The sequence below is a fragment of the Cajanus cajan genome, chromosome 10 (assembly GCF_000230855.2).
Source record: "Cajanus cajan strain Asha chromosome 10, NIPB_CcT2T_4, whole genome shotgun sequence".
NCBI classification, from domain to species: domain Eukaryota; kingdom Viridiplantae; phylum Streptophyta; class Magnoliopsida; order Fabales; family Fabaceae; genus Cajanus; species Cajanus cajan.
In genome coordinates, this window is record NC_138526.1 from 12,834,051 (window position 1) to 12,906,139 (window position 72,089).

The window sequence follows — 72,089 nt, forward strand, 5'->3', positions numbered from 1 at the left end:
AAATCAAGCGAAAGTATAAATAAGAATCATGAAAAATTAACCTCTAGCCATTGTATCTATTATGGGCTCAATTATATTTTGTATCAAAATCCCTATAAAAATAGATTCAAATTCTTATTCTTTATATACGATGGTGTTATATATTATAGATAAGGACACATTTAATGACTCTAAAGAAAGGGCAACACAATCCTTAAATAACTTTTAACTATCATAAAACTCAACATTAAAATACTTACATAAAGAGATATTGAATATATTCAAATGTTGTTGATAGGAATAATTTGTTCTGGCTAAATCTATAAAGTAACTTCCAAATAAAAATATAAATATATTTCATAATGAAAATATTTTTCTTAAAAGAAAGAGACATCTACTCCTATTTTTAAGGAAGTAACCAACACATGAGACATGTATTCAACAAATGTACAACACTATTATAAGTTCACTAATAATTCTATCAACCATAATATATTAACTCTATAAAATAATACAAATAAATTGTTCGATAATAATAAAATAATTAAGTTCACAATATTATCGTAACCTGCTAAAACTTAAGGGGGGGAAAATGCGTCAACCTAATAGGACAAATTAACTCAGCATGTAATTTAACTTCTTGAGTTAGCAAATTGTGGGAGTTAGTTTATCTGAGTTAGAAAGTTGAAAAAAGCAACCAAAGTTAACTCGTTAAGATGTCATGGAAATCAATTCATTGGATTGAACTTGTATTATTAACACCCTTTGGGTGACACACGACAACACTCCAAAGCTCACCAATTTTTTTGGCAAGATTCGGGAGATTAACCTGGCTGAGTGGCTAGTCTCTAAATGGTTCATTTAACCTGGATCTCTTTTAATTAGTTTTTATAGATAGAGATTTGAGTGTAGACAGGAATTTCACACGATAGAAAAATACATGAAGTTTGAAAAGAAAAACAATTGAGATAAAAACAAAAATAAAGATAAATTTAATGTTTAATTCCTATTAAAAAAAATAAGAATCATTGAGTTAAGAGTTAGTCTCTAACGACGCTAAAATTTTGATACACACAAATTGCAAGCGTCAAGTAATAAAATCATCATTTTCTTCATAGGAACTATATTATTTACTTTGTGATATTGCTCATTCCTAAAAATTAAAATGGAGAAAAATGATTTAAAATTTGGTAATTGAAATCTTAGAGGTGAGAATAAATTTGAGAAATTAAAATTAAGAATATGCAATCAATTCAAACAAAATTCAATTAATTAAAATATCTTTAAGATCGAGTTTCTCATTACGAATGACCAACAAAATAATTTCATTTATCCTGTGCTTGCACGAGTTTCTTTTGAAAACAAATTAATTTAATGTATCATTTTTTTTTCTTTTCAATAAAAAAGGTATCTAATCAAATTAGCCCCTACTATTGTGATAGTTGTTTTTAATTAAACTATTTAGGCTATTTGTTAATTTATTTTACCCTAATTAAAACATGTTTTTTTTCCTATAGTTTTAGTGTTATGGGTTTAACCTTCAGTTCATTTTCAAAGCCCTATGATTATGTCAAATGAAGGCCAAATTCATTTAACACAATGATAAAACAATAAGAATAAAAAAAATCAAAATAAACAAGAATCACACAAGGTAACATAATCTAATAAAACTCATAGGGATTTTCCCCAATCCTATAATTAAAGATAATTACTCACAGGTAATCAGAAAACAATATTAAAACCAAAAAAGTATAGCTACAAACCGGAAAGTAGAAGTGAAGAAAATAATTTAAGTTTTCACTCTCTCCAATTGTCATATTTCCTAATCTAATCAAAAGTCTCAAAAAAATATTAAGAGTAACTATTTAAAACCTAAAAAATCGTATGAGTCAAAGTCCATTCAAAATAAAATAAATTTTTGGATATGTCTACAACGGCATAAAGGCTAGCCACTCATGGCTAAAGTGCTTTGTAACACTATACATTTTTACTAATAATTGTTAATTGGGTTGATTTTTATGTTGTGGTGATTTTGAGGTTTAATTGTTGAGGAATTTTATGAATTTAGGAATTCTCGAGGAGTTTCAGGTGGAGTAAGGGTTTCTTTGGACAAAGGTCCATTTGACCTCGAGGAAAATGTAAATAAGGTTTCTTTTAAAATTTGAGCTTTATAAGTAAATTTCTTAAGAAATTTTAGAGATGGTCTAGAGAGAAACACTCTAGAGTTAGTGAGATTTCTCTTCATCTTATTGACCTCTTTGAGCATTAGATCCTTCCCTGCAACGTGGTTGACTTGCTGTGTTTGGATTCAAGGAGTTGGAACCTAGAATCGATTTGTAAAGACCATGGTGCGAAGTTACCTAGGTTGATTTCTTGTCTTTTTTCTTCCTTTTTTCCTAGAGTGATCTTGAGGTAGGGAAAGCTAGAATTGTAATTCGTGATGATTTGTAGGGTCATTGTGCCTAGATTTCGTTAAAGTCAAGGTTGTATAAATGAATCTGAGGTGGGTTTTGTTGCTTGTTAAGTTTTTGTGTGTTGAGCTTGTAGAGGTGAAATATGGTGGTTATATCCTAATTGACGTTGCATGTTGTTCTTTAGGTGTAAAATGAGTTATTAATAATGAGAATATATGAATTGTTGTAATGTATGCTTGGAATTTTTTAGTTTCAGGTGAATTCAAGCCAATTCATGAATTTGTTGAGCGTAAATTTCACCATCACCCCGAGTGTAATTTCAAGGTATCGGGTGTGACATGGGTTAGAGGCTCTCTACCAAGTTGACATTGGGTGTGAGGTTGGTAATGTTGGGCGTGAGTGAGAGAAAAAGTCTCTAACTTGGTCCTATTGGTCACAGATTAAATGGCGTTAGAAACGATGAGAGAAAAACATATTTGACTTGGTGAAGTCAGACCCTAGTTGAGAGACATTAAGCGTGATCAAGACAGAGACTCTTGCCTAAATGATGCCGGGCGCCAATTCAGTGATGTCAGATGTGAGTTAGGTATATGTTATTTGCCTAAAATGAGGTTGAGCGTGGAGTTTGGTCACGCCAATAGGGGTTTTCTGTGAGACCCTACTTCCCCTATTCATTTTTTTTCTCTCCCCGACCCCCCCCCCCTCTCCCACTCACTCTCCATTTCCCTTCACCCTTACTCTCCTTACTCCTCCCTCCTCACTTCACTAATCTTTCTCCTTGGGGTGTGAATTCAAGGTGTTGTTTCGGGTGTTGAGGACTAACTGAGGCGTGGGTCACTTTCTTCTTCGTGGAGCTTTTCCCCTTCTTCTCCTTTTCTCATTCCCGGAAGTTGCGATCTTCATTTTGAGGTAAGGGAAGCTAGTCATTTGGTTTTTCTGGGGTTGAAACGAGTTCTACGAACTCTTTGGTGGTTGAAAATGAGTGATTTTATTGGCTGAGCTGCTGAAACTTTGGGGGTTTTGTGGTCTTGAATCCAAAGTTTGATTTTCTCTGATTTGTGGTTGCATGCATATAAAGCTGGTATCTTTGAACTCCTTGATGAAAATGTGACATTTTGATCCATTTGCATGTTAATTTTCTGTTAAGATCTGCAGTATTGTTGTTCAAAAATGGTGGAGGGATTGTGTTCGCTGTCGCAAACGGCTGAGCCGTTTAAAGGCGCTGAGCGCTTTGGGGGCAGAGAGCCCCTGGAACCAAACGGCTGAGCCGTTTTAAGGCCCTGAGCTCTTTGGGGGCAGAGAGCCCCCTGGAGCCAAACGGCTGAGCCGTTTTAAAACCGCTGAGCGCTTTAGAGGCAGAGAGCTAGAGGAGAATCTCTGGAGGCAAAGCGCTGAGCGCTTTGGAGGCGCTGAGCGCCTTTGTACTTTCAGAATTGGACTTTGTAGTCTTCATGAAAGTTGTAGCCTTGGATGTTAGCTTTCCAATGGCGCTGGAATCACTCAAAAAGGAGTTTCAGAACTCCAGATATGGCCGTTTTAGTGAAGAGGGGTCAAGCTATCAGCATTAGTTATAGCTGTTTCGGTTTTTAAAATTTTTCACATGGTAGATGAAGGAATTAGGATTTGGGGTCTTCCTGAGAGTTGTAGGAAATTTTCTTATCATTAATATGATATAAGGATGAACATGATAGGAGCATTATGACTCCAGATATTCTATAATTAGTAATGGTTGTCGTTTTACAATGAGTGATTATGATAAGTTGAAGGTTGTTTTGGATGTGTTTTTTTTGAATATGCTGATTTATGCTGACTAATATTGATTAATGCTGTTGAGCCAAGTTGAGTTGTATGATGTGTTGAAATGTTGTGTTGTGCTGTAATATGCCATGCTGTACTATGCTGAATGGTGTGGTGCTGTAGCCGTTAAGTCGGTGCTGTTGTTTGCCACATACGTGGTGCTGTAATAACCGCTAGCTGGTGCTGATATGTGCCTAGTTGAGGGGCCATTATAACCACTTGAGGTGGTTCTGTTGCTGTTGCTGTTGCTGTTGCTGCTGCTAAGCAGTGTCGATGTAGCCGCATCGCGGTGCTGATATTGCTGAATAGTATGAGCTGTGAAAATGTGCTATTAAATATGACGACGGACTTAATCATATTACTATGCATTTAATTATAGGTTGATTTTTAAAGTATACTAGCTTACCCTTTGCTGTTTTCCATGTTGTTGGACTGCGATGATCATACTATGTGTGGGAGCAGAACAGGAATAGGTGGGCGTCTTGGGATGAGTCTCCGGCGGACCTTGGAGCTGTTTTGCTTGTGTGGATATTTTGCTTGTAGCTACTTGGGATAGTAGCATTTGGTTGTAATTTTCTTTGGTGCACTTTAACCCTAGTCAGACCAGAACTTTGTATATTTATATATTCTAGATCCTATATTTATATACTTGTTCTATCTGTCTGGAGTTTCTAGTGTACGATGCCGTGTGTAGTGACTAGCTGGGTCGTTACATTTTCTGTCTCATCCACATCAAACGCAGGTTGAGTGACATTAGGCATGGAAAAGCCCGAAGGCTCTTTGCCTTAATGACATCAGGAACAAGGAGAATGGTATTGGATGTGGGTTGCCTTATGAAAGTGAGTTGTTTTCTTAAGAAAATGGTGAACATGCATAGGTTTGTTGAATCCATTACATGTTGTATGTTGATATATGTTGTTAGTTTTTTATGCACTGATGTGAAATAATGTATATTGATGATTAAATTGTCGGTGGTTGAATGTTGTTGGTTCTATAATACATTAATTTGGGGTAATGTATATATGTGATTAATTGTTGTACTATTAAGGTGATGGTGTTGAAAATGCTTAAGGCATTAAAACATGTTATGTTAATTGACTTAGGACTAAAGGAGATGGTGTTTTAGAAATTTGGATATCCCATTGTGAGGGTATTATTGTGATGCTTTACGAGACCAATTATTGAAAACTCTTCTTGAGTAATTGACTCTTGAAGTGGATAATTGAGTATCCTTTCAAACCTGAGTTGATGCGGTATGTGGGCAAGGTCGAGACATATCGACTATAAGTGACCATAATATAAGGATCAGGTCGAGCTATATTAATTATAAGTGATCAATGTTGATTCATATGTGAGAAAGGTCGAGACATACATACATAAAGTGACCAATCGAGTAAGGTACATAGTTAGAGGCCAAAATCACTAACTGAGTGTTGGAATAATGTAGTATTTGGAGGGTAATCAGTGAGTTAATCACGTAGGAGGATTAATTATGCAAGCTAATATCATGGTAGGCTCACACTCAAGCCATCCTACCCTGACAAGAATACTATATTTCTTAGTTTAAGTAGTAAAATTTGATAAATCATGTTGTTATGAATTGGTAACCCAATTGGTTGTTGATCTAGTAATTGTAAAAAGATTGCATTTGTTTGATAGGATCAAGCCACTTTTAGACTGCTTACTTTTGTTGTAAGAAAACTTTGTAATTGAATGCATGACAATGCATATAGTTGAGGTGTTATGTATATTATGTGTTGATTTTTTATGTTGTTCATATGTTATGTGGATTGTTGTTGAATGGCATGGTTGCTAGTGTAAGTTGAGATTGTTGTCTACCTTTCAAGGTTGTTGAATACCATGTTGAGTTGTTATGTTGTGTGGTTTACATGTGGGTATTTGGTAGTGTAGTTGTTTTTACTTCTATACTTTATATATGTTTATTATTTGAATACTAGTTTACCTTTATGTGTTTTCCTAGTGGTTAAATTGTGATGATTATATTTATATGGGAGCAGGACTAGGTTGACTAGAGACAGTGCTTTTGAGGCCATGTTTAGCAATGGATGTGGTGACCTTTTTAGGGTTACTTTGACTTAACTAGTTTAGATGTGTTGTTTGACCAACAACTTAAGATTTTTTTTTTCCAGCATTGGACTATTGTACATATTTATATACTTGGATAATGTTATGTTTTCTTTCCGTTGTTGTTGAAATTTTACATGTATATATAGTATTGTGTATATATCTAAATACTATATATATATATATATATATATATATATATATATATATATATATATATATATATATTAGATGTTTTCCATTGTTAGTAGTTGAACTGTTAAGTGTAATGACTATGATGAGTTGTTAAGTTCTTGGAATTTTTAGAAGTCAATGACACCCACACCATTGTGACACTCACTTTTAGAATGATTTAAAGTTGGCCTCACACTTATGCTATTATGGGAATTTTTCTCACTTTGTGTAGCCATCTTTTTCTTCTCAATTTCATCAAAAAGTCTTCACATATTAGTTTCAAAATAGCCTCCAAAAGTCTTAATGTCACTCTTAAGATATCTAAGTCTTCAAATTCTTAGTCTTTTGATCAAAATCACATGTAGAAAAATTATCTTAGCCACAAAAAACACATAAAAGTATAATAAAACACAACAAGTAGAAAAACTAAAAAAAATGCATTAATCTAATTCTAAATCAATAATAAATTAATATAAATTAAGTGTAAAATACATGCAAAATATGCTATGAAATAAATTTCATTAGATATGAAAAAGAGTTTATTAGACTTACGAGGGCACAAACCTAAAAACTTAAAAAAAGATTCTTATTTAGCAAATCCTTTTTACTTTTCTAAAGCCCTTTTCAATTACAAAATTCCATTCAAAACAACCTAATATTTGTCCAAAGCCTTTTAATTGATTAAACCTCTTATATTTTGTTTTACTAAAATTGAAACTTTATGTTGTATTAGTTGTTTGATGTCTTGTAGGAACAATGATTGCTACAGTTTTCATTTCTTGAGGTTTTATAAATCAAATGAAATTCAAAAATGTTTCTAAAAATATTACAAACCAATAAAAAAGAGTTGAATTTTTATGCATTATCCATGTATAATATTTTGTGTAATTAACCAGACAAAAAAAATCTAAAACATGTTTTATAAAGTAATTATTATAAAATTAATAAATTTATTACATAAGACAATATATCCTTAGATAACAATTTAATGTTTTTATATTGTTAATATATTTTACTTAATTTTTCAATATATTTAAAATTCAATATTTTGATCACAAAAGTATAAAAATTTAATTTAGTTACAACGATGATGTATAAATATTTTGCAATAAACTATCGATTAATTTTATTATATATAATTTATAATAAATTATTAATTATATATAACAAAATTATTTCGATATTTATGTTGTGTTTGACATGATAAAGTAACAACCAAGGAAGAGAAGAAAATGTAATGAAGTTATATAATTTAAATTATTTGATATAGTGCAAACTGAAAAGAGGAAGAAAGTACGATAAAAATTAAATAGAGTTCATCTATTTTTCTCTAGAATTCGAGAGGAATTGCTTGAAAATTTCTTAATTAATTATGAGACAACTCCTCTTTCTTCAAATCAAATTAGTTGTTGTCCAACCACTAAGGTTAGGTAGGGAGGAATTGGTGTACTTAGTAGCATGGAGACCTAGATTCAAACTTTATTGCGACTATCTTTGTAATCTTTCTTATCTTAAAAAAAAAAAGTTGTTCTCCATTGGTATTATAATAATTAGAGTTCTCCATATATTTTGTATCTTTAATAATTATATATAAATATAGTATTAAAATATTGTGTATAGTTATTTTAGTGAATTTTTTTTATTCGAGGGATATAATGATCTATCCAAAATTAAATTGTTATGTATTTATTCGCTTTATAATAGATATAAATAATAATAATAATAATGAATGTAAAAAAAAAATTATTTATTATTTTAAAACTAAATTATCTTCAAAATATATTATTTTTGTTTTCTCGAGTAAAATTTTTTTGACTAAAAAATCTTTATTTTTACTTTTTTTTTTTCCTTTTCTATAGAGTTTTTTTTTTCCATTTATTGAACACACTCTTATAAATTTCACTTCCTTGTTCTCTTAAGAAAATTCAATTACCTTACTTATTAAGATATAAAAATTAACTAACTTAGGTAGTATGACTAAAATTTTCTTAATTGATGTGATGATAAACTAATACTAATATGTGATCTGGAGTATTTTACTAATAGATAAAGGAAACAATTATTTCTGTAACGGTTTTTCATTATAATCTTAAATTTTAAGAAAAATAAATAAATATTTTTTAATAATAATTATTAATCGATCCTAAATAAATGTTTACACTATTATATATATTATTTTTTAAAAAATATTTAGAGGTACATAGTGTCTCGTTCTCTTATAACTTAAAAGTGATATTAATTTGTGATTGTGGTGATGGTAAAAAGTAAAACTTTGGTGTAGCAGGCGGGGTCTCGGTCTTGGGGGTGTGGCTGGCTCCTTCTATCTATATAAACCAAATCGTGCATAGCAAATTCTCCGTACCATGGTGTTGTCACGGCCACATCCTTCTTAATAGGCCCCGACCGAAACCGGAAGTTTCCGAGGTGAGGTTTTTAGTTCGGCTGGTTATTTTCGATTTTTTCAATTTTATAGGTTGTTAGACTCGGTTTATAATGAGTTATCTTGGTCGGGTTCGGGTTAAAATATTTGAACCCGTCGGTATCCATACCTGACCGATCCAAATTCTGCTCACAAACCAGAAATCCTAGCCTCCGCTCCCGCTACCTGTCCCGTCAGGATCATCCCCGTGCAGCACCCAACCACCACGTCCTCCTCGCCCACGCTGAGTGAAGCCTTCGCGTGCTGGGCCGCGAAGCTCCGGCGAATGACGTCGCTCAAATGAAGGGAACGGTTTTGCTCGCATGCACAACGAGGTTCATCGTTGCAGCCAGAACGAACACTATCGGATCCACCGCGGTCATCACTGTCATCACGCGGTGGATCCCCAATCAGCTTCTCCTTCTCCAACTCAGCCTCTTCCTTCGCATCGACGGCAGCCGCAGCATCCAGCTGCTCCCCCTGAATGACACCATAATTGGCAGGGTTATCAGGATCATAAGCCTCCTTCCACCTTACCAGCCTCAACGCCCTATTAAGCTTGTTTTGAAGAACAAACTTGTCCTTGATTTCAGTGGCGACCTTGAGGCGGTTCAGAAGCTCGCCAACGACACAATACTCGGGGCGGAGGCGGAAGTGCTTGTGCTCGAATTTGTCGATTTTGGCCATCCACTTGAAGGCGTCATCTAGGGTTTCGGCGTCGGTGAAGCTCTGGAGGAGGTCCTGGTGGCGCTCGAACTTGCGCTCGAATCCGACTAGACCGACCCGGTTAATCCGAGACCTAACAAACCCGAATCCGATAAACCCGTAAATTGTTACGGTCGAAAATGGGTTAAATTTTTTTTTGTCGGTTTGGATTGAGTTAAATATTTTTTTACCCGTGCCCGTCCGAACCCGACCCGTGCTCAGGCCTAAACATTGTATAAACTAAATTATGCTAAAACTTCAATTGGTGGCCTTCTAAAATGTAATAAGCCAAACTGTATCAACGTTGCAACAAGGTTCCTGAGTGCTGAATGAACTTACATTTTTCAAAAAACAATCCTTGTTAATGGATGAGGAAATACCTCATATGATACGGGGTTGTGACCACTAGAATAGTTTAGTTTTTTTTATTACTATTACTTAGTTTATTATATTAAATGTTATGCTTTCTATTTCTAGTTTTTAGTTTTTTTATTATATTACTTGCAATTCTTATTTAAAAAACAAATAAAAAGAAACGTTGGGCCTATTGTCCCAATACTGCAACCCAATTTTTACTCTTAGATCGCTATTTTAACCACATTGATCATGTGATTTAGAGGTCATTTTCTTTTCCATGTTTTTTACGCATATGTTCTATATATAAGAATAACTCAGCATTTTAGGTAGGAACATTATTGAGTTGTCACCCCTTTCTGAAGTTACTGTCAACGAACCTAACAACTGTTTTTTGATTTTGGTCGATATTTTAAACTACAGCTTTTGATCTATGGAAGACAGGACGTGGGGATGTTCTTCAAGTGAAGATAGTGATGATGAGGTCTATTTGCAAAATGCAAGTGATGAAGAGGAGCTTCACTTTTCATCTAGTTCTATGCCCAAGTTGCAGTTTAGGTCAAACATCTGTTTACTGTAAATTAGTTACATATCTGTTTCCCCTGCTTAAGTCTGGTTTTCTAAGTGAAGATTTTGCATTTCGTTTGCCAGGAACGTGAAATCCAAAAGCTGTTGGATTGAAGAGATGGGAATGGGAGAAGTCATTGAGAAGAATGGCAAAACGTGGGTAACAACTGGAATCGTTCGCAGTGGCAAGATTTATTCTTCGATTGAGGAGACTTTGTAGGTGATATGCTATCTTTTTAAATATACACATTTTTATGAAATTTGTAAGTAGGGAAGAGTAGCATAATTCTTAAATAATAAACTATGTAAGTAGGCAATACACTTGTTCGTGTTAGAAGATAGTATATCTCGAATTTTTGTAATGTGTTTTGAGAACTTGTGATTATATTAATTAAGGCTGATTTGGCAGGTATCTTATGGAATTAGGAGCCTTACATCTCTTAGATAAAGGTGGTAGAAACATATCTCTATCAGAAATGTATGAAAAGGTCTCTAACAGGAAGAGTGGATGTTGTTGGGAGCTGTTTGAGGTTTATAGGCATCTCAAGTCTCTTGGCTACATAGTTGGGCGACATGGTGTTGCTTGGAGTTTGAAGAGTATTAAAAGTTCACATAAACCTGTTGACCTTGAAGTTACTGAAGAAAGCAAACTAGTACACATGGGTTCCAAATCTGAGTTTTCCATTAATAAGTTATTTGGTGAGTTGCAGATTAATGATTTGAGGCCAGATTTTGATGTTTATCTTCCGAACAGCAGGTTTAGAAAGTCTTTCCCTGGTGATCCGAGTTTTCTACTGTACTTATCTAGGTAATTACTTCATCACTCATGATATGGTCACTCTAGATTCAGAAATATAATTGGCAAGTGATCTTTATACTGATATCCAGAAATTTATGGAATAATGAATAATCAAGAACATAACTAAGAGGAATAGGACCACTTACGCACACGGTATGGTTATTCATTTCAAAAAATGAACTGGAAAAGAACCGCACTGATTATTTGATCCTTATGAATTAATAGCTATGCAAAATTATTCTTAACTCTAATTTCCTTTTTTTTTTCCTTCATTTTTGTTATCAGTTTATGGAAATCTATTTAATCAGTTATAACATGTATCTTTTGTTAGGGGTCATCCGCCATCTAGAGTGGAAATTGAAGCCCTTGAAAGACAGTGTGATGGCATTCCTTTGAAAATCTGCCTGGTCACAGAGGGAAGGGTCAGTTTCTTTTCCTTTAACAAGGTGCAACTTCCTGTTCTACCCTGAACTTTTGGTAAAAATCCTACATTTCCACTCTGAGTTGAGCTGGAAAGGAAACTAAGGATTTTAACAAGAGAATGGGGTGTTGTAGCTCGTTGGATCCAATGATATGCAATAAACCTGCTACCTTTTTCTGCAAATGGGCTTAGTGATCACAACCGAAGGCCCAATATTGACTCTTGTCAAACTAATCATGATTCTGATGTGGGAACAAGTTGTTGAACGTAACAAGAAACTGAAGCGGTAACTCATGCATCAGTTTATCTAAAGCTATAGATAACAAGAAAAGCTTTCTGTAGGATTGTTGATGTATAATCACCAGAGGACATGTGATTAGAGGAACAAATAGGATATTGCCTACGTCATTCAATTGAATATTTTAATTAAGGGACAATCTGATCTGCTTTCTCAGTGGTTTTAGAAGTTTTGAAATCTATAATCACTATTCTTCTGTTTTAGTTTGTTATGTAACCTTTGTAAAAGAAATTGGTAAAATATAGATGAATGTCGAATGAGGTTTGCAAAGGTGGTTCCAATTTGCCGTTTGGTGCTTTCTGGTCTGTAGACAATTTACTAGTCCATAACCACGTAGGACACTTTTGTTTGTTTATGCCCCAAATGCCTTTTTACAGTTGTGTGATAGTGAGTTTTTCAGATTATGATTTCTTATTTTAATAAAAATACTTTTAATTTTCGTTAGGAATCTCTGTGGTTACCTTCTCGAAAGGTAAGTATTCCACCGATATGAATTTTGAGAATCCCTTAATGATTTTTTTTTTTAAATTTAGTGCTATACTTTAATAATGCGCTGATTCATGATTCTGAACGTAGTTAGTTCTGTGCGTATGGTTTTACTTCATGCACAAGAACACTTTGGCTTTTCCTGAAAGTTGAGTACGACGTCACGTAAAAAGAAAAGATAAATATTAAATTATTCCAAAAACAAAATTCTGATTTTCTTATATATATATATAATTAGTTTAAATTTAAAGGTTTTCATGATATTAATATATTTTTAAAAAAGTTAAAATATGTTTAGTCTTTATAATTTCACGTAATTTACTTTTTAGTTTGCATAGTTTAAAATAGATATTTTAGTCTTTAAACTTGTATTTTTCTTATGTCTCTATAGTTTAAGATAATTTTCCCGGTCCTTATACTTGTATTTTATTTAATCTTTTTAAGTTTTATTGTTACTTCTTTTATAATAGTCTCTTTAGTGTTGATCTAATTTTTTTTTTTGTATTTATATGATAAAAGTATTAATTTAATTTTGTATGTCTAATATTAAATTTATTTTGTTGAAATTACTCTAAATTATATTTTTGAATATTTTGAGGTTTAATTATACCATCACCTAATGGTCATTATTGAAATACCTTTTTTAATTCTTTTAGCATCTAATATTATTTTTTTTTCATGTTATTTGTTGTCTGTTAATGTGGTATGGAATATGGATTAGGGATTAGGGATGGCAATAACGCGAAATAGGTAGAAGCTTCTCTATATTCGTTCTTGTCCTCATTTTCATTTATTATATCCATCTCTATCCTCATATTGGGGTATGAAATTTGTGTCCACATAATTAAATATTATTTTTTTTTAAAAATAAAAAAATAAGAGTTTTAACGTAAAATAATTATTATAAAATTGCAATATTTGATTTTTATTTGACAAAAATTAAAAATATAATGAGAAATTATATAAATTTTTAGTAAATTTTAAATAAATTTTAAGCAGATACAAGTACAAGTACATGTATGTATATATTCATCTTCGTGCCCGAACTCGCCCATACCCAATTTAATGAATCAGATATTATATGTACTCATACACAATCAAATAAAATATTCTTCGTTAAGGTCGGGATAGGTTCGATCATTATCCACAGATACGGGTTTACTTATCATCTCTATGAATCCTCAATTTTGTGAGTAAAAAATAGGTATCGCAAATGTGTATAAAAAAGATACAACAAACAAAATTGAATTAATACCTATATCATATTAACATAATAAACACATTTAAAAAAATAATGATAGCAAATAAAAGAATTAAAAAAAATCACAAGTATAAAGATTAAACTATATGAACTAAAAAGGATTGAAAAAGATAAATATAAAAATAAAAAAATAAAGTATGTGAAATTATAGAGATTTAAAAATATTTTAACCTTAAAAAAATGTATAAAGTTCTTGATGGTCAATGGCGTCTAAATTCTGTTGATTCTTATCTTGAAATCTTTGTGTTGTTGAAAGTTGCAGGAATATGTTTATAAAATTTGACTATAATAATATGTACTAAAAAAACTGACTAAATTATACAAATTTATTTGTAATTTTTATAAATAAAACAATGTTTAGAATATTTAAAATTATAACGAGGTATTTCAAAATTCAGACAAACTACATATACTTGCATAATTGCGTGAATGGAAAAATAACACCTAACTAAATTTATGAAATGGCAGGAATGGTAAGAAGGAAAAATAAATAATTTAATCAATGACAAATATTTTGAGACATGACTTTTAAAATAAATATAAAAATTCAACACTATATTTCAATCAAATTTAAACAATATCAAACAAGAAAAATGTACTCTGAGCATATAACGTGCTAAAATTTTTGTGTAGATTAATTCAATCTATCTGTACTTGACAAAATTAGTTTTAGTACTAATGTTTTCCCATTATACAAAACTTTGTTGAAAATTATATCAAGTTCCGTTTAACTTCATATAATGTAATGAACCATGCAAAGATCTGGAATAAAGGTTTGTTAGTGCTACATTCGAATTCAAATTATGGTGAAGTCTCTCATAGGGAAGTTCGAGAAGTGGTCCATCCGTGCTGCATGTGTAAGGTTTATGATGACCGTAGATATAATATTAGAATATTGAAGGGTTCAGATTATAATATAATGAGTAAGATGTAATATATTGCAAAGTAGTCCTTGTAAATTTTTATTTGTCCGTGTTTTAAGGTTTATTAGGGTGTGGTGTTTTGGTTGTGGCAGTTCCGATTACGAGGTGCGATTGGCGGTGTGGTCCTTTTGTGGATCTGTTCGAAGTGGGCCTCCAGCGGCCCGTCCGTTGTTGTTGGTGGTACTCCGCAACCGGTGCGAAGATTTGTTAGGTTTAAGAGGTGACGAATCGATTTTTTTTATTGTTGAAACCTAAAGTGTGGCCTACAAAAGAATCCGTTTTGGAGGTTAACGTTTTTTGTTTATTTTGCATTTGATTTTATATGTATGTGGATTTTTGTTGATACATCTGTTTCTCGTGTGTACAGTTAATAGAGAGATTAACTGCTGCGGAAGTGTTTTGATGTTCATAGATTGACTTATTGTTATTAAACGTGAAAGTAGAATGGAGTTTGAGAATTCAAGTATAGAGGTAAGTGACATTTGTGTCATGTTTAGGGTTGTATCCTTTAATATTGCGTTGTGTCATGTGTGTGATAAGTGTGATGATGAAGGTTGATATTGTTTTTAATTTTCTGATGTTCTGAAAAGGTTTAATTGAGGATTAAAACTTTTTAGGTGGCAGTAGCAGTAGATAATTGTGAAAGCATAAATGAAGGAGTAGATAATTTTGAAGGCATAAATGAAGGAGTGTTTAATTTTGAAGGAATAAGTGAAGGAGAAGATAATATAAATGAGAATGAGGAAGATGAGAATTTGGTTATTGATTTACAGGAAATTTGTGATGAAGAAGTGGAAAATGTTGTTAATGAAGGAAGATTTGAGGTTTTTGACAGTGAAAACGGGGTGATAGTTTCTACTTTGGATGATATTTTTAATTTAGATTTGCATTTAAGTCCCCATGAGTTTAGGAATGTTCAATTTGTAAGTGTTGAGATGGCTTATTTATTTTATTACTGGTTTGCAAAAGTTAATGGATTTGCCGCAAGAAAGAGCAAGATTTTGAGAAATATTAAGGGGGAAAAATTACAACAAACCTTTGTTTGTTTCAAGGAAGGATTTAGAGATAACCGTGGTTTGAACATACAGAATCGAAAGCGAAAGCAAACACCGGAGACAAGGTGCGGATGTGAAGCAAAACTAAGAGTGCATATTGATAGTAGATGTGGACTATGGTACATTACATATTTTGTGGATGACCACAACCATAGTTTTTTGGAAGATAAGTATTGTAGAATGTTAGCTTCTCATAGAGATATGAGTGAGTTAGATATAATGCAGTTGAATAAAATGAGAAAAGTTGGCATAAGTACTCCTCAAGTTTATGGGTCACTTGCAGATCACCCTGGAGGGTATGAGAGACTTTCTTTTTGTAAAAAGGACATATACAATCAAATTGGAAGGCAAAGAAGGTTGCAAGGTTTGGATTCAAAATGTGCACTGGAATTTTTGAATGGTTTAAAACGCAGTGATCCTTTAATGTATGTTGGTCACACTGTTGATGAGGAAAACAGATTGCAACATTTGTTCTGGTGTGATGGCATGATGCAGATGGAGTATGAAGTTTTTGGTGATGTGTTAGCATTTGATGCAACCTATGGGAAAAATAAGTATTTATGTCCTGTAGTTGTATTTTCTGGTGTTAATCATCACAATCATACGATAGTATTTGGGAGTGCTATTGTTTCAAATGAAACTGTAGAAACATATATATGGGTACTTGGGCAATTTGTAGAAGCCATGAAAGGAAAGTCTCCAATGTCTATTATCACTGATGGTGATGTTGCAATGAAAAATGCGATAAGAAAGGTATTTCCTAATTCACAGCATAGATTGTGTGCATGACACTTATTAAGGAATGCGACAACTAACATTAAGAAGCCAGCATTTACAAAGGATCTAAGAAAATGCATGTTGGGTGAGTATGAAATTGGTGAATTTCGAAAGAAGTGGTCTGAAATGTTGAACAAATTTGAGTTGCATGATCATCCTTGGGTTATAGACTTATTTGAAAAGAGGAAGATGTGGTGTACAGCTTATATTAGAGGGGCTTTCTTTGGTGGTTTTAGGGCAACTTCTCGGTGTGAAGGATTACATTTTGAATTGAAAAAATATATTCATCCGAAGATTAATCTGACAGAGTTTGTTCAACAATTTTATCGTCTTGTGAGTTATATGCGTTATAGGAAAGTTGAAGCTGACTTTGCATCAATTCATGGTGATCCCGTTCCAGAAACAGATTTTCATAACCTTGAGCTATCGGGGGCAAAGTGTTATACGAAAGAAATACTCAAATTATTTCGTGATCAGCTTCATAGTTCATCTTTGATGAGGGTGATTGGTTGCAAGCAGACATTTGGTTGTTGTATATACATAGTGAGAAAATATGAAATGATTGACAAACAATGGCATGTGTCATATCAATCAACACCGTGTGATTTGAAGTGTTCGTGCTTAAGAATGGAATCAGTCGGCATTCCATGTGATCATATACTTGCAGTGTTGGTTCATCTGAATTTATCAGAGTTACCTAAATGTTTGGTGTTAAAAAGGTGGACTAAGGTTGCGAAGGATGAAGTGAAGGGCAATGTTAGTAGACATAGGTGGGACTCTGAGAAAGATGCTAGATACTTGTCATTAATGGAGTATTTTAAAGAGCTAAGTACTTTGGCATGTGAAACATATGATGATTATGTTGATAAAAGAGATAAAGTTGTAAATGAATTAGCTGAAATAAGAGGTAAAAAAGGTGATGAATCCGAAGAAGGCAATGCATTGGATGATGAATTAAGTGTAGTGATAAGAAATCCTGCCATTGCTAGAAGTAAAGGAAGGTGTGTTGTTGAAGGTTCATGGCGCAAAGGTAGGAAATCAAAAAAGAGTATTAAGTGTAGTTTGTGTAAACAAATAGGTCATAACATGAGAACGTGTGGAAGACAACAGAATTTGGATGATATGGAACAAAGCACACGTGGAATGAGTATTGAATTTGAAGAAAGTTACGTAGGTTACGAAAATGAAGAGGTAACGAATATAAATTATATTAAAATTATATATTTGTTGGTAAAACAGAGTTAGATGTGATGTGTTTAATGTTGTCATTGTAGGAAGATGAGTACATTGAAGATTTGTTTGACAAATGCGATGAAGTTGATAATGGGGTTGGTGACATGTCTGTTTCACAGTCAGAATCAATATATAGTTATGAAGTGTCGTTATCTCCAGCATTCAGTGATGCAGGTAATGTTTATGAATTAGTAACTCAAGTGTGTTATTGTAGGTGTATGAGAAGTAGTAAGTTAATTTTTATTGTATTAGTATGATGTTATATTATTTTAGTTGTGTATATGTAATATTGGAACTAATCGATTGCTGATAATTGTTATTAAATTTTATTTGCAGGTTTTTTATACGATTGATGGCGGTTGCAGTAGAATGGAAATGCATGAATTCACATAGTTTGGATTGAAAATTTAGATGAATGTGACTTTTGTTGTTATTTATGCAGGAGTTTTATTTTATATTGTATTTAATTGTAGTTGGAAAATATTATTCAGTAATGAAATTATGATACATGAATATTTAAAGATACAAATATTTGAATTTGAAACCAATATATTTTGAATTTTTGAAAAAATTGGGTTGCTATTGCCATTGAGGGTGTTGTTGTATGTTGTTGGCAGGTGGAAAGTGTAATCCCAAAATTGGGGTTTATTGCTGAAATTATTGGGTGAATGGCTTCAATGGATATTACGATTTTGAAGGGTGACATGGGTTTTTGTTTGTTTCGTTTAACGTGCCTATAGGTTACCGGAAACGTCGTATATATAATATGTATATAGTTGATTGTATTGTAATTAGTTGTTTAATATTATTTTAATTGATTGTATTTAATAATTTATGTTTATGAAATTTGTAATGTGTTTAAATTTTTTGTAATTTTCGTTGTGTTTCGAAACACTGCAATCCCTGCGTCCGACGTCCGGTGGAATACAAGTGTTTATTTAATTTATGCAGCCATTGATATACATTTAATTTTAGTTTTATATAGTTTAAAAAATTAATTTAAATAAATACATTTTTTTTGAAATTCAAACCTTAACCAGTTGGAAAAATAAGTAGGTAAAAAAAAGACTTATATAATATAGTTAAAAATTTTTTTTTTGAAATTTCTTTAAATAAAAAGTTATAAATTACTTTCTAAAAAGTTATATATAATTTTAATGAAATACAAATTGTTATTTAAACATAATTTTTATCATATGTTGTTAGTTTATATTAAATAGAAAACATATGATATAATATTGTTATTTTATTTGTTAACATGGTTTGCACCAACATTGAATAACATTATAATTTATGATGGTCTTATCATATGTTACTCTCAAATCATATCGTATTATATATCCCGACTACCAAATACAGTGTCAAGAATTATCCGTCAGCTTATTACATTTATTATAAATTATTTTTAAATTACTAAAATAATTGAAGTTGAACCATAAATTAATCTTTAGAGACACCAATAAGGAATGTTAATTCAACAAAGTGTCATGGATGTGCAATTTGCTTATAAAGTGAAACAAAGAATCCAACAGTAAGGGAGAAAACCACTGGTTCGTAAGTATGATTTACATAATGTAGATTGAAAAATAATTTGAAGCACATCATTGTATTTATCCCTTAAAATGATGCAATCAAAGAATGGAATGTGGAAATGTAGCACCCTGTTAAATTACGCAATAAGTTAAATAGATTTTATAAGTACCGTGAAATTGTCATGATTGTTAATTGGGATACTGATAAAAAAACCACAATGTCATGATACAGAACCAGTTAAATGAAGTGAAAGAGTTATAAAAGATGCATAAAATAAGAAGGCCAAGTCAGGGTTTCGTAACATGGAGGATCAGGAACTTGAAGTTTCCAAGTTTTTGAATCTTAAGTCGTATGCCTGTGTTGTATTGTTGGCCTTTAATAAGCTGCCCCCATTCCTTGCCAACATAAAACTCCCTTTTGTTTCGCTGTGTTGATGTTTTTTTAATCTCAGCTTCAACCATCTGTCCATGTTGGTTGATTAAGACACAAGAATTGTAATTGTCTATGCCCCAAACATCAACGTATTTGACCGGAAAATACTGGAAATAAGAATGAAAGTGAATTATTAACATCATTATGTATATTGATTTTAGAAATAAAATATTTTGTTAATTTAAAAACAATGATGTAATTCTATACCAACGGTTGTCTTCCAGTCGCCGCAGATTTTGTTATAGTATGAAACCAAGGAACAGGATGTGTTGGCATATGATCTGTTGGAAAAGGCAGTTGTAGAAGTTGTTCTTCGGGTGGTGGTGAATCAACCTCTGTTAAATCTATAATCTCATTCTTAGGGTGGAGAAGTGGGACATTAACCTTGCTGAGAAAATTCAAAGTGCAGATTAATAAAAAAATAAATAAATAATGAATAAATTAAAGTTAATGAAATATAGTTTAGGATTATATGTACCTTTTAGAACTCTGGCCTCTTTCGTTTTTAATTTTAGGATAGGATATTTCCTCTTCAGCAGCAGTATAGATACGCAACTTAAATTTGTTTGACCCCTTGTACCAAAACTCAACAATATGTTTGTTTTTTATACCATAAAAATCAATCATGTCATTTACGCCTTTGTTAAATATAGCAACAATTTTACATAAATTTTTGAGGTAAACCTTGAAGGAGTTTCCTTGTGGGTCTGTAATCAGACACTCGCCTGGTTCAATTTTACAGATCCAATAGTTGTAAAATTTTGCATTTAAATAGATGCGACCCTAAAGAAAAACAAAACAAAAATATGGAAGAACATAAGTTATGAATATGTTGGAATTCTGTTATTTAATTTGATTTAACATAAAATAAGTTAACCTTATTTGGGTAGACTTCAGATCTGAAGTGTGTTGGTGGGTTTTCCTGATCAGCGTCTTTAAAAGTGTCCATTATATGTCTTGAACAGGAACAAAGACAAGTAAATTGAAGGCTTCAATTCCACAATCGAATATAAACCCTAAACCGTTGACATAAAAACAACCTTTGACAAAAATAATATATGCAATGTATGAAATGATTATTAAGGATACATGCAATGAAGAACAGTGCTTTTTTATTTTGTATTAGACAATACAGACGAAGAACACTGTAATGGACGAATTTAACATGTAAAGTTTTGGTTTTTATATCAAGTAAAGTATGATAAACATTAAGCCCTAAAAAGAAAATAATTTTGTGGCTGAACAACGATAATGAAGATGATGAAGTTAACTAACCAAGGATTTTGAAGTTTTTCAGATGACTGTGGGCAGAAGATGATTGTTCGGAGAAGATGATTCTTCGGAGAAGATGAAAGTGGGTTGTTGTCTTGTATTTGTTTAGGGTCGAGAGAATGATGAAATGATGACACTTGTGTGTGTATTGCCCACTTTGTGTGTGTAAAGTGACTGATGTTGACTGATTGTGTTCAATGGATTTTAGGGTTTACGGATACGCAATAGGAAGTATATGAAAAGGTTGATTTTTCGTTGTGTAACTTTATTTGTGAATTGGTGTTTTGATATTTTGAATTTGGACTTTTGTTAAATGAATTAAAAAAATATGAATTTACAGTAATTGTAATTATTATCGTTGGATACTGCGTTGGGGTTTTGGATTTTTAAATGCATAGGTGTATGTATGGAAACCAAGTGAAGGGTCAAATCGGTTGATGAGTGATGACAGTCATGAGTACTGATTCTGATTCTTTCGTTTTACGTTCCATTCTGTCTCGTTTGATGTTCCATAAATAAGCCATTTTTTTTACTTTTTCCTTCAAATTGCATACAACAAATTTTTTAAAAAAATTATATAATATATAACATATATTATTAAAATACCAATTGATAATATGTTTAACAGATGATGTTAAATATTAAAATAAATTACACATAATAATATAATGTTGTGTTTTTGGTCGTTGATAGATGGAGTTAGGGACCAATACTCGAAAATGATTTGTAGTATGGTTATTTGTTGAAAATAATATTATATTAGTATAATTTTAAAAATAATTTATAAACCCAAATCTAAAAATTGAGTTGCGATTGAGGTTGGTGTTGTGGTATGTTGTTGGGCTGTGAAAAGTATAATCCAAAGGGTGATTATATATACAGATGGAAAGGTAAGAAGGTGCATGTAAAAATAGAAAAAAATAGGGAAGATGTATAGAAAAAAAGTACTAAAATAAATATTGTACATGTTTAAGTATAAATTAAAAACAAAAAAAATTCAAAACATTTTTGAAATTTTATTAATTTTTTCAAAAAGGAGGTGTAGTTATAAACAAAAGGTGGTGTATATATCATGAACCTAATCCCAAAATTGTGATTTATTGGTATAATGATACTGACAAAATTTAAGTAAAAAATATAAACATGCATCGGAGTAATAATAAAATAAATGATATAAAAATTTAATAATAATTAATAAATAAAAATTAAATTTAATAATGAACAAACCTTTATTATTGTCGACCTGTATTGTTATTTCGTGTGACCTTCAAAGAGAAGTAATGTGTGACTAGGATTTGAGTCACATTAATATCGACTATCGATGGTTGAGTTTAGTCTCATAGAACCAAATATATATTTGGCGAACATAGAACCAAAGTACATAATCCAATTCATGCAACTATTAATGAAAGACATAAAAATTAGTTATAAAAGAATGACAATATTAAAGTATGAGTACCAAATAAAGTAATTACAAAATGTTAAATATTGACTTGGAACAGTGTACGAAAAAACAGAAGGAATCTGGGCAGCATAAACCGTTAAGCCGGCCCCAATAAAAGTATAATATAAACTACTGAATTAAGCTTTTTGAACATTTAAAACTAAATAATTAGGGTCATTGAGTTTTTCAACTTTCAACTTTTGGTGTTGGTTGTATCCTTGTCGCTTAATTAGCTGACCCCACTGTTTGCCCAGGTAAAACTCCTTTTTGTTGCGCTTACTAGACTTCCTGTTAATGTCAGACTTGACCATATTTCCATGCTCATCAATCATACAGAAATTTTGTAGTTGTTAATGTTCCAGACATCAACATATTTTACTGGAAAATACTGCAATAACGCAATAAGTACAAGGTGTTGGTCATAAACATATAATTGATTTAATAAAAAAATAACTAAAAATATAATTCATGTAATTGCTCACCAAAGGCTGTCGTCCGGATGAAGCGGCCTTGCTGATGGTTGGAAACCAAGCAATTGGATGTTTATGAAGTTGGGTTGCAGGATGTGATTGAAGTTGGGTTGGTGGAAATGTTTGACGATTGTCAAGTAAATCTTCCTTTTGAATTTCAGGTAGCATAATTTTGACAGTATCGATGCTGAGAAAATGAAAAGTGTAATTTAGTAGTACAAAATACAAATAGTATTAAAATAATAATACATTGGGGTTTATGAGTATGTAAAGTTTACCCGATATTTGTTGAAGTGTTGTTGGTTTCTTTTTTCAACGGAGGATAGCATATTTCCTCCTCAGCAAAATTATAAATACGCATATGAAAAGTGTTAGTGTCATTGTAGTAGAAGTCAACTATGTGTTCGGATGTGAGACCATAGAAATTTACAATTTGTTTTACCCCATAAAACATGCCAACAGTTTGACCTAAATTTTTCAAAATAAGTTTAAACGTATTCCCGTTTGGGTCTGTTATGATGCAGTCGCCTACATCTATCTTACCATTTCAGTGTCTGTAAAAGTTAGCATTTATAAAAATCCGATCCTAACAATAACAAAACAATTGAACGAAGAATCAGTATTAATATTAATATTTGAATATACTGTTAAATCATTTATATCCAATTGCAAAGAAAAAATATAAAAAAAGATAACCTTATTTGGTGATAACGGACATCTGAACTGTTTCACTATGTTATCCATATCAGAATTCATAACAGGGTCCATTTTCTGCATTATAAATTTTTTTATTTAATATACAACATGCAACAAAGACAATACATGGGACGAACAAAACACTTTTACAGTCAATGTTTTCTTCATAATAACAGTATAAAAAATGATGAAAAACCCAAACTTACTGAAAGCTAAAACAACATACATTTAAGTGTTGTTAATATTTTTGTGTTAAGAAACAAAAGTTAAAAAAATAAAGTTCAAATATGAAGGGGTTTGGAATAAAATAGAATGATACAAGTAGATGTTGTTTACCGTTGCAAAGACAAAGGGGGTGAATTTCAGTGTTTGTCTTCAATGGATATTACCAATTTAGCAGAGGAAGACGAAGAAAAAATTGTTGTTTTAGCCTTTACGATGAGATGCTTTGTATGCCACTTCTGAAAATAAATTTCATTTTGTAGAACGTGTAATTATGGTGTTTTCATCGTGGTTTGGGCAGTTTCGAATTTGAAATGGTTACGTGTATGTATGCAAAGCACATGAAGGGTCACATGGGTTTATTAGCACTGATTTTTTGGTTTACATTTTTGTTTTTTAATCATTTATGTATAAAAAATACTGTATACGTATAAATTATTATTATATTTGTTAAATTTGATCATAATGTAGCATGTATTATATTTGAATTATTTAATATAAATATTATGTTAATACGTTTGTAATTTATTTAAATATTATTTAATTTTAATTTATAATATACAAGAGTTTTTGAACTTTATTATTTATAATTGTTTTTGTTATTTTAAATGTTTGACAATATTATTAAATTATTTGTTTTTCAGTTTCAATACTGATTGTTTGATTTAACGTTTCGATGTGTGTTAATGTTGGTTAACGCTTAATTTTAAAATTATAAATTCTTTATAAACTATTAATGAATACTTTATAAATAAAATTTTATTTAATATAAATTGGTTCAAATTCCATATGCAAATGAAATAATATAATATATATATATATAATAAAAAAAATTAAATTGATATATTATATACTGTATACATTACAAATACCAATTGATAACATGTTAAATAATTTATGCTAAACATTAACATACAATGGCTACAGGAAATAAACCAAAAAATTACAGTAAAAAAAGGGAAAAATTACATTAAGTTTAGGTTGAAAGAACTGTCTCTTCACAGACTATCATGTGGTGTTCAAATGGGAGTACATGGTCAAAAGTCGTATATTGTAATGTCTCGTCTATTGCATTCCATGTGGCCATACGTCCGGTTTCAGTGTTGACATATACAAGGCAATTCTCAGAAGAACAGGCGGGTAACATATACCCTGAAAAGTGATTACTGACCTGCATACATGTCAACTTAGACCAAGATGTGGTGACACCATATTCCTTCATTTCCCATATGTCCACCGTGTAGTCCCAGTTGTGATCCTGCATGACTGTACATAAAGTCAAACTGTCTCTTATATTTCTCAAACAACACAGCCTATAGTGTTCTAATTCAACTTCATCAGGAATACTTAGTTGATAAAATTTTGACTCAAATAAATTATAAGTCAAAATAACATCAGCATGTGTTTCATAGTTGAAAGTAATCCAGTGAAGAGAATCTCCAAAATACAGTCCCATACATCCCTCATGAACACAAACAGAAGGGTGTGAAATAGTCGAAAGGGAGTCATCTTCGAAATCCCTCCATGAATCATCATTCACAGAATACAGCAAACCGCGATGGGATGGATCTGTTTTACTAAGATAAATTTGAAGGACAACATAATTGTCTTCAGATCGGTCATAACCAAATCCATAGAAGTTCAGACCAAAGACATCACCGCAAATACTGTTTGTACCAGGTGCCCATGGAGAAAATGATCGACTAAATCCGGTAGAGAGATTCCAAATGAACATGGATGTAGGAACCGATATTAGTACGAGACCCCTACATGTACCAACGATTTTACTGTAGCGAATGGATTTGGCGATTGGTTTTTGAAGAATGCAACTCGCGAGTGGAGCAACAACAGGGTGCGTTACCTCTACGCATAGTATTTCATTTACGAAACAAGAGAAAAACATAATCTTTTTGGCCATTCTATTTTGTGCTACTGCTAGGGCATAGTGCCTTTTGGCCACCACAGATTCAGCAAACAAAGCAAACCAAACCTTACACACGGCTTTGGCTCTGCAAAATGATTTGGCTGGTCCCCGCAAAAATATCTCCGTTATTATCTCCAATGGAAGTGCCATTTTTAGTCTGATGTTCAGTGTACAAAATGAGACGACTGTATTGGTCCACAAGTGAGACAATGATGAGTAAGAAATGACGATGGTGATATTTATACAAAAATCACTTTTACGAACAGTGATAACCATAGTAGATAGAAGTTGCATCTCTTAGTTTCCAAACAGTGCAGTCCCTACGTGCGACGTCCGGTCAAGTACAACTCTTTGTTTAATTTATGCACCCCTTTATATACATTTATTTATTATTTTTTATTTTAACTAGATTTAAGTGGATGAGGTTGCAGGGTTTTTACTATTTAATAAATATAAAACTGTGTATTCCAGTAAAAAGATATTATTAAATAAATAAGATGTATAGAAGGGTAAATTTTAAATTTATTTTTGAATTATATACTGAAGTAATGAAACAAAATGACTTCAATTTGAGAATTTTAAGAGTAAATGTACAGAGAAAAAAAAAGTATTACTTAACATTAAAAATGTAATTTTTAATAATATTTTTAATATTCTATATTATTTTGTGTTTTAAAGTAATTTCCGAAAATCTTACAGAGATGACATGTCTGTCTCATAACACGTGTACTATTGTTAATACTGAACCGCCGTCCTTACTGCGTGTAACACTGTATGATTTGATTTTTACTTTATACTTCTGAAATCATAATTGGTTCTCGATTTGTTAACCGCAGTGATAGGAAGAAGAAATTTATTACATTTTGGCTTTACTGTCGATTGGCCTTATTATTATTATTGCTTTTTTACATCATTAATATCCAATTATCCATTTGGGTAAAGGGTTGTACCATTTTAGTGTAAAGTACGAACCGTTCATATTTGGTGTTTTCTGTGAAGGGTTTATTGTTGAAAAGAAGAGTCATTTTTTTTTTCAGAACAGAACCGTTCATACGAGACACAGTATTCATATTTCACCAAAAATATAAAACATTCAAACTGATATTGTATAAAAGTGTTGCGTTGGTTTGGATTTTATTCAGACTTCAGTTCATCCTTGTGTCATTCAGGTATGTCTGTATTCAGTCTCATTTGGAAATTTATTTTAAGTACAGAATCCAACACCATATATAATTGTTACTAAACAAACATTTTTGTTGACATTTTTAAGATGGCATCTTCATCGACATCTGTTAACAATGGGAAGTTCAAATACTGGTTTAAAACTTCGGGTTCAAAATTAACTTCAGGAGAGGTAATTCATATTATTTATAATGTTAAGTAACAGTGTTTACCAAGTGTTTTCGTTGTCAATGAAACTGTTTATTTTTCAATATACAGGATTCAATGAAAATATGCAAGTACTTTAACAAATTCTGGGGTCATCATCTGGTTACTGATTTATGTTATGCCATGGATCCGAATGGGAATGTCAGCACTCTTGAAATTTCTAAAAGAAAACATAAGCATTGGTTTAGAAGTGGCTGCACTCGAATGACAACTTTCTATGAAATGAAGACAGTGCATATTATTTTGATGCACTTTATAGGAAATAATTATTTCTATGTACGTATATTCAATGACAAATATGTTGAAATAGATTATCCAATTCCAAACGCATTCATAGACAGAAGTAGTATTGATTTTTCAACCAACTTTTGTCAAACATTCAAAACCAGCATAAATAAGGAACAGGTATTCATCATTTTATACTTAATCGTCTATAAATAAAATGTCTGCACTTGTCTGTATCAATATGTAATTTTATTTGTTGAAATTTTTCCTTTTATTAATTTATACCAGGATATATTGCCACTTGGAGGAACTTTTAATTTCTTTTGGCAAGATAAGATGAATGTTGGGGTTGCCGTCATTACTGATCCTGCAGGAAATGAATTTTCTTTGCAATTAGCATACGACTCAAGTGGAGTTGATTTCCAGTTGACTGGTGCTTTGCAACTAGTACAAAGTTATCATCTTAAAAACAATCATTTGGTTTGGATGCATTATTTGGAACATAATAAGTTCTTAATAAGGGTTTTTTCTGCAAGCAAATTTGAAATTAATTATGAAATTGCAAATGATGAAGAAAATTTACAACAGTTTATGGTTGACAAAAGTTGAATCAAAATAATTACTGAAGATGATTTATTTCAATTTGAACCCCTGGTGAGTTTTTTAACTAATAAAGTACTGACAAGTTTGTTAAATTTTAATTACTAATTTTCATGACTAATAGTTAAAATATGTTGTTGTTGCAGACTATTCCATGTGATGTGGTTACAGATTTTATCCCAGATGAACAACAACAAATAGTCATACAAGATGAAGAAGGTAAACAGTATTTGTGTCAACTTAAGGGAAGTTGTGATAAAAGGTACATGGGTGGAGGATGGTATGACTTCGTCTGCTCAAACAACTTTTTGGTGGACGATGTCCTTCAATTTTATTTTACTCATGATCCGAAAATACTATATGTACAAAAAGGGTAACGTTGTTTCTCTTCATTTGTAAGACATTGTGTATTACATGACTTTCTTTATGTCTTATAATTTGTAATGATTGACTTTACAATTATATTGTTAGGGTTTATAATCAAGTTGACTACATTAAATTAACATAAATTATACACAGAATATGTTTATATTTAACCACTGAATTTAAACATGCACACTACAATGAAATATTAATGAATTTGTCCATCTAAAAACAAAAGAAAATGTAATTAGTGGTATGTAACATATGCCTTTGAATGAATAATAATTGGAGCGCATAAAACAGTGAATGTTAATTGCATAAATAAATAAACACAACGTTGGGTGAGTTGAGTCGGAACTTTAACAATTAAACATAAAAACATATAGAATATGATAAACCAAACGAAACAGCGAATAAGCACGGTATGCAAAATGTTCGAAAACCAAAAACAAAAACATTTATCATGTTCTTCAAAATTCAAACAAAATATCCACCCACTACGGGGGAGTAGGATACATGTTTCAGACAATCATTCTTCTTCTTTTTCCTTGGCAGTTGTCAAATTTGCCATCTGTTGATTTAACAGACAAACCTCCATCTCCAGCTCCAGATTTTGATTCATTGTTTTTTCAAGTTGGTCCTCCAGGATTTGAACATTATAGTAGTTGTAGTCACGAATCTTTTTACCCGTTGCTGCTAGTAGTCGACGAATCAATGAAGCGGAAACATCCTCTTGAGCATCATAGTCATTTGGTGCAAATTTACCCAATGATACAAGGTTCCCAACATCAGTCGTAACCAATGTTCCATAGTATCTACGATACTCAACTCCTTCAACAATCTGTTTTCGCTCGACTGTGAAAATTGGCTCCGAATAACCACGAACGGAACATATGTGACACAACAATATTCTCATGCTTTGATGAACAAGAAACACATCAGAATTTGTGTCCTCTGCAATATCATGTGCCTTAAAACCTAAAACGAACATAAAAAAATTAAATATATAATTGCTTCTAATAAATAATATTTCTATAAATTAATGGAAAAATTCACCTTCTCCACTACTGGTTGATTCTTTTGGACATTTTCTGTGACCTTTATTTTCTTTTTTTTTTTTCTTCGGTGCGTTGTTTGTTGCAGTACATCATCCAAGCGGACCATGCTTCTTCATACGTTGCATATGATTTATGCTTGTTACCCTTGTAGCCCCTAACCTGTGATTCACATTCTTCCCAACAGTAATAAATTCCTGGGTTCCGTCCCTCAAAGACGACATAAACCTTTGGCTGAGAGCTGCTTGTACTCATGTTTTTGGTGTTCAATGAGGAGGACTCAACCTCACAATACACAACTAGCATTTATAATCAAATTATGACGTTGACAAATGCAAACATTATTTTATGTATAAATATTGTACAACATGTATATAATATAAAAAACCATCAACCCATATCATTTCATATTTTCTTTTCCCATCTTATTTGGTCAATGACAAAACCAAAAAAAAAGGTGTACACACTGGAGAACGAATTTGAAAGTTAAAACAATTGCAAAAGAGAAATGATTCAGCTTCCGAATCGTTTCTCCGAATTTTTGTCCCAACAATTAAAATAATAATAATTTTTAATAAATTTATTATAAAATAATTATTTTATAATAAATTTATTAAAAAATATTATTATTTTAATTGATCGGAGGATGAGTCGGAAGAAATTTCAGACTCTGTATTTAAACTCATTGTAAAACCATTGTCATCATTCAATACAAATGAAACTTGAATCCACGAGTATGCGGGGACTACCTTCTGCGGATGAAGTTGTCACATAATCATGACAATACAAATGATTTGATGTCCTCGGGTTGTTCTCCATCTTGAAAAAATATATCATATATGTATTATACATCGTACCTTAATAATACATTAATATCATCTATTATAATTAAATACTTGAATATTAATATTTCCTAAATACATTTTACTTATTCTTTGCTGCTAATTTCTTAAATTTATAATATAAATAAATTTAACACTTGTAATAATTTTTAATTAATTTATTTGAATATTTTATTAATATTAATTTATTTTTAAATTTGATTATTCTGTCACATATAACTAAAATTTGTAATGAAAATTTACCTTTTCATTATTAATTTTTAATTCATGTTTTATATTTATTGATGTTATATTAATTTTTAATGTTAAATTTTTATTATATTAAATTTTTTTTGAAATATTATTTGTTGACATAACTTAAAGTACCAAAACCTATTAATTTTCATGATACCATAATATATCCTGTTTATATAATGTGTATCTATACAAATAATGTTATTTATTATATTCATTAAAATAGTATAAAATGTACTATAACATTACGTTTGAAATTATTAAACAATAAATTCAACCAAAATTTGTTAAACTGTTAACAGTTGTACAACCTATGAAATTTAAATTTTAATAAACTTGTTTAATTTAGTTAACACGTAGTAATATAGTTCTGCTGTTGTGCAATATGAGTGTCTTAAGTGTTAATTTACTTGACTTGTGTTGTGTAGCACATGTTGCCTATCATTGTCTTAAAATACATACCAAACGCATGTCCTATTTCGCGCCTTCTGATCTTTTATTGCTGCATGACGTGACTACTCACCACCATCTGACTGCTGACCAGGGACATGCCGCATCAACTAACTTATGACCAGCTTTTGACCAACCATTCCATTCAAACTCATTAATGTATTTCATTCTCTATTTATACATGATGCATCTCATTCTCTCCACCAACTCTTCCTCCTTTGGTTTGCGTTAATTTCGTCTTCTCCGGTAGACTTCGTTGCTGTGAGTTTTATTTTGTAACACTTTATGTTATGTATATAATCTTTATATGACATTAATATAAGTTATTCATAGTTGTTTTATATTTTCTGAATATATTTGTATTCTTCGTTTGCAGGTTACAAAAAACTATCATCTATTTACTACTACTTTTTACACGTAAGTATAATATAAAAATTATATATTCTCGTAACGTTTATCCTCACATTAATGGTTTAATGAAATGTGATGTATGTCAAGCAAATTTTAAAATACAAAACTATATTTATTATAACGAATATTCTTACGAAATTCGTACTTAATTTATAAACCATAAACATAAAATAATTCTAAATTCACTTTTTACATTTCAGTATAAAAAATATGTCTTTTGCTATATATAAGTTATATTTCAAGTTAAGATAAATAACATATGTGATGACAACTTTAAATAATTTTTAATAAAATTCCTCAGCATACTCAAAATATATTATTTTACACATATTATAAACTATATGACTTTAATTAATTCAAATAAAAGTACATACCGTGTTAAATTTAATTAATAAAAACTATAAATATCATAAATATATATATATAGTGAACGACTGAACGTAGTTATTAAATATTGTAAATAAAAACCATACATCAAATTTAATATCTAAACCCCAAATTCAATAACTTCATAAATAGTAAATAATTTACAAAATTTATAAATATTATTAGAATCATATTTGTTTTTCTTTTATATTAGAAATGTCTCGTAGAGGAGTCGATTACGTACCAGACAGCGATGAGGACGAACACTTAGTTCCCTCAGAGGAAGAAATCATACATCAACAACTACTATCTGAATGGAGAAGGATTAGGGCAGGTAAGGAAGTGGCTGAGGCTACACAACAACAACCATTGTCTCCATTATCACCACCACCAGAGGAACTTGGAGATGACAATGATGACGACACATTTACCTCATGTAACATAGCCACTGTTATGCCTGGACCTGCTGGTTTGGTTGAAGCTGAGATCAGGAACAGGCAGTCTGATAATCCTTTGACAACGCAACAACTGCATTCAAATATTGCCCGACTTGCCAACATGGCCTTCAACATTAAACCCTGGCGTTATGCTCTTCATTATGTCATATCCAGAGGTTTTTTCCATTATTCACCTCTGTCTCTTTAAATATTCCAACGCACTTTCAAATTATTATTTTTTGTTTATTAACAATAGGGCTACCAGAAGTGACACCATTGATTAACATAGACCATAATTTAGAAAGAGTTCCAACTGTTGTTGCTTTTGTCGACTCCATGACCCCAACAGGCAAGGGCAATTATACAATCAATTTGAAGGTACCAACCCTAAACTTTGGTAAACTTAATACAATCTATTCATTTTAATTATAACATTATCTTTCATTTAGGACCCAACTGCAACGATTGGGGCAAGCTTACATTATAAAGCAAAAGAACACCCACAATACGGCCACCACATTGTCGTTGGTTGTGTTTTAGTTTTGAAGCAGGTAATATTTGTACTATAACAAAATATATGAAATTAATTTTACTTAATTGTTCAATTAATTTATTTCAGTTTTGTTCAGATAGTCATCTTTGCACCAGCGCGTATTCGTGGTCCATACTTTTTGAACATAACACAAAATAATGTGCAACGGGTGAGTATACGCACTGAAAGTATAACTTAATAACATTTTAATATTTAATATAAATCAGTTAATATTTTTTTGTAATTGTTTGTTCCATGTTTGTTTCAGGTCATTCAAAAGGATATATGATTTAATGATCATAACATTAATGGATTTTAAGACTATGTTGTTTTTTAATGTCGATCACTATAACTTAATGTTTTATTTTCATTATTAACTTTTCATTTTCTGCGAATTTATTATTAAATATTACTAAAATTGTCATATGCTGCCTTACAAAGTCATGAATAGTGCATTGTACATGTGTGTACTCTTAATTGAAGTATGTAGTTACGGAAATGGATCCCCTGACTTTGTGGAGGGAAAGTTAGGGTAACTTAATACATTTCAACCGTTAGATTTGTAATAAATGATCACATTGTCACACGTGTACATTTAAGTTAAAATATATATTGTACAGGTGTCACAATCTGATTTATTTTTATACATCTAACGGTTGAGATGTATTAAGTTACCATAACTTTCTTTTCCCAAAGTCAGAGAATCCGGATCCGTGTAGTTACCCTAATTTATATCACTAAAGCCTTTAATGTTAACAAATAATTTAATATATATTATTACAACATATATAAATTTAATATGTTTTATTTAACAATTGTATTTTTAATATTTTACTTCCAAAAATAACCAATATTATATATTCATAAAAACATAAAATTTCAATAATAAAATTCCATAACTAAAAAACTTTTATTCTAAACAGTATAAATTAATAATTTGTATGTAGCGTTTAACATTTACGGTTTCTCATAATAATGACTTGTTTGTATAAAATGTTATATATATATTTTTTTAAAAATACAAATTTTGTTATAATAAATAAATTACCAATTCATTTACCAAATGGCAAAAATATTGTATTTCATTCTTCTATCAAATTATTGTTATATTAATTTTTATTATAAACTGTTATATAAAGAAGTATCATAATGAAAAATTGTACATTTTTAGACTACAAAAATCAAATTAATATCAAATTTGTTATCTATCAGACACAAAATTTTCACTATTTAAAATTATAATTTTCATCTATTTATATTAACTTTTATCAAACTAAATTCATATACTAAAACTTGTCAAAACGGAACCCCAAGCAAAGCAGGTTAATGATGGACGGTGTTACGTCGTTTGATGAACGTTTTACTTTCCCGAGGAGCCTCATTAAATTGCCAACACAGCTGTTTCCCTCCCTCTCATGAATATGTTTGCGTGTCAACAAAATAAATGAACAACTTACAACATCACTGAAGGCTTTTTGGAAATTATAAAATAAATTAAACAACACTACTCTGTTGTCATTAGACACATGTCATGCATATAGTTCTACATTGCTTACTTAACATTATTTATTGTATTTTCAGTTTTCACTAACAACATTATCTACTTTCTTTCTCACCGCCTACTATGTCACCAGATTCTTTATCACCATCACTGACTGTAACTCCGACCAATTTATTTTGTTTATTTTGACGGCAAAAATACCGGATTTTACTTCTCGTCCATGGATTCTAAGTTTCTAACCAAGAACTACATGCCTACGAAGCCATCACAAACAAATCATTCACCACATATCACGCATCTGAAGCTGAATGCCTAAAATATTCTTCAAACAAACCTCATGCAAACTCTTCACCAATATACAACAATACGCCCTTCAAACAAACCGCTCCTACTTCAACACACGGTAATACATGAAATTTAAATACTTTTATTATATATATATATATATATATATATGTTTATATCGTTACGTTCTTTTATTTACAATAATTTATTCTTTTTGTTTACCCGCAAAGGTTCCAACTTTTAATTGTTTCATAATTTTATTATAAAATAACATATTTTTCAATATATTTATTAAACTATCTTATTATGTTTTTTAATTTATTTGTTTCTAAAATCATTTGCAAAATTATTCCAAAAGTATATCCATATTAATGAAAAGAGGAATGCTATATCCTCCAAATTCGAAACGAAATCACTGAATCAACTATTAAAATATTAATTTTTTTAATAAATTTATTATTAAATCATTATTTAATTTAATTTTTTATAATTTAAGTTAATTTTTCTAATGAAAATATTATCATTCTCTCTCATCAAGGGAAGCGTCACCAATCACCATATCACAGTACCTGTCACAAAAGATTAGATCAATTAAATAAATTAATAAATTTAATTATTACGCTTTACGGTACAAAAATAGCACACATTTGTTACAAAATAATAATATCACTGCTGCTTGCAATAAATTCTTCCCTCAGTGCATCTCAAACATTCAATCAACTATTAATGCATTTCATTATTAAGCCTAAGTCTAGTTTTTTTTATTTTTAATAAAATCAAATCTCAATTACGATAAATAAGCACACTTATATTCCTTTACACACAAATAAACTACATTCTTCACCACTTGCTATGGCTTCTCCTAATGCCAACCGCATGAACATAAAACCAACTACTATTGAAATGGCAGGGCCTTCAACAAAAAAAAGTCCAACCATTACCTCGTCAGCAAATGCTGAAGCCTTTGAAACTACTTCCACTTCTTTTGGGTTAGTTTAACAATGCATTTATTGTAAATCACTTATATTCATTCATGGAAGTTGGATGCTTCCTAAACAATACTTTTTATACAGGCCAATAGAAGTTATTGCTCTAACGAATAATCCTGACACAACCAACCAACATGAAAATCATTCCAAGGTAATACTCTTTATTCTACTACATCTCAAAAATCGTTGTCATTATGTACATATATATGCTCAAATCATTTAATGTTTGATTTTGTAGACTGCACTTGAACTACTACTTCTTGACAAAACTATTCAGGCCATATACTCCGCAACAAAACTCATTTCTAACATCACTCAGGTTTGCCATCAAACATTTTATAATTTTTTCTTTACGCAACAACCTCAATCATATATACTAACTTCATTTTTTTACAAACTTCTTTTATAGGGTGTTAATGACCGTCTGCAGGAAATGGAGAAAAAACAAAATGAAATACATACGAAGCTTGCAAAGATTGAGTCTCAAATTAATATTACAAGAGACATAACTATGACTGCAATTTCTCGCTCAATGAATGTTCAACAAAATTCTCCAACATTAACAACAACAATTCCAGATACTGGACTGAACACCACACCTAAGCGAATATATTCTCGGAATTCATCTCCATTGACAAAGCAATCCCAACGGAAATTTATCAATCAGTCACACATTTTGAATCAAGTTGATACAAGACCAAGTAAGCGTAAGATGATTGGTAAAAGCATTTTGAGCAATAACAATATAGTTGGATATTCATCTTCGAACAAGACGAATGCAATTCAACTGGAAGTTCATCATCGTCAGTCAACCCAACCACCCAACTACAATGAAAATAGTAGTTTTTCCATTCCACTCAAACGGAAGGTCGTATGTATACTTAACTTTACATTTACTTTATAATACATTCAATTACTTGTCAATGAAATTAGTTTTTTCATTGCACTAAAACTACAATTCCTGTTTTTTTAGCCAACAATTAACGAAGGCTCATTGGAGTCAGCGTTGCCATCCAATGTATACAAAAACTTGACATTTAACGACTCAGCTGCACAAACCAATGTTAAAAACCCTAACATACCAACTGAGTTAACACAGGATGCAAAAAAGCAGGTTCAACAACCAAACAAGACAGATGTGCAAGATATACCATCAAGTGATGATGAGTTAGATGGTCTCCTTGCTGTAGGGCACATTTTGCCACGGGTAAAAATCTTTACATTTACAATTTTTTTTTTAATTCAACTCCTCTAACACATGTCTATTGCAGAAAATCAACTCAATTTTTAGGCCTACCCAAGACATGGCATTAACAAAAGAAGAATTACTACTTTACACCTATATTTTTTACCCTGACTATAAACTCAGGTTACCATTTTCATAACTCTTTCATAATGTATTAAATATTTACAACTACAATTTTTTTATTTTTTGTTTACTTATTTTTCTATTTTTTTTGTTCTAGTGAAGTACTCCTAAAAATGAATTACACAGAGGTTACAAAACAACAATTACAATGTTTAAGTCTTAGAAATAAAATCAAACGTCAGGTATACGTATAAATTTAATATTTCATAATGTTTAATCATTTACAACATTACTCATTAGCCTTTCTGCTCTCTAACCTCATTAGGTTGTTGCTTGGATGTCAATGAAGATCACTCATATGCAGGACAAGATTACTGACCAAACCATTTGGTCTCTTCCTCCTGAATTTGCGGTAACCTTTCATTGTTATTATTTTTCTAACAATTCTTTTTTTTTTTCAACTCCACAACCAAATACAGTTTACTTTTCTTTTCTGACTAATAATTTTCACAATTTGTAAATATTATCATATAACTTTTACACTAAAATACTGTAAATTTAATTATCATTTCTTTTTAATGTACAATTATCAACTTTATATAACATCTATTATCAACATTTTCATCATTAATTTTCCTTCCTTACTACACCTAATAACATGTATCCAAATTGTCATATTTCCAGAGAGCTATCATTGAAGGAGACACAATTGAAGACCTATTGGAAACATATGCCAAACATTGGATGAAACCATATAAAAAATTAAAATATGTATACTGCATTCCATATTTCTTTCAAATCAAATACAAAACTATTTATTTAACTACATTTAAATACAATATTTTTGTGTTCATAGATATATGTGCCAATTGAGGAATATAGCGGACACTGGTATTTGATGGTTCTTAGCTTAGAAGACAATGTAATATACCATTTGGATTCTTTTCTGAAGGAGGAAAGAATGGCTGGTAGACGTCACAACATGATGCGAATAGTATGTCAGAATTAACTCCAAATAAATCAACCATCCTAACTTCACTATCAATTTGTTACATACTATTTTCCTCTTTCAGTCCAACGTCATAATACAAATGATGGAATCAAGTTTTTATCCTCAACATTTTGTTAAAGAATTAGTACATGGAGAAAGCTGGGAGATTTTGCAAGGAAAAGCAGTTCCAAATTGTGGACATAGGTAACCAATACTATTTTACTTTACATTTTTTTTTTCGTAATGAATTTTATATTCACAAATTCTTTTTCCAATGCATAACAGTAACAACTCTATTATTTGGGTTTTACAATGGATGGATATTGAATATGCATTTCAACCAAACTTAATCAAAGTGGTGAGCAAATAATGCAATACATTTGAAATTTCATTTTATTTTACTTATGCATATTAATATATGTCAAACAATGTAACATTTTCAGAGCCTTGATGAAGAAACTGTTCGAATGAAAATTGCGTTAGATTTGGTTTCCGGTGATCATAATGAATGTAAACGCACCATCCACATCAAAGCTGCAGAATTCTGTCAAAGTATTGGACTATCATAACTTCAATTCAACAAAACAACTTGACGAATGAACCTACACCTTTCGGATTAATATCATCGGCTGGGCTGCACATTTTTTTATCCTTATTCTGCAACAAAAAAATTGTATCACTTGGCCCAATTATTTTTTGATTCCTTTTTTGGATACATATATTGCAACAGATCCAATGTAATTCTATCTTTCTTCGCAACTTTCTAAGACTCACCCAAAAATAATCACATTTTTGTGTTTCATATTTTGTGATTTATATTATGCAATTAATCAAATATAATTATAATTTTAATGTACTATTTAAACATGATTTTTATTATATTCTACATCCAAAAACACACGAATCCATTTTTAATCACATGCTTTTAATAAGTATTCCATACTGACATTATTAAACCAGTATTTATGCAATTAACAACTTCCAATCAATACCTAAACACCAATTTCATCTGCTACAAACATGCACAAATCCATACACGGTTACCAACTATCAAAATTTAACAAACCAATATATTCTAAATCTAACATACACTAATCACATTCAATTCTCCACATCACCCAAAATACGTGCAACCAGCACTGTCATTTGTAAATGTTTTACATCCTAAATGATCTTCAACTAAAACCACATACTAACTTAAACCACACCTTACAACACAAATGACCATAACTATAACATATCTATCATGTTTCACATAACCAAACCAAAAAATTTATACTTCCCATACCAAATCCATACTAACTAATCTGTTCAATTTCACGTTTCAACAAATAAACATAGAATATCAACTAACAAATACATATTTTCATTTCATCAAACTGCTACATATCATTTATAATTCCTAATCAATGGTTCTTTAAGCAGACAAATATAATGAACCTGAGTTTTAAACACCATTCTCCTTAAACCATGAATTCATTTGGCCACGACTCTTGTAATTATTAATTACAGACCTCAAAATAACGTATTCTGCTACACATGTCATTCATCAACTATGACAAAATTTGTATTCTGCTAACAAACCCAACATTCTACAACAATTCACAACATTAAGGATTACACAAACACCACAAACACCTAACCATCACCACCACCTCCTCATAAAGTCTACCTACTTAGTCCACCTTCTTTAAGCTGCAGCTGTGTCTCTGCATTCTCTGCTTCAACTAATCAAATTTTGTGTTTAACAATCTATGGGGCCACATACAGCAATACAAACGTATACACACAAAATCAGGGATCAACTAAACCAAAAAAGGTATAACAACCACATATGCTATCTTCAAATTACAATTTAAAAAAAAGGTATAACAACCAAACAAAAATGTTAAGAAACAACTAAAACAAAAAATCCCCAATATTGGATGTTCACCTTCTTTAAGCTGCAGCTGTGTCTCTGCATTCTCTGCTTCAACTAATCAAATTTTGTGTTTAACAATCTATGGGGGCACATACAGCAATACAAACGTATACACACAAAATCAAGGATCAACTAAACCAAAAAAGGTATAACAACCACATATGCTATCTTCAAATTACAATTTAAAAAAAAGGTATAACAACCAAACAAAAATGTTAACAAACAACTAAAACAAAAAATCACCCATCATCAATCCGCTATTCAGACTCCACAATCAACAAACCCTTTACCTCAAATCTCCGCCTCACGGAAAGCAAAATACCGACCAATAATGCATAATGCCTTTGTCATTTGCAAAACACTTCGTTCTTTACAACCCATTTATTTAGATCTAAAAAATCACTCAAACGGATGTTCACAGGGGTTGCTAACTGCGACAAACAAAACACCACCACCGTCAGCCGCCCTACTTCAACCATGTCACTCAAACGGATGTTCAAAGGGGTTGCGGACTGCGACAAACAAAACACCACCACCGTCAGCCGCCCTACTTCAACCATGGTTGCCAACAAACTACCCAGACAATCGTAACACCCCCACCTGCTAAATGAAACCCTAAACACAATACAAAATGTCCCTCAATAAAAAATTTCAAGGGACTACTCTGCAATTGTTAAAACTTACTCATTAAATTAAATCTCAACCGTTTACTTTTCTTAACACTTAATCTACGGTCATTATTCATTCACCACCCATGCACCACTTCTTTAAATGGTCCGTCAGAGAATTTACCTCAAATTATACCTACTAAGTACTAAAGTAAGATGTGCATGGTTTACAATCTATAACGTTATACAATAATTAAGGGACAAATTGTATTTATTTTTTATTTGGAAATATGGATTCATACCAAGCGAAAATAGATTATTTAATATGCATGTGTCAATTTTATTAAAAGCACTTGTGTAGTCATTTTTCCATCTAGATGTTCTTATTGACTTCGTGACTGGGTTTTGCAATGTATTGCATTAGCAGTTGCATTTCTCATGTGAGCAATGGACGTGATACAATATTTTTCACATGGTTTCTACTAAAAAATTGTGCTTATTTATTAATTTATTTTCAAGTGTATTCCGGGTGAATTCCACTTTCTAAAACAGAACACATTTGATGGTATACGTGAATCAAGAGGATGTGATAACGAGATATGCTATATATATATACACACATATTTTTTTTCCCTGGTCCCAGAAGTAGAAGAACATGGTGAAGGCAGAGACACTGTGGAAGGTGTAGGTTTCGCAGTTGGGGAGGTGGATGACGAGGACCCTCTTGGAAACGGAAGAGAGGGACTGCAAGAGGGAGAAGAAGGGTTGGCGGAGGGTGGTGGAGGCTTGGAACTTGGAAGGAAGGGAGAAGGTGGGAGGGGAAGGGAAAGAGGGGAGTTGGAAGTCATGAATGTGGATGTTGGAGAGGTGAGCTGCCTTGGGAACGGAGGAGGACTTTTTAGCAGATGAAAAAAAATGTGAAATTATACATGCGGATACGAGAAATGCATCATATTGCAAACAATCAATAAAAGTTATTTCTGTATTTAATTAGTGTAATTAAATTTATTAAATGCTAATAATTTATATATATATATATATATATAATTAATGATAAAAATTTGAATTTAACATGTATAATGACATAATTATCCCTATAAAAAAGCAGTGAAAAAAAATTATAAACTATATTAAATTTAATAATATTAAGATAATCTGTAAATGAAATATTTAATTTCTCTCCTAAATCCTCCCTTCCTAAATCTCTACCTCCTATATCATCCTAAACAAACATGATGTTAAAAATATATTGGAGAAAAGAGTTTTTTTTTTTTTTTTAAATTTTATTTGAAACGGATGAAAAGAATACAATAAAACTGTCTTAACAAGTGGATACAAATGCTTCAAAAAAAAAACAAGTGGATACAAAATGTAATATTTATTTTATATAATATTAATATTTTAATCTGTATATTTTATTGATTAAATATTTATTATATATAACTAAATTTTATAATAAATTATATATACAAATAAAAATTATATTTAAAATTTATATAAATAGATATTTTTAAATATAATTTACAATAAATAATTTATATTATGATACAATATTAACTTTAATTAATGATAATTTATTTTAAAAATATTAAATTTTAATTCATAAATAAATATGAATTTTTTTTACTACATTAGAAGATTCATAAAATACTAGGCCAAAAAAGATTCTTGATACTTGTTCGTTGATTATAGAGTGTAGATTAAGGGGGTGTATTGGATTAGGATTTTAAAGGACTTTTTTAGTTAAAAAAAATCCTGCGGATTTTAAAAGACTTTGCAGGATTTATAAGACTTAAAATCAGGATTTTAATGGATTCTGCAAGACTTTTAAATCAGGATTTTAATGAATTTTGTGGGATTTTGTGGATTTTGTAGAATTTTTGTAGAGCTTTGACATTTGATAAGATTTTAAAAAAAATTCATACATTCAAATTTAAAAAGAGTCAAAGACAAAAATAATAAAAAAAAAACAATAATGTCTAGATAAATAATAATAATAATAATAATAATAATAATAATTGTCCATAATATCCTATCCTCTTTTTATAGCATCTACTATCAATTGTAACAATTCATCGGAATTCTCCTTATTCCAAGCTTCATATTTTTTTCTCTTTTCCTTTTCCTTTATTATTTCCTTGTGAATCTCCCATTTGAATTACTAAAACAATATATGTTGAAAACTAGTTATATAAATAATTATGGATAAGAAACAAAATCAATAAAATTATATTATTATTTTTATAAGCACACCAATCATACAAGATCGAATATATCTTGGCTATCCCAATGGATCAAATACCTCAGCCATTATAAAAAAAACATGCAAAAACAGAAATATAGAAACATAAGATAATTTTTTATATAAAAAAAATCAGTATATTTGATACTGGAAAAATATTTAGATATATAATTTTTTTTATATAAACGGAAGTATTTAGATATAGAGAATATATATATATAATTTTAGTTATATATTATATGATAATTTTTAACGATATTTATAAATATAAAATATTTTAACAATATTTTCTTTTTTAAAAAAAAATAAGCTAATGAAGGCATAAATCCTAAACCCTAAAAAATTAGATACTACAATGTCTTATGTTAATTTTCTTTTTTTAAAATATAAAAAAAATCCTAATTTTACAATATAAAAATAAAAAGAAAAATTCATAATAAATAAAATAAAATAATTGTTGAGTCATAAAATGAGGAGGGAAAAGAGTAACAAATTAAGGGAAGGAGAGATATCGCAATTTTTATGCTGAGAGGGTTCTTCTCCCAATTAAGATCCATTTTCATCTCATTCTACTCACAGAAACCCTAACAAATTCATCTTATATATATATATATATATATATATATATATATATATATATATATATTGTAGAGATTATGATATCAATTTCATCTTTCACCTTTTTCTTTTCTTGACGTGTGTTATAAAAAAAATTATCACTTGAAAGTTAAAATTTTAATCATTTTTTTGTGTTATATAAAGGAACAAATTCAACTACATAGAATAAAATAAAGCAAGTCAATTAAAGAGAACGAACAGAAAAATATAACAAGTGAATGACACTATCATTTACATATCAGAGTTTTACAAAATAGGGGAATGAGATGAGAACAGTACTACAATATTATATATGAGCAATGAACAATAGTGCAGTATTATTAGTAGAGAAAAAAATGGAGAAGACAGGAGCATAGAAAAAAAATATGAAAAAATCACTTAAAAATTCTTGAAACACTTGAAAAGTCACTTCAAACAATCTTTCAAAATCCGATGGGTTTGGATGGGATTGTTTTATGAATCTGGTATTTATAAATAACACTAGAAAGTCTTTCAAAATCCCTCTCATACAACAATCCTTTAAAATTCTTATATTTTTGAATACCAATGGATTGTTTTTAAGTTGTAAAAAATCTCAAATGAATACCAGTGGATTTTAATGGACTCTTTAAAAAATCTTGAAAATCCATATTGAATACCACTGGATTGTTTTTAAACATAAAATCCTGATTAAATACCAATGGACTTTTTTACTCAAAAAAAAGTCTTTTAAAATTCTACGAAATCCTAAACCAATACACCCCCCTAAGTATCTTCTTCTGACTTTTTACAAGTGATTTGCCGCTAGTTGTTTTTTTGGGTGGGGATTGTGAATTTGTGAAAGGGCCATCCAATGTAGCCGTTGAGTACAAACATGAAATTTCTATTTCTTTTAAAATAAGATTGATTATTTTGTGTGCATGAATCAAAATGAAAACCAATTGGCTAATATTACTTTGTGTACCGGAAGGTCCCTATCGGTCACGTTGACCAACACGTGCCATTTCGTCAGACACCCATGCATAGCCACGTACAAGCATCATCACCAACGTCGGCTCGGCATGAGGCCGAGAACCGACATCAGGCTGGTTAATGCAAATATGGACCATCATCATTCATCGAGTCGGCTCGGTCAGGTGCCGTGCCGACATAGAACATACCGGAAGTATACAGGCTGCCGTGTACGGACTGGACGGTTCGGTCATTTGCCGCTCCGACTAGTATTGATTAGACGGCTCGGCCTCTTGCCGAAGGGTTAGGCGAGTCATAACAAGTAATCACAGTCAAGAAAGGTAAGTACATGATTAAAGCCTAAACGACCAATTAGTACCGTATTACCTAATTTGGTAAACATCTGATAGGGCCCATCACGCTCAGGCCCATGTCAGATGCTATAAATAGGTCACACGTAACAAGGTATGTCACTGTTCATTTTTAACCTAGATACTCGTGCATATACTAACTTGAGCGTCGGAGTACCTTTTGCAGGTACCTCCCCCCACTTTTGAAGACATCGTTGGAGCTCTTATTCGGTCCCCTTTCACCAGGAAGAACAGGAGTGTGCCCTCAGACAGGTACACTTTGAGTTTCGAACTTTCAAATTATCGTTAAGATTGTGACAGCTAATCCAAACTGTAATATTACAATTTGAGAAGTACCATGACACAAAATATTACAGCGATATTGTATTGTAGCCTTCATAATGTTACAGTTTGATTATGCAATAGTAGAATCATTACCATTGTATTTGTATTTTGTACATTTTGTATAACCCAATAATTTACACCATGAATTGCACCTCATTGGAAACTAGGAAAAGGTTGTCCTTCCTGCTTCGAAATTGTGTGGCACATTCCACAGCTTTGCAATGCCATGCCCAAAGTTTCGTCCAAGGTTTGCTTCCCAACACCATTCTCCAAACTGACCTCTTGTTAGTGTACTCTAAACTTGGCCTTCTCCATGAAGCTCGCAAAGTGTTTGATAAAATTCTCGACAGAAATAACATGTATTCATGGAACATCATGATTGCCTCCTATGCCCAGAATTGCATGTTTTCTGATGTCTTGATGGTTTTTCGCGAGTTCAAGCGCTGCGGCCTTAGGCCTGATCATTATACCCTGCCCCCGTTGTTCAAGGCTTCTGTAGGAGTAGATGATGCTTGCATCGGAAGCATGGGTCATGGTTTGGTTATAAGGCTTGGGTATGAAGGATATGTTGTTGTGGCAAATTCTTTGCTTGAGTTTTATGTTAAGTATGGGGCTATGCCCCAGGCTTGTTATGTGTTTTCCAACATGTTTTGTAGGGATTCTGTGACGTGGAATTTGATGATCTTGGGGTTTGGAAGAGCCGGCTTGCATTCAGATGCTATGCGTTGCTTTAGGGAGATGTTAAGTTTGAATGGGATGATGAGGGTGGATTTCATGACTCTTCCTAGTGTTTTGAATGTTTGTGGAAAGGAAGGAGACTTGTTGAAAGTGAGAGAAGTTCATGGGTATGTAGTGAGAAGCTTTGGTTTTGACACAGATTCTTCCATTGGGAATGCATTGATTGATGTATATAGCAAGTGTGGATGCTTGAATGATTCGGAAAAGGTTTTCAGGACTATGCGCTGCATGAATCTAGTCACATGGACCACCATGATATCTTGTTATGGGGCACATGGAAAGGGGGAGGAATCTCTTTTATTGTTTAGGAAGATGGTAGATGAAGGGTTTAGGCCGAATTCTATCACACTCACTGCAATCTTGGCCAGTTGTAGCCGCTCGGGTCTAATAGATCAAGGCAAGCACATTTTTAGCTCAATTCGTTCAGACTATGGATTTGAGCCTACTGCTGAGCATTATGCTTGTATGGTGGATCTTCTGAGCCGCTGCGGGTATCTTGTGGAAGCACTCCAGTTGTTGGAAAGAATGAAATCATCAGTGACAGGAAGCATGTGGGGTGCCCTTCTAGCTGGTTGTGTAATGCACAAGAATGTTGAAATTGGAGAAATTGCAGCTAATCGGCTTTTCCAATTAGAACCAAATAATGCTAGCAACTACGTAGCTCTGTGTAGTATCTATCAATCTCTTGGTATGGTCGATAGCTTGTCAACTGTTAAAGCAAAAATGAGGGACTTAGGTTTGGTTAAAAGTCCTGCTTGTAGCTGGATCAATATTGCTAGAAGAACCCATATTCAACCAAAGGGACCTATCTCATCCACTAGCTCAGATGATTTGCAAAATACTATATCAAATTAGCTACACTCAGTTGTTGACTAATGATTTGGGAGTAGCAAATCTATAACATGGTGATACCTTAGTCATGCATTTGTTGAGCATTAGAGCCAGTTCACTTGATTGTAGGAAGAGGAAGGGCTCGGCGTAACAGTAATATTCCAAATTTATCAGTTTAATGATTATTTTCTAAGATTACTTTTTGATTCTTGGAAACAACTAATCTTATATGTATTCCATTCTTGTCTCCACTAAGGAAAGAAACAAAAAATATCATAGCTAATAAGAGTTCTTTGTTGCCATTAATATATTTTGGTTCTGGAAGGAACAGTTTGATTCTTGAATTTTTATGAATTTTTAAGCTCTGTATTTTATATTCTTCATTCTATGTAATGCTTGAAGTCTTCATTCATGTACTTTTTCTTTATATTTGATGACATTAACTTGCAAGTTGATTACAGGCTAATGAACAAGAATTCTTCACCTAAAGTAGTGTAGCAAGTGATAGTCTAATTTGAGTGCTGATTTAATACTTATATCAAGTGTTATAGTGTCAATTACTTGGTCATATATTAATAGGTTAGATCTATTGCATTTTGACATGCTTCTCTGCAGTATTCATCCCGTTGAAATTATATAGTTGCATCCTTTATTTTTGCAATCAGCCAGGACCTTTGTAATAAGAATTCCTGCTAAAAGTTTAAAATAATTAATTGGTTCTGGGCTGACTGTCTGTATAAGAAATTTTCCTCTAGTCAGTAAGTCCTGAAGATTTATTTTTGTGATTATATCAGTAGTAACAGTGCTGGTATGATAATGTACCAATAAATAAGGGGCAAAGTATTTTTTTTTTCTTTTCCTTATGACTGGAGAGTTTTTTATTTCAGGATTTACCACAATTTGTCTTTTATAGTTTCTTTACTCATTGAATGGCAATGATAGATAGGGCTGTCTCTAAGAATTTTGTGGCTTTAGATAAAAATTAAGACAAGAGTCTATGTTAATATAGCTTAATAATTTTTATGTTATTTTTTTAGTTTTTTGAGTTTCAAAATTATTTATTAAAGTTTTATAATTAAGTAATTCTAACATCTCACTCTCAATAGATAATATAGCTAACTCATTCAAAGTATCTTGTAACATAGTTGATCTTAAATATGATTTAATCAATTTTAATTTTGAAAAATTTCTTTTAACAGTCACAACAGTACAGGTAATATTAATAATATTCTATAAGCAATGCATATATTTAGAAAAGAACATGATTTTTTTATATAGTTCAATATTTTTAATGATGTGTTAATTTAATTTGTTAGAATTTCTTTCAATAAATTTAATTCTGAAAATTAATCAAGACCATCAATATCAGAATGGTCCTTAAAACTCAAAATCTTTTCAAGATTGATACAATATTTTTTTCAACTCATCTTCCCCTAAAGTTTTAAATTTATTTGAATCAAATAAAAAATCAAACATGTTTTTATATTATAAAAATTATTCCAATCGACTCTCAATAGAAGATTGATTTAATATATACAAAAAATAATTAATGCGAGAAAATCTTCAGCAGAATGAGCTATCTCATTACTATCAATGTCATCAAAATATTTTTTTTTCTAATGAATATGACCTTTTTTTTTATTGAACTTAGGTTCTATATCCATTTCAATATCATTTCTTTGGTGGATTCTAATGAAGATGCAAAACCATTTTCCCTATAATTTTTTAAATAAGTTATAAGGTCTCTTAAGTGATCTATAGCAACATCTATATGCATATCTTTAGATCGCATGATCTTACTTACAGAATTAACTGCAAAAAATATATCATACCAAATATTCATTCCCAATAAAAATTCAAAATTCTTCATCTCATAAGTCGCTAAACACATGACTTCACTCTTTATCTTAGGATCTTCACTAATTTTTGATAATTGAACAAATGCATCTCTTATTTTTTGTACTTGAAACTTTATGGCTTTTTAACACTTTTAATTTTATATTCTCATCTTGTTTAAGATAGTGATTTAACTGAAAACTTATACATTTTCTTGTAAGATTTTCCACCATTTGGTAGAAGAAGCAAATAAAGAATTAAATACGTTGCAAAACTCCAAAAAAAGAAACAGCTCTAGTACATGAATTTGCCATATCACCTAGAATTAAATTCAAATTATGACAACTGCAAGGAGTATAATATGCTCTATCCAGCAATCTTTTTTGTACTCCTTGATTTTGACAGAGTAGGAATGAATCAAGAAAGAAAGAGTTAAGAATGAGAATGGAGAGAGAATGAGAAAGAGATAAACTAGAGAGGAAACAAAGAGGTTGAAAATCTATCATCTGTAAAAGACAAAAGTAAGTAGTAGCGACGGTTGGATATTAAGTGACTTTTCATTTACAAAAACTAATAAATAGGTTGTGGTCTTTGAAGTAATTTTAATAATAAGAAAATAAGAGATATAAAAAATATAAGATATGTGTCTTATAAAATATTGGGTCTTATCTCAAATATTATTAATTTTTTTTAAAAAATTTATATTAATAATACTATTATTAAAAAAGATTTAGAGATTTTATAAGTTTGAGAACTTAGGTATTAGCCTTAATTGCTTTATTAAATGTCCGACCATGAAAGAGACCATTATATGTGCTTCTGTGCTTCTTACTAAATGACCTTAATACCAAGATCTCGAACAGTTTGTATAGTTTACAAATCTATAAAATATTTGGGTTACTGTGGAAGAATAATGGTTGCCTTGCAACATGTTAGGGTCCAAAGCTTCTTAATATGCTTATGTAGTAATCCTAAATGTAGGTTGGGTCCCGATAGACACATTCATCATTGGTGTTAGTTAACGACCACTTATGAAGTGGTAAAGTGGAAATTCTCTGTTTTGTCTTTAGAGGACAAACGTTCAAAAAGATGCTTAATGGTCACTTTCCATTGCTTTTGCTATGTCTTTTTCGGTTTTCTTTTGAAGAAACTTTAATATAGATAATTTATAATGTCACTGTAGTGAGCTGGATGGAATTTATAATTTTAGTTTGAAGTGAAGTGAGGATTAAAAATTAATGTATCGTTGAAAGAAGCAAAGGATATTGGAAAACATGAACCATCAACTAAATATTCATAAATTGAAGCACGATTCCATTTAGCTTCTTATTTTTTTAAAGATAGCCAAATGTAATCTTCTATAAATGAATGATTACGATTTAGTGTTTAATGTGTAAACTTTCCACACTAAATTTTGGAAAAGGTTTTGCTCTGTAATTTGGTGGCTTGGACTTTAATAGGAGTTCTAATGACATAATAATATCAGTGTCATGTTTGAGATGCTATTCTCTGTTAAAATATTTGCAAGTAGAAGTAGCAAGAAAAACCATTGTAAAATTTATTTTTTGTACGTTTAAATAATAAAAAAACACGTTTTCCATAAAATAAACGTTCTAATAAAAATGTCATTAAGATCAATTTTATCTCGTCCTACTTATGTTTTTAACATTTTAAAATTATTATTTATTCAATTTTAACTAAAAAGCTATATATTTTATTTCATATACAATTAAGGTCATCTCATACGCAAGCAATGCATATCAAAGATTATTTATAATAAAATATTTAAAATTGATATATAATATGACTATTTTACTTATGTGTGTTTAACTCATTTTACATATTTATAATATATTTTCATTTAATTTATTATTCAATTAATACATTATACGTTACATAATGTTTAAAGATATATTTTTCATTTAATTTATTATTCAATTAATACATTATACGTTACATAATGTTTATATATATATATATATATATATATATATATATATATATATTATTTGTTTACTATTAATATATATATATATATATAAGAAAAATTCTATAATACCCTTCTTAATTGAGAGGCACCCGTACAATTGAAATTATGAATTTCATTCTAAATTTGTTAGTTTTAATAATTTATTTATATAATATTTTATATTTTTGAATTATTTCTATATTTTCTTAGGTATTTTATCCTTCCATTTTTTTTCTAAATTATTTTGTCATTATTTTTCTACTCTACTTTTCTTTGTAATAGTATCATTATACACTTAAAAAAGCTAAGTTTTAATAATTTTTAAACATAGTTTTATCTTTTCGCCTCAAATTTTTGAATCTCTATGGTGTAAATTACTTTTTCATTCTATAACTTGTTAATTCTTTTCTTTCTTTTAATGTTTTTATAGTATTATTGTAATCTTATAATTTCTTTAGAAGTAATCTTATAATTATAATCTCTATAATTTTATTTTATTTTTTATTATATATAAATATAATTTAAATTATTTATTTTATAATTAAATTGGTTTTTTCATATTTTTTATTGATTCATATAGGAGAATGTATCGAAACTTTAACTACTTTCTATATTTAATATATGATCTCTTCTACGTCCATAACTTCGATCAATAAATGTTATTTATAATAAAAAAAATAAAAGAAAAAGACATTTTATATTGGTAAGTACTTGATTAATTTTGAAATGGTTGAGCAATATTTTATAAGTTAATCACCTATACATTGTCAGTGTAAAGATAACCAATTATATTTTTTTATTGTGCCATATCACTGTAAATATATTTACTTTTAATAGTGATACGACACATTTAAAAAATATAATTATTTACCAGTGTAAAAAAACTTTACGCTGACAGTATATAAGTGATTAACTCATATTTTATCATGAAAATATAATAATAACATTGTGAAGACAGAATTTGTGGTATTTGAAATGGTATGCTCCTACTGGACAGGATCTCAACATGTATGCTAGATACTAACTGTTAGGATTTTAATTGCAGTTTTCCTAATAAGGTCTTGCTTCGAGATAGACCAAATCTCCCAACACTACAACTACCAAAAGAAAGGGAATAATCTCTTCTTCATTTCATTTCATCATGTTAGAATAAATACAACTTGAAAATTAGGGTAACAAGCACCCTCCAGCCAAGGCCCAATAGTTGATAAAACTATTCTAACTATTTTTTGAAAGAAAAACTAAACTATGCTAAAACATAATTGGGCTTATAAGATAGAAATTGGGTCAACTATTTTAATTAAAAACATAATCTTTATGCCAACTGGGCTTCTGAGTGCTTCTTTTAGCCCGTTTTTCTCCACTTCCTTTGGTTGCACTTAGGCTGCTATCAATACCGGGCCCATTTGAAAGGACTTTGTCCACAAAGTCCTAAATAGGTGCATCAGCCCGTGTCAAATGAGAGAAGTGGGGTTGCTGTATGAGGAGCGTCGGTGAGGGGGCATGGAGTGTGTGATAGGGTTTGAGTGTCAGGGGCAGGGTCATCGGTCATAAGAAGGAGAAATTTTGGGGGTTGGCATTTATGACCAGGGTGATACTTTGCATCACAGTTAAAGCACAAACCTTGTGCTCTACGTTCTTGGAGTTGAGTAGGGGAAAGGCGTTTAATGGGCAAGGGTGAAGTAGTGATGTCAGGTGGGGGTGGAAGAGGTGGGAGGCGGTTAAGAGGAATTTTGGGTTCGGAGTCGCGAATCTTGGCTTCAATAAGTTTTGAGAGACCAATGGCTTGGGAAATGGTGGTGGGTTTAAGGATGGCAACTTCACGTTGAATTTCAGGTAGAAGGCCAGAATAAAAACAGTCCACAATAGCATCAGGAGGAAGGCCAAAAACCCTATTAGAAATTTTCTCAAACCTTTGTTGATATTCAGTGACAGTGGTATGTTGGCGTAATTTGAAAAGCTCAGCTCTAAAATTTTCATATCCTGTGGGGCCAAATCGGAGCTCTAGAGCACGCTCAAAAGCATGCCAATCAGAGAGCTGTTGGTTGTGGAGCATCCATTTAAACCATGAAAGAGCGTCACCTTTCATATAAAAAGCAACCATAGACAAACGGGCCTCAATGGGAATCTGATGGTAAGAGAAAAATTGCTCTGCCTGGAATAACCAATCAAGGGGTTCGGAACCGTCAAAATGAGAAAGTTGCAATTTGGGAGGACGAAAAGCATTCATATGGTTAGGTGGGGAAAATTGACGGGGTATAGTGGTGAAAGGTGGAGGGGTAAAAGGGGTGGAAAACGGGTTTGGGGTAAAAGAAGGAAAGGGAGGTGGAAGGTTATGGGGAGTAGAACCCTCAGGTCCAGGGCTGTTGAGATTAGTAATGGGAGGTGGGGGGTTATTATCAATAGTGGATGAAGAGGAGGGTTGAACAGCTGCCAGCTTTTCAACAACCGTAGCTAGGATGCCATTGATGGATTCGTACCTGGCGTCCATTAGGGATTGAAAATTTTCAAAACGGGTCTCCTGTTGCTGTTGTAATGTGGTGATGCGGTCGGACAAGGCTGCCAAGGCTTTGTCCATATCCTTCCGAGGAGGCATTGATGAAAGCACCAAAATTGTTAGGATTTTAATTGCAATTTTCCTAATAAGGTCTTGCTTCGAGATAGACCAAATCTCCCAACACTACAGCTACCAAAAGAAAGGGAATAATCTCTTCTTCATTTCATTTCATCATGTTAGAATAAATACAACTTGAAAATTAGGATAACAAGCACCCTCCAGCCAAGGCCCAATAGTTGATAAAACTATTCTAACTTTTTTTTGAAAGAAAAACTAAACTATGCTAAAACATAATTGGGCTTATAAGATAGAAATTGGGTCAACTATTTTAATTAAAAACATAATCTTTATGCCAACTGGGCTTCTGAGTGCTTCTTTTAGCCCGTTTTTCTCCACTTCCTTTGGTTGCACTTAGGCTGCTATCACTAACCATCAGAGCAACAGCAGCAAATGTCATATATAGTTGAGAAATTACTGTTATATGTTTCTCTTCTTTTGAAATCATGTCACAATTTAATTGCTTATTTTCTTCTCCTTCTGTTGCTAGTAACTTTAGATAAATTAATTTTTAACCATTTGATATGATTAACACGTGTGTTTAAATTAATCTGAATCTAACTCGTATTTGTCGATGATGTATGTCTGTAAATTATTAACCTACACTCATGAACAGCAAAATCATATCAATAGTAAAATCAAAACATGATATAATTATTGTTAGTGAGAGGTCTCAGGTCCTACTTCAAGGAGTTTAGCTCAGAATTGATGTTTATATCTTGTTTTCATTTTACTCTATATATTAAGTGTGAAGCATTTTTTAAGGCATTTTAAGAGAAAATAAATAAATAAACTTCTTTGCCAGATAAAATTAATTTATACATATATTAATCTGTAAAAATTTCTGTTATTAATTTCTTTAAAATCTTATTTTTAATTTATGCACAAGTTAATTTTAATTTATAAGTAAACACATTTCATTTTCTTATTTTTCTTCTAAGGATATCTATGAAGAACATTTATCTAAACAAAAGTCATAAACCAGTACTAATGAGTAATGACCACGTACACTTTTTTATCTATAGGAAAAGTTTAAATAATAAAAAAGAATAAGTTTTAACATATACATAAACTAACATCATGAAAATGAGTGGTATATGAAAGCTAAAATATAAAATAAGAGAAGTAAATATCAACTAATAAAAATAAAAGAGAGATCAATGTCATTTTGACAAATCTTAATAAAATTATAACAATTTCTCCTTTTATTTATTACTATAATTCAAACATAATATATATATATATATATATAATTTTAATTATATATAATTAACATTAACATATAAATTGATAGTATTAAAATATTATTAAATATTAAATCAACGTTTAAATTATACTATTACTCGTTACACTACATTAGGTGAAAAATTCTTCAAATTTTATCAAATTTTTGTTAAAATTTTATTTTAAAATTACTTTATATTTAAAATTCATAATAAATCTTTAAATATTTAGATGAAAATAATTAATGAGAGCTTTAGATAATTAAAATCAAACTTAAATTTAAAAATAAAGAAATTCTTTTAGTAAGATAAACTCTCTACTAAGGTTTGTAAAAAAAAAAAAAAAAATCTTTGTTACGGTTGAAACTATGTAAAAAAAATAAAAATAAAAATAATTTTTCATCGAGATTAATCATTACTTTATACCATAAATAATTCATACCAATAAGTTACCTTAAAAAACATGTGAAAATAATTGGATATATGAAATAAAAGAAAAAAAGAACATGCTAACATTTATGTTTGTGAATATTTATATTCCACTGAAGTGATGGTATCAAATAAATAGAGGTGTTCATGGATCGATTTTTTCAAAAAACTGATCCAAACCGAATCGAACCGTTTTATAAAAGTGGATCGGTTTGATTTTTTTTAAAATATGGATCGATTTTTTTGAAATTGGATCAGTTCAGTGCGGTGCAATTATTCACTTTTTACTTATATATAGATCGATTTTTGTTAAAAAATCAAACCGAACCAAACTGATCCATTTTAACTGAACTGATTTTATAAAATAGTTTAGTTCAGATTTTTTTTCAAAATGGATCGAATTTTTCAATATGGATCGGATCAATTATGAATCGGTTCGGATCAATTTAAATTTTTTACACACCCCTACAAATAAATGTCTTCGTGTTAGAGTCATGGTTGTGGTTTTATCATAATATGTTTTTGACTTCAATTCATTATGATATATTACGAATATAAAAAAAAAAAATTATTTATTAGTAGATTTTATAAAAACACAAGTGATTAATTATTTCCTTCTAAATACTTTATCAATGATATTATCAACAATTAAGTTTAAAAAATTTAAATAACTCTATATTTATTAATTAAGGATGAATTTTGTTATCTCAGTGACATGTTCCTCTATCAAATATCATAATCACTAAAAGAATAATTTTATTTTAAAATTACTTTATATTTAAAATTCATAATAAATCTTTAAATATTTAGATGAAAATAATTAATGAGAGCTTTAGATAATTAAAATCAAACTTAATTTAAAAATAAAGAAATTCTTTTAGTAAGATAAACTCTCTACTAAGGTTTGTAAAAAAAAAAAAAAAAATCTTTGTTACGGTTGAAACTATGTAAAAAAAATAAAAATAAAAATAATTTTTCATCGAGATTAATCATTACTTTATTTATATCAAAAATAAAAAAAAGCATGTGAAAATAATTGGATATATGAAATAAAATAAAAAAAGAACAGGCTAACATTTATGTTTGTGAATATTTATATTCCACTGAAGTGATGGTATCAAATAAATGGCTTCGTGTTAGAGTCATGGTTGTGGTTTTATCATAATATGTTTTTTACTTCAATCCATTATGATATATTACGAATATAAAAAAAATATTATTTATTGTTTATCAATGATATTGATCAACAATTAAGTTTAAAAAAATTAAATAACTCTATATTTATTAATTAAGGATGGATTTTGTTATCTCAATGACATGTTCCTCTATCAAATATCATAATCACTAAAAGAATAATTATGCAATATTTACAAAGCTATATTTTTATTTGTATAAATTAAAAAAAAAAAGAAGATAACTTAGTTAAAGTCACTAAAAGGAAGAAATAGTAGCAAAGAGAAAACCTCTTAATGATCGAAAGAAAAAAATTATATATATTAAATATTTATTATTTTTTACTTGGATAATTTTTTAGTTTTATTTATAATTTAACTGAGATTAAAAAAATTTAGAATTGAGAGAAATTTTATTTTTAAAAAACTAACGGAATAATTTGTGTTATTTAGACAAACTCTAAGAGATATGAATATAATTTCTCTTAAATAAAAATTGAATTAGTTATGAAATTAAAAAAATTATAAAAACTCTATCGTGTAAGATTGAGGTGTTTTATATATAGATTTGATTTTATATGGGATTATTATTTTTAAATAACTTATTATTTTTCAAAAAACCCCTTTAAGAAACGAAGTCGTTTTGTGCAAGAGAAAACGACATAAGTGGGTTGTATAAAAGTGTCGCTGTAAAGAAGAAAATGAGATGAGTGAGGAAACGTGAAGAGTGGCAGCGAGCGATGGAAGAAGATTTTGATTTCGAGAACAAGGTTTCGATAAAGGAGACGATGGAGGTTGATCCAACCAAAGTCCTTCTTCTGCTTCGCGCTTTCCTCGGAATCCAGCAACGCAGAGCCGAAGCGTATTCCAAGCTCAAAAGGTTAATTACTTCCATGCCTTTCTTTGGTTTTTGCAAAAAAATTGATGTTAGTGATTGCTATAATTTAGGGTTCATGTTTGAGAATGAGATTGATCCAGGGAGATGGACCAAAATGATAGTTACTGTTTTATTTTGTTTACTTGTTTATTTGCTGATAGAAGAGGATTCCGTACCATGTAATTAAATTTAAAGACTGGTAATACAAGTAAAATTCCCAAATCTTAGGTATTCTTTTTTTTTTTTTTTCACCATTTTTTTTTTCTATATGAAAACTAAAAATTTATTTAGAAATATATACGGTAGTGTAAGAGTTTATTTATACCGTCATTCAATCATATAGCATCATGAATGATAAGATTATGATAAGATTGTTGACTTGAAATAATCATTATTGAAGTCATAAAAATCATATATGGAGTGATTTCTAACTAGTGATCATACCCGTAAGTAAGATAATTTATACAACATTTGTATCTATCTCTTTCCATCGTTAATTAATGCAATATATGATATGATGGAGTTGTACAAGTTGTTTTATAAATATCATTTCTCATTTCTAATTACACTAACATGACAAGAAAATTAAACTCTGGAAACTAATTTTATTTTAGCTTTGAGATGCATGTATTAAAAGAAGTGATGCTATGCTACATGTGGGCCTTATTCTATCATGAAAATTCAAAGCTCAGGGTGTCAATGTTGCTTTTTCATGAATTGTTTAATACATAGGAATTTGTCCGTGAAGTGTTTCCTAACATTTATTACATTATAAATTGACACTTAGTTGGATATCTAACTTGGCAGGGGGTTTTCTGATTACATGGCTTCTGGAGGGGAATTAGCTTATAAGCAGCTTTGCAGTGAAATCACAATAGAGTTTAATGATTGCTCGAAAAAAGTTTGACACATGATTCCAACATTATCCTTTTTTTGTTTTTTTTGTTTTTGTTTAATTTTACTGCATTTGTTTAACTTTTTTGCTTTCCTTTTTCTGATTTAGCATAGGTCCTTGAGATGGAGTCATTGTTTAGGAGCCCTGATTACTGCCGAGTGGATCTAGCACAGCTCCTTAGATCTGTTCAGGATCAGGAAAAGCAGAAACTGAATCTGGTAGGTATCTGCTTTAGTTTATGAATAGTATAGCTCCTTACTCACCAGATCTTTTTTACTTTAATATTCTTATTAGTTCTATTTGAGGTGAATTAACTTTAGGTACCTTCTGTTCTCTTTCGAGATATGAAGAGGTATCTAATTGATATAACTTCTACTTTTGTAGTAGTTATACTTATGTCTAAATAAACTTGTTAAGTTATTTGGTAATCCATTGAATCCTCAAAGGATCAAACCTACTTTCAAGGGTTCAATGCCTAAGTTCCTTCCCTATAGTTTCAACAATTAGATTTGCCTTTTAGTTCTTCCCTAAAACTCTAAATTTATGGAAAACAGTAATTAAGCGTCTCATAGACTAATTTAATAGGAAAGACACCAAGAAGAGAAACCCAACAAGAATATAAAGATAATTCAATTAAACATCAATAATAGTTGAGGGCTAGGTCCCAATCCTAGAATAAGATGATTACTCGCACATATTCATAGGAACAAAACCAAGAGTAATAAAAGATCATAAATCAAACCCGGAGTGAGAAGATAAGATAATCCAGGCTCTTGCTCTATGCCACCAATACACCAGGTTCGGAACCTTTTTCCTGAGCCTTAGAGGTATTTGATCCTTAGGGTTACAAAAAGGTCCAAGCCCAATCAAAATAAAAGCAGAGAAATAAGAAAATTTGCATCAGTGTAGTGCCACAGTCTGGAGTCTGGACGGTGCTTTCTGGGACTGGTAGTCAAAAATCAAAATAGTCTCATGATGGTTACCAAAGCCCATGGAATTTGCCATGATCTGACCATGGTGTCCTCTTGTGTGGAAATTCATCATTTTCCTTCTAAGTCTAGATGCTTGTGATCTCTCCTTTTGCACATACAAGCTCTAACAAAATTCCAATTGTCCTTCCTTTGATTCAAATCATTTTAGGCATGTTTGGATGCACATCTAGGAACCACATCCAAGTTAGAATCACATTAATTTGTGGAAGAGCTACTCTTTGTTTCTTCTGTTGGATGTGAAGAGAGAGTGTGGATTCACATTTTTTATTTGATTTTAAACATACACTTCAACTTCCACTTATAAGTCTCCAATGCCAATCTTCCAAATGATAAACATCCCTACAATTTAAAGGAACAGATAAAAATGCACATCATAGTTCCAATTCCAAATGACAAAATTAAAGAAAATAAGGATAAAATTAATCCCCATTAACTGGAAGTGTATGCAGGACTATATGAATTAAATGTGCAAAATGTGGAACAAAATGCAATGCATCAGTTGCTCATAATCCAATTCCTTCTAGCAAGTGTTTTATCTGCTACTGATTCTACTCAGCACTCATTAGTTCTATACATATATACTTGTGTATGTGTGTTATTCATATTTTTATAAGGGATATATCTAGTGAGTCTTTTTTATATGAGAATGAAAGAAATAAATATTGACCAGTAAATCTTATCATGAATAGTCAAGATTAAAATACATTTCATTAGTTTTTTAAGTGATCATGTTACTTTAAAATATATGGTTGTATGGCCCCCATTTTTGTTCCTTCCACGTTTATAAAAATGACTTTATTACTAGATACATCCTATAAAAGCGATGCAATAGTTTTGGCCTATAAAAAATGGTTGCTTACCCTTTGAAAATTTTGCACAGATTGTATAATTACAAATATGAATTAGTTATTATTCTTTATTGCCTTGGTGACTAAAACTCCTTATTCTTTTAGATTTAGTTTGCACTATTATGTTTCTTTCAACCCAAATAATTATATTGTCATTCATTCAAATGCTGAAAACTACTATGGTTTGAAGACTGCCACCATTCAGGTGTTAAAGAAAGCTGGTCGGCCATCGGAACGTCTGGTGAGCCATGAGAATTGCAAATATACAAAGCCAACAGAGCATGAGTGCGTACATGTTCAGGAGATTACTGAAGCTTCTGGGACTGAAGAGGCAGAAGCAGATGCTGAGTATGACAATGCTCTAAAGGAAGCCATTAGAGGTGTCCAGGATGCTGTCATGGCCATAAACGAACACTTAGAAGAAGTCAGATATGAAATTGCTGCCCTTGAAGCCGAGTGATTCTTTTCCAATACTTTTTCTGAAATACTGCAATTCTCATTCAAGCCATTTGCCTGTGAAGGGATAGGTTCAGACCCTCAGTGCTAACAAATAACTTTGTGGTTCTACATCCCGTGAAATGTATATAGACACCCTAGAATGCAGTTCATAAATTCAGTCGTCAACAATTTAAATTAAAATATTAAAAAAATTAAGATTTGTGATTAAAGTGCCTCGTTTAAAAAAAAAATCTCAATAAAAATAGAAACAATATTTTTTTTTTATATAAAGAAGAAAACATTTTGATAAAAGCAAAAAAAAAGAAAAAAGAAGGGGAGTCATACTTATCTTTCCTTACTTATTATTTATGTAACAAAATCAGAGACTAACAAAGATTTTTTGTTGTAAACTATGGTGCCTTTCAATAACTTGTTTTTTAGATTTAGTAAGAGATATCAATATATATATATATATATATATATATATATATTTGTCATTATTCATATTATATATCATATATATATATATATATTCACCACGTATTTTATGCATTTTGATTTTGCTGTATCCTGTGTTCATATCCATGTCGTGTCCAATTCCGTATTATATAGACTTCAAGTCTTAGGTTAATAAGCGAAGGTTACTCTGCAAAATTAATTTTCTTCGATATACGGGGTATTTTAGATTCGCGGTGAATGAAGCTGATTTTGTATCGGGTAAATTTGATCTTGGACTAGCGAAAAATTTAAAACTTTCGTTTTTTTTTTTTTTTTTTTTTTTTTTAAGAAGAGCTTTTAAGTGTTGGGGGTTTATAAATTGCATGTTAAATGATCCTTTTTGTCTTTTATATTTTTAAGATTTAATTTAGTTTTTTTTTAAAAAGGTTTATTTAGTACTTTATTTTTTAAATTTGAGGCGATTTTGGTCTTTTAAAATATTCATATTTTTTAAAATTTGGGCATAATTTGAATTATTTTTTGACTAGTTTAATAAATAAAATTTATTTTATTAAATTTATTTATATGAAAATTTTTAAATTCAGTTGATATTTGAATCAAAAGAAAATCCCATGCGTGTGTCGGGGGTTCGAATCCTGCCTTGTGTATGCAGTCGCGTTAAATCTTGGTGCCAGTTATCCCACCCTTTGAGGTGCCTCCAACGTAGCGAAGAGATTAGTCACTGCTATCGGCGGTAGATACTCCAGGGACGAAAAAGAAAATTTGAATCAAAAGAATCATAAGTATAATGGAAATTGTGTGAAAAATAAATTTTTGGTTTAAATATATATTTTTAGTTTCTTCAAAATTAACAAGTTTTATTTTTAATTTTTATAAAAAATTTCTTTTATTTTTTATTTTTTAAAATTTAAAACTATTATTTTTAGTTATTATTTTTTATACGATCTTTTTTAATTATTATTTTTACTTATTAAAGGGTTACATAATCATGATATTACGTCCGTGTTTGATATTTGTAAAAAAATTAGATCATTAGGGTAAAATTTATTTATTCACCTTTTAATGATTGATAGGAATTAAATAATAAGCTTAAATTCTAGAAGAATAAAAATTTAAAAAAATACTTTACATAAAACAAAATTAAAATTTACTCATTTTACAAAAATTAAAAACAATATTTATAAATTTTAAAAAATGAAAAACAAAAAAGTTATAGAAACCAAATCAAATATTACTCATTTCAAGCTGATTAAAAAACATAATTAAACTTAAATTCTGTTAATTGTATAAAAATTCATAGTTTAAATGATTTGACATTTATATTTTTAAATTAAGAATCGGAGTTCAATTGTTGTCGATGAGTTAAACTTCTTTATCACACAAAAAAATATTTAATTATTTTGTTGTTAAACTTATTTTCATGCCCTTTTCATTATACTTATGATTTATTTGTTTGAGTATAAGTTGTGTTAAATAGTTTTTACCTAAATAGATCTAATGAGACAAATTTCATAAATTAATTGAATTAGTTTATAATTTTTTTTATCTTAACTAATTTACTCAAAATATTATTTTTTAATTTAAAAATCATTTTGGCTACTTGTCATTCTCTCACTTTTATTATCAAATAAATAAATATATGATTTGGATAAAAAAATGAATTTTTTTTACAAAAACCAAAATAAAAAATGGCTTATTTTATAGGAAATAAATTGAATTTTTTCGTTATTGTAAATTGATAGGATCTAGATATTTTATATTTTAATATATTTTGTACATAAAAAATATAGTACTTACGTGAAAAAAAGCAATGACCCATAGTTATTCATTGTGAAAGATAAAAAATAATTAATTTTAAAAAATTGACATGTAATTAGTGAAACTTTAATACTTAAAAAAGATAAATAATGTGATTTTTTTAAAAAATAAAAACTAAAAAAATTATCGAAAGGAGTATTCCCTCTACATAATTGTGTAAGAGTTAATCACCTATACACTGTCAGTGCAAAGTCTTTTTTACACTGATAACCAATTATATATTTTAATTATGTCATGTTACTGTTAAAAGTAAATGTGTTTATAGTAATATGACACAATTAAAAGATATAATTGGTTGTCGGTGTAAAATTTTTTTACATTAATATTATATAGGTGATTAACTCATTCTATTGTATAAATAGTCATGTAATAACCACCAAATTAGCTTAATAATGAACTTGAGATGAGATTTTGATAGTTAGGAGAGAGAGAGAAATAGATTTGATTTTGGTGGCATTTTTATAAGTTTTCCTATAAATAATGAAAAAATTTAGATAATGAAGAAGGTGAAGGAGAGAGGAGTGGTTTGGCGAGCATAGACATAAATAAGACGCTGCAAAAGTTATCCCAATTTGATCCCTCTTGGAGGGAGGAATTCGCAGCATCCTCTCGTCCCATAAAATGAAATAAAAAAAGTTAAAAACTTAAAACCACACTCATCTGAATCTGGTTCCCAACAAAAGTAAATAAATTCACAGAAATAACGAACACGCTCAAAACCTCAACCACTTGTTTATCTTCTTTCCCCATTCCTCTCTTTTCTATTTATTAGATTAGGGTTTAACTCTCTTTCCCTCAGCCAAATCCATTTTACAATTTTACCCCTTCCCATGGCCGCCGAAGTCATCAACGTGCCGCCCGAATCTCTCGACCAGTCTCCCTCCGCCTCCGCCGCTCCTCCTCCCGACGCTGCTCCGCCCGACGACGATCTCCCTGCGCCGCCGCTTCCGCCTCCGCCGCGCCGCCGGGACCGCCGGGACGACCGCGACCTCGACCGCCACCCGAATCGCGGCCGCGGGAGCGATTACTACGACCGCGAGAGGGACTTCAAGCGCCGCCGCAGCCCTAGCCCGGGCTACCGCGACCGCCGCTACTCTCCGCCGCCTCCGTCGCGCCGTTCGCCTCCGCCGTACAAACGATCTCGGAGGGGCAGTCCTCGCGGCTACGGACCCGATGACAGGTGATTCCTTTGTGGCTGAGATGGATGGGATGTTGAAATTTGTGTTTGTGAATTGGGTCATGTCACTCGTGTGTTCGTGCTGTTGGTTTTGATTTAGGATTTTGAGCTACGGTGTTGTGTTTCGTTTTGTGGTGGAAATCGTAGATTGAGACATTGGGATGGTTGGTTGTTATTTTGATTATGTATCTGTTTTCTTCAATTGCATTTGGTTGGACAGGGAGTGGACTCTATAATTTTCAAGGAGGTTGGGGTTAGGTTCCTTTAGCGGGGCATTTGATTTTAGGATAGGGTTAGGCATTTGGTGTTTAATGAGCCTAGAGCATTTGATGGGGTTAAACTTGTTGAAGGATTGAGCAGCTTTGCTTCATTGGATTTCGGTTTTTATTCTGGGTTGTTTTCAGTTTCCTTCCCTTCTGCCAGGATTTCTTTTGTGTGTGTATCATGAAGTTCTTCTTTTATCGGAATCTCTGTTTATGAAATGAAATAAAAGATGACGATTTCTGAAGTCTTGATGGGTGTTAGACTGTTCTGACATCATGAATTTTGCAAATCACTGTAAAAAAAATATTTTCTATTAGCATAATGCGGTTATATTGTGGATTGCTATGAAAACAAGGAAAAGAGAATCAATTCCTGTTTTCAAGAGCTTTACATGGCCTATGGTGTGATAGGTCGCCTTTGCTGTTTATTTATTAGGGTCCAGGTGGAAAAGTGTTGCATGCATTACTTATGTTTTGTTGTTGTTGCCTTTTCTTTCCCTTTCCTTCCCCCCTTGGCCTGATGTTTAGGGGTTTTCCTGTTTTGTTATACCCTTCAGATATTTTTATGTATTTTACTCTATTTTTTACTATGCTGTTTTAGTTATGGTTCTTATGAATCATATATCCAATCATGTTGAGATAAATAAAAATGCCTTGTGAGAATCGCGGATTTATTCAAATTTTGCTTAAATGGTTTGTTTTCTTTTTGACTTTTTGTGATTGTGAATGCTTCAAAATATGTCACAGATGTTGTGAAAACAAATTTGTATCTCTTCTGCAGTTTTATTCAACTACTTGTATTTATGGAACTGTGTTATTTCAAACTTATGTATTTTCTAATTTCTTAACAATTCCACAGATCGTAGCATGAATACTCAAAGATGGATGGTATATGTTCACAGAGTGATGTGATGTTATATTAATGCTATCATGTGGTTATTGAAATTTCTTATAGGATTTATGTTAGTAGGATAGAATTTTCTCTTGCATTTGAGTTTTGCTGTTTTACATCCTTATCACCCTAGGCTATGCATCATACATTATGCTGTAATTTTTTTAATTAATTTACTTCATTATTTGAATGTGATTAAAGCAGATTTGGCTATGATTATTTTGGTGGTTATGAACGGGGTGTGGGTGGAAGGACTGGTTATGCAGATGAGAAGTCTTATGGCAGGCTTGCACATAGATCTGCTGGGGGATATCATAATGGAATTTCTGGTATGTTTATAATTGTTAATAACTCTGGGTTTTTCTTACATAGTGTAAATGACATTTATCTTTTGCCTTATTCCAGTTTCATTCTTTAATTGAGCTAAGTTAAACTGAACACATTCCACTTTGCATACTGAAATATATCTACACATAATAATCTATGCTGTTAATAGTGGCCGCTATTGCGGTGGAGCGGCTCCTTGCCACTACAGTAACCTGATAGCATTTCACTGGAGTGGCAGAAGCAGGCACAAAACTGCGGAGTGGTTTCCAAAAAATAAAAAATACCTCCACTTAATGAGAGTTTTTCCCCTCTTTTTCTGTTCCCTTCTTTTCTTATTTTTTATTTCCTTTATTTTGTTTTTGTTCCTTTTTCTTATTATTTATTTCTTTTCCTTTTTTCTCTTTATTGCTGGCAGCAGCAATTTTTGTTATTTTGATCATTTTTATTACTTGTATGGTTTTGTTATTTGGTGGCCAGCAGAACCATGGCCCAACCAAATGTTGATCAACAAAAAAATCAGAGCTCTGGTGCTGCTCGTACTGGTACACCATAGCAGGGTGAAGATTGAATTTTAATGTTTGCTTTTTTAGTTACTTAGTACTTTAATTACTTCAGACTTTAACTTTAGATGATTTAAAGCTTTAAGCACCTTGTCTCTTTGACTTTTTATTTGTTTTGTTGAAGTACTATGAACTTCTATTATTGAAAATGATTAATGCAAGAAATTTGAATTTTTGTATTTTTTAGCTTATAGATATATTATTAAATTATTAATTATTTTATATATATATATATATATATATAATATTAGAATAGTGGTTGTCTCACTATCCACTTTTGCGGTCAGCTGCTCCGCTATCCGGGAGTGACAAATATGATAATATAGTTTTCTTTCCAGACTATTATATGCCATGTTTTCTGCATTGCTTATTGTTGCTTGTGATGGGAGTTAAATTGACAATGTTATGCTTAGAGCATACAATGCGATTGTTGTTTTCATTACAACAAATATAAATATCAATATTCTATAATTCATTACGTATTCTATGTTTCTCATTGGTCTCTTCGGTGTTCTTTTAATGCTACTGTCAAACATTAGCTGATGCATGCAGCTTAAGAGCTGGAAATTTTCTATTTAAAACATGAATTATTTCTCCTTGTTTTTTATCAGTTACTTTAGGGGGTACGCTTTCTTTCATATGCCCTACATTCTTAAATGAATATTGCCCTATTCTTTATTTGAATAAAATTAGAGTTTTTTTTCCTTCTCTATTGGGAGGGGAGTTCTTGCTTGGTGTTTGTTTTTAGGTATATATTTCATGTGTAGCTTTTTGCTTTCTTAATTTTGTTTTATTGGTAAATTTCTATTTTTTATGTTTGTGTAAATCTAATATTATTGTCCATTGTTCTTTTAAAAGGTTTGTTGGAGATCAACTCCTTTATGCTGTCAAGTGTGTAAACCTTTGTTTTTTCCCCAGATGAAGTTAGCTTACTGTCATTATGTTATGTTGTGGGCTCATTTTGCAGATGTGGATATAAGTCGCGGTTATGCAGATTTACCAAGTGGAGGTGGACAAAGGTCAGCTTTGTACTTTATTCTTTAATTTAAACCATGAATGAATAAATGTACTTGCCTTTTTTCATTTATTTCATGTTCAACATCTACAAGCAATTCTGTATGGTGTGGTAATTGAGAAAGGAATTATGGCATAGGAGCCGATATACTCTTATAACATTGCAGGATTGAAACATGAGGTTTATAGGTTTATGCTGTTGAGGATTTTTATATCATCAGAGATTAACTGTTTGCTTTACACCAAGTTGGCAGCTTCAATTGAAGATACACCTTGCAGCCTTGATTGTATAAGGCCAAAACCAGATCTCTGCTACTATTTGTTTAGCAGTTTGTGAGATGTGATTATTAGAGGAATTTGATGTGTGTTAAAAGGATGAAGTTCAGTTCTTTAGTGATTAATAGGCATCTGAAGTACAGATTCAAATGCACTCTGCAAAGAATGAAGTACTGGATTAAAATCACCTGCACGTATAATGGTGTTCAAATAGGAGATACCTTTTTCCAAAGGAAATTTTAGAAAGACGCGATTTTGTCATGACCAGTAAATTTCTGGAAAGTAGCAGAAACAATTGTTGTCTAAGAACACTAAGGGTCTCTTTGGGAGAAGTGGTAAAGAGAGGAAAGCTTACAATATGTAGTATGCTTTCCCTCCCATTTCTCTCTTTTCCACTTCTTTCAAACAGGCCCCGAGTCTTCTTTGATGGTTGAGGCTTTATCACATTGCTCGTGTACTTGATGAAGATGGGTTTCTGCAAGGACTGCTGTTTCAACTTTCAGTATGAACTTATAAACAAAACTATATTTGGACAAACCGTGTTTGGATTCAAGATTAGAAGTGGTTTTGAAAGTTTCTCTATGTATTTTCAATAGAGGCTTTCAAAAACATTTATAGATTGTATCCAAATAGGCTCAAACAATCAATCTAGACAGGGTCCTAATTAAAAGAAAATCACTGAGTGGACATGTCAGAGGAGGTAACCCAGCCATAAGTAAACAAAATGCCTTCATTGATTATATTTTCTAGAAATTTTCATCACACACATATATTAATATAGATGGGTAGAGAGATCAAATTATACTGCTACAAATTACATCATCTCTTACACTCTCAATAACTTTATATAGAATGTGATTTCTGTTGTTCTAACTATTGAATTATAACTACATATATTAACTTGACTTGTCAAATTTTGCCAAAACTGAATAACTATAAGTATAGATTTTTTATTTTTATGTTCTAAGAGTATATATTATGTCAATTTTGATGTATACCAATGGATTATTAAATAACTTTGGATAAAATTATGATTTTGTAGATATGATTTACATGAAAATTAATATTTTGCACTTAATAAGTAAAATACAATACAACTTCTCTTATAGAAAAAGGGAGCAAGATAATAGGGTACCATAATGACAAATTCCTACAAAAAAAGGAAATTACAGAACTGCTGATTCTATCTTAAGGAAAAAATAAATAAAAGTTTCTTAGTTAGATGCTAATATTTCTATTTGATTATTTACAATAATAAAAATTAATGTAGATTTTCAGCACTCGCCCTCTAGCAGGCTTGAATATGTTGTATTTGGACAGCTTGCCAATCATCTCATCAAAGTGTTTCTTGGCTACCCCCTTGGTGAGAATGTCAACTGCCTGGAATTTGATTGGAATGTAGGGAACGCAAATCTTCCCTTTCTCCTTTTCTCCTTAATAAAGTGTTTATCAACCTCTACTTCTGTTCTATCATGTAATACCGAGCTGTGAGCTATAGACTTGCAGCCTGATTATCACTGTATAGTCTTGCCGGTATGGAATTTTGAATCTTCAGTTCTTGTAGCAGCTTACTAATCCATAGTACTTCACAAATCTCTTGCACCATTGATCTATATTCTGCTTCCACGCTACTTCCAGCCACTACACTTTGTTTTTTACTTCTCCAAATGGCTAAATTTCCTCCAGTAAAGGTGCAGTAACCTGATGTAGACCTTGTATCCAAATTGCTACCAGCCCAATTTGCATTTGTAAAGGCTTTCACCACTATGGTTCTGGGTTTTTTTTTTTGGCATAATAGGCCTTTTCACAGGTTTCCTTTTAGGTATCTCATAATTCTATCCACTGCTTTAAAATGCCTACTACTGGGTGAGTACATAAACTGGCTCACCATACTAACTGCAAATGCAATATCTGGGTGAGTATGGGAGACATAGATTGTTCCCCCAACAAGTCTTTGGTACCTTTCTCTGTCCTATACTTCCTCAGGTTTAGTTGATTCAAGCTTCATATTTTGCTCAATGGGTGTCTCAGCTGCCTTACACCACCAATAAGCCAAATTCCATGAGCAAATCTTGGATATACTACTTTTGATTAATAAAGATTCCTTCCATTGACCAAGCAAACTTGATTCCAAGAAAATACTTTAATGGACCAAGTTCTTTAAATTCAAAGGCAGCAGCCAGTTTCTTATTTAAATGATAAACTTTCATTCCCTGTCACAATAATTTCAGCAACGTATACAATCAATTTTTTTTATTATTCACCACATGATTGTAGAACATAGTATGACCAGCATGGTTTTGGCTGTATCCAAGGCCCTTAAAGTAGTTCTAAAGCTTTAAAACGATGCTCTTGTGGATTGTTTTAGGCCATACAAAGACTTGTTTAACTTGCACACTTGGTCAAATTTCAATTTTCCATCAAAGCCAGGTGGGGGACTCATAAATACTTCTTTCGACTCCAGATTTAGGTAAGCATTTGACATCTAATTGGTGAGGGGTCCAGTCAAAATTAACAAGGGACAACAAAGTTCTTATTGAATTGATTTTAGCTCCTTGAGCAAAAGTTTCCTCATAGCTAATTCCATGGGTTTGAATAAACCCCTTTTCTACTAGCCTTGCTTTGTATTTGTCTCTAGGTAGTAGGGTATGATTTAGGACTATAAGAAATGCAGTGAAGTTTTTGCAAGAACACGATTTTCACATTAGAAAAAGGAACAATCAACATTGTTAAATAGAGATGGGAATAGATGTTTAAGATACTGAAAACTTGGATGCCCTAATCTAAGGTGCCAAAGCATTATTTATCTTTGGAGTTTGGACGGGAGGGGAGCTTGTGCCACTAAGACCTTGAATCACTTTATTTCCATATGATCCTTGATTCAAATAATAGAGGCCATCTATTATCCTAGTTTTAATACCCATCTTAGAAGATAAATTTGAATCTAATTTAACTTCATAAAACTGACATGAAAGGTGAGAGTTGTCACCTCCTTATATATACTATTTTGTGAAATTTCAGTTTTTTCCAGCACACCCCTTCACCCTAAAGCACTATTGGGCTTATGTGTTTGATAATATGGTGGTTGGGGCTATTAGATCTAAGATAGGCTCTAATATAAACTTGTAAAGTAATATTTTTACACTTAATAAGAAAAATATAACATAACTCTGATAGGAAAAAAAGGGAGTAAAATAATAGGGTTCCATAATGACAAATCCCTATAAAAAAAGGAAATAACAAAACTGGTGATTCTATCATAGGAAAAAAGTTTCCTAATTACATGCTAATCTGTTTTTTTTATCCATGAGAATCAAACTCGGTACGAAGGGGGAATCGAACTTGGTACGAAGGGGGTTATATGGAGGGGTTTGTGCAATTACATGCTAATCTATTTCTATCTGATTATTTACTTTAAATGAGAGATAAGACATTCGATGACAATTAATGTAGGTTTTCAATAGATATATGTGATAAGAACTTTTATTTACACGGTAAATTTGAGATAAATTTATCCAATTAAGAATTATTGAATAGTGCAATAATTGATGAAACTTGAAAGGCAATTCTAATGGATAGTTCTCTTTTAGAATACCTTTACAATACAGAATTACTTATGTACATCATATCTGGTACCGTGGTACTTCTTGTAGTAATCTACCCTGAGCTTTACTATTAAAAAAATTATGGCAGATTTTAAACAAGTTTGCAACAAAATGTTAGTTTGTTGATCTTTTTCATGTGCTCTATTTCTTCAATATCTTGTACATCATTATTTTTTTGTTTTATTAATACTCACTATTTTATTGATTATAGTTGTCTACTACCCATATTAGGGATTCCCTAGATAAGACATGCCTAAACCACAATAAATTGTTCTCTCTTTTGATCATGGATTAAATTTTTTACTCCCATCTTGTTAAAATTCTTATTCAGGTTTACCCTTTTTTTCTTCTTTTCCTTAGGAGTTATGGTCCATTAGTAACTCATCATCTCATTCTTTGGAAGAAATCAGGTTGTTTGAAAAACTTAGATTTTGTCCTTTACTTCTACTTCGAAGAAGGAATTCTACAAGAGAAAAGTTTTGCTTCTTATTGCTTCTTATCTTATGCCTGCAAACAGTGACAGTTAATATTTAATTAAAAAATTAACTATTTTTCTGCGCATAATTTGGTTTGGAACTTTGTGTGAATGTGCATTATTCGTTTAAAGAGCATTTTAGATATTTTTCAAACAAATTCTTTTTTGTTTCTGTCCTAAAGTTGTCATTGAGTTAGTACTTAGTACCCATTTTTGGTACATGTCGAAGGTTTATTTTGTAATAATAACCAATAGAAGAAATTTCAGCATGCCATCTATTTATTGACTCTGTCCTTGTTACTTTTAATAGTAGAATTTTCAGCATGCCACTAAAAGCCAGTGTTTGGCACATGGATAGAATGGAATGGAATGTACTGTCTTCTACTGTTCTTCTGGTTTCCTTCCAACCTTTATTGTGGAGTCAAATGTATCATTTTTTAACCTCTTGTCCTGTTTTGTGTTACTATGGAAATGTACTAAATCATAGAATGGAATCTGGATGTTGTTTAGTCTCATTGTAACTGTGTACCATCCACTGCTGAAGAGCTTTTAGATGTTGGAACACCCTGCTCGTTATTCTTGTCTTCCCTACTACTCTGTGTTGATCCCAACCTTTTGAAGTTGTGCTTGTTACCAACTTACTGCATGCTTCAACTTTTGTGAAATTTCTATACCAAGTGTATTTTTTGGTTTTGTCAGTAAATAGAGAAAGTAATGTATTAAATTATCATGTATGTAAACTTCCTTATTATTCTCTTGATGGTGGGTAGTTATGGAGGTTTCATGTTAAAAAATTCTTGGAATTTAGGTTTAGGTCAACTTGACCTCACAAATTTGGCTTGTAAAATTACTCAACCATATCTCGAGTCCATATGGGATTAAACCACCACCCTTAAAGTTGTGACTCAGGCAGCCCCCAAAGAGGGGTGACCACAATTAAGGCATCTTTCCCCCAAAAATGTTGTTTAGGTTTTTGCTGATACATGGGATGTATATTGCCTTTATTTTTCTGTTTTTGACAACGTTTTTTTGGAGAGAAGTCTGTTAACATTGAGATGCTTGTGAATTATTTCAGAGAAGGGTTGATGTCTTATAAACAATTCATTCAGGAGCTTGAAGATGATGTACTGCCAGCTGAAGCTGAGCGTAGGTAAGTTTTGGAAAACAATATCCATTTCATTGTTCCTAAGCTCTAAATACAGAATAATTTATTGGGTACTTGTTGACAAAACATATGCTTAATTTATTTTTCTAGGTATCAAGAGTACAAATCAGAGTACATTTCTACTCAAAAACGTGCTTATTTTAATGCTCATAAGGATGAGGAGTGGTATGGGTTTCCTTTTTCCACTGCTAAAATTTTATTTGATTCTTGGGTTATCATCTTGTTTCAAGTACATGCAATCTTTTGATCATTCCTTTATTTGATTTATCTTTGATGTAGGTTAAAAGATAAATATCATCCAACAAATTTACTTGCAGTAATTGAAAGGTGAGTTTTGCAGATCTTGCAGTCTAATGAAGAACATTGTGGAGCATCCTCTTTATGTTGACGGATCATATACTAGTATTTTTACTTGGGTGGTTGTTAGATGGGCTGATAAGTTAATATTTTGATTAAGATATAT

General features: G+C 31.0%; 7 protein-coding genes across 10 annotated transcripts in view; 6 read left to right on the forward strand and 1 right to left on the reverse strand.

The window, feature by feature from the left end:
• The first annotated feature begins 8,713 nt into the window (after positions 1–8,713).
• On the forward strand, positions 8,714–12,282 carry LOC145949332 (uncharacterized). Of its 2 annotated transcripts, none has more exons than XM_083065318.1 (5): positions 8,714–8,873; positions 10,351–10,485; positions 10,579–10,710; positions 10,904–11,302; positions 11,625–12,282. In XM_083065318.1, exons 2-5 carry the CDS (start codon positions 10,361–10,363, stop codon positions 11,761–11,763), a joined length of 795 nt encoding a protein of 264 aa, XP_082921444.1. In that variant the 5' UTR covers positions 8,714–8,873; positions 10,351–10,360; the 3' UTR covers positions 11,764–12,282. The 2 variants fall into 2 exon arrangements, with proteins under 2 accessions (XP_082921444.1, XP_082921445.1); XM_083065319.1 differs by lacking the exon at positions 8,714–8,873 and adding an exon at positions 9,021–9,654.
• Positions 12,283–15,617: 3,335 nt separating this feature from the next.
• On the forward strand, positions 15,618–16,526 carry LOC145952597 (protein FAR1-RELATED SEQUENCE 5-like). The gene has a single exon (XM_083065317.1). The coding sequence runs from the start codon at positions 15,618–15,620 to the stop codon at positions 16,524–16,526; it is 909 nt and encodes a 302-aa protein (XP_082921443.1).
• A 56-nt stretch (positions 16,527–16,582) lies between these two features.
• Positions 16,583–18,694, forward strand: LOC109791087 (protein FAR1-RELATED SEQUENCE 5). Of its 2 annotated transcripts, XM_083065316.1 has the most exons (3): positions 16,583–17,705; positions 17,789–17,921; positions 18,084–18,694. In XM_083065316.1, exons 1-3 carry the CDS (start codon positions 16,593–16,595, stop codon positions 18,098–18,100), a joined length of 1,263 nt encoding a protein of 420 aa, XP_082921442.1. In that variant the 5' UTR covers positions 16,583–16,592; the 3' UTR covers positions 18,101–18,694. The 2 variants fall into 2 exon arrangements, with proteins under 2 accessions (XP_082921442.1, XP_082921441.1); XM_083065315.1 differs by having other exon boundaries at positions 17,789–18,694.
• A 6,098-nt stretch (positions 18,695–24,792) lies between these two features.
• Positions 24,793–25,890, reverse strand: LOC145952314 (F-box/kelch-repeat protein At3g23880-like). Its single transcript, XM_083064655.1, has one exon. It carries the CDS (start codon positions 25,888–25,890, stop codon positions 24,793–24,795), a length of 1,098 nt encoding a protein of 365 aa, XP_082920781.1.
• A 17,835-nt stretch (positions 25,891–43,725) lies between these two features.
• On the forward strand, positions 43,726–46,739 carry LOC109806274 (putative pentatricopeptide repeat-containing protein At3g23330). Its single transcript, XM_083065898.1, has 2 exons — positions 43,726–44,661; positions 44,901–46,739. The coding sequence occupies exon 2, from the start codon at positions 45,091–45,093 to the stop codon at positions 46,324–46,326; it is 1,236 nt and encodes a 411-aa protein (XP_082922024.1). The 5' UTR covers positions 43,726–44,661; positions 44,901–45,090; the 3' UTR covers positions 46,327–46,739.
• A 9,498-nt stretch (positions 46,740–56,237) lies between these two features.
• On the forward strand, positions 56,238–59,825 carry LOC109805451 (DNA repair REX1-B protein). Of its 2 annotated transcripts, none has more exons than XM_083065721.1 (4): positions 56,238–56,425; positions 57,230–57,323; positions 57,431–57,535; positions 59,363–59,825. In XM_083065721.1, exons 1-4 carry the CDS (start codon positions 56,286–56,288, stop codon positions 59,615–59,617), a joined length of 594 nt encoding a protein of 197 aa, XP_082921847.1. In that variant the 5' UTR covers positions 56,238–56,285; the 3' UTR covers positions 59,618–59,825. The 2 variants fall into 2 exon arrangements, with proteins under 2 accessions (XP_082921847.1, XP_020223118.1); XM_020367529.3 differs by having other exon boundaries at positions 56,240–56,425; positions 59,348–59,825.
• Positions 59,826–62,397: 2,572 nt separating this feature from the next.
• LOC109805753 (serrate RNA effector molecule) overlaps positions 62,398–72,089 on the forward strand; it is a 12,390-nt gene continuing 2,698 nt past the window's right edge. The window contains exons 1-6 of the mRNA XM_020367941.3: positions 62,398–63,052; positions 64,409–64,533; positions 66,059–66,110; positions 71,537–71,611; positions 71,717–71,791; positions 71,906–71,953. Of these exons, the coding sequence (XP_020223530.1) occupies positions 62,703–63,052; positions 64,409–64,533; positions 66,059–66,110; positions 71,537–71,611; positions 71,717–71,791; positions 71,906–71,953 (725 nt within the window). The 5' untranslated portion in view covers positions 62,398–62,702. The remainder of the gene's footprint in view (positions 63,053–64,408; positions 64,534–66,058; positions 66,111–71,536; positions 71,612–71,716; positions 71,792–71,905; positions 71,954–72,089) is intronic.

Coding starts and splice junctions, on each gene's coding strand:
- LOC145949332 (XM_083065318.1), top strand. CDS start 10,361: ATGGAAGACAGGACGTGGGGATGTTCTTCAAGTGAAGATAGTGATGAT. Junction 10,486..10,578: donor ATGCCCAAGTTGCAGTTTAG/GTCAAACATCTG, acceptor TTCGTTTGCCAG/GAACGTGAAATCCAAAAGCT. Junction 11,303..11,624: donor TTTCTACTGTACTTATCTAG/GTAATTACTTCA, acceptor ATCTTTTGTTAG/GGGTCATCCGCCATCTAGAG.
- LOC145952597 (XM_083065317.1), top strand. CDS start 15,618: ATGGCTTATTTATTTTATTACTGGTTTGCAAAAGTTAATGGATTTGCC.
- LOC109805451 (XM_020367529.3), top strand. CDS start 56,286: ATGGAAGAAGATTTTGATTTCGAGAACAAGGTTTCGATAAAGGAGACG. Junction 56,426..57,229: donor GCGTATTCCAAGCTCAAAAG/GTTAATTACTTC, acceptor CTAACTTGGCAG/GGGGTTTTCTGATTACATGG. Junction 57,324..57,430: donor TTAATGATTGCTCGAAAAAA/GTTTGACACATG, acceptor GATTTAGCATAG/GTCCTTGAGATGGAGTCATT.
- LOC109791087 (XM_083065315.1), top strand. CDS start 16,593: ATGTTGGGTGAGTATGAAATTGGTGAATTTCGAAAGAAGTGGTCTGAA. Junction 17,706..17,788: donor TAGGTTACGAAAATGAAGAG/GTAACGAATATA, acceptor TTGTCATTGTAG/GAAGATGAGTACATTGAAGA.
- LOC145952314 (XM_083064655.1), bottom strand. CDS start 25,890: ATGGCACTTCCATTGGAGATAATAACGGAGATATTTTTGCGGGGACCA.
- LOC109806274 (XM_083065898.1), top strand. CDS start 45,091: ATGTATTCATGGAACATCATGATTGCCTCCTATGCCCAGAATTGCATG.